Source organism: Oxyura jamaicensis, chromosome 1, assembly GCF_011077185.1.
Source record: "Oxyura jamaicensis isolate SHBP4307 breed ruddy duck chromosome 1, BPBGC_Ojam_1.0, whole genome shotgun sequence".
NCBI lineage: Eukaryota > Metazoa > Chordata > Aves > Anseriformes > Anatidae > Oxyura > Oxyura jamaicensis.
Window position 1 is genome coordinate 193,705,892 of NC_048893.1, and position 63,367 is coordinate 193,769,258.

At 44.0% G+C, this 63,367-nt stretch overlaps 2 protein-coding genes across 2 annotated transcripts in view; both read right to left on the bottom strand.

The window, feature by feature from the left end:
* Positions 1-946: 946 nt before the first annotated feature.
* On the bottom strand, positions 947-28,018 carry PANX1 (pannexin 1). Its single transcript, XM_035328662.1, has 5 exons — positions 27,757-28,018; positions 17,582-17,721; positions 6,378-6,601; positions 5,010-5,680; positions 947-3,583 (listed from the first exon to the last, which is right to left on the bottom strand). Exons 1-5 carry the CDS (start codon positions 27,935-27,937, stop codon positions 3,498-3,500), a joined length of 1,302 nt encoding a protein of 433 aa, XP_035184553.1. The 5' UTR covers positions 27,938-28,018; the 3' UTR covers positions 947-3,497.
* Positions 28,019-30,177: 2,159 nt separating this feature from the next.
* HEPHL1 (hephaestin like 1) overlaps positions 30,178-63,367 on the bottom strand; it is a 33,514-nt gene continuing 324 nt past the window's right edge. The window contains exons 2-20 of the mRNA XM_035328676.1: positions 53,646-53,890; positions 52,624-52,836; positions 50,655-50,834; positions 49,390-49,644; positions 48,119-48,287; positions 47,263-47,402; positions 46,962-47,093; positions 44,035-44,246; positions 43,430-43,580; positions 42,320-42,532; positions 39,998-40,211; positions 38,703-38,842; positions 37,712-37,852; positions 35,328-35,434; positions 34,632-34,854; positions 33,792-33,931; positions 33,016-33,175; positions 31,965-32,045; positions 30,178-31,886 (exon numbers count right to left, since the gene is read on the bottom strand). Coding sequence (XP_035184567.1) covers positions 31,684-31,886; positions 31,965-32,045; positions 33,016-33,175; positions 33,792-33,931; positions 34,632-34,854; positions 35,328-35,434; positions 37,712-37,852; positions 38,703-38,842; positions 39,998-40,211; positions 42,320-42,532; positions 43,430-43,580; positions 44,035-44,246; positions 46,962-47,093; positions 47,263-47,402; positions 48,119-48,287; positions 49,390-49,644; positions 50,655-50,834; positions 52,624-52,836; positions 53,646-53,890 — 3,319 coding nt within the window. The 3' untranslated portion in view covers positions 30,178-31,683. The remainder of the gene's footprint in view (positions 31,887-31,964; positions 32,046-33,015; positions 33,176-33,791; positions 33,932-34,631; positions 34,855-35,327; positions 35,435-37,711; positions 37,853-38,702; positions 38,843-39,997; positions 40,212-42,319; positions 42,533-43,429; positions 43,581-44,034; positions 44,247-46,961; positions 47,094-47,262; positions 47,403-48,118; positions 48,288-49,389; positions 49,645-50,654; positions 50,835-52,623; positions 52,837-53,645; positions 53,891-63,367) is intronic.

Below are 63,367 nucleotides of genomic sequence, written 5' to 3' on the forward strand. Positions count from 1 at the left end.
TCTTCAGAAAACCACTCGTGACCTGCTTGGTTTCTATCTTCATGGTCACAGAGCACAGCCAGGACATCCTTTGCCCACAAGCTCATTAAATCACGCTATAGGTCTAGACCTAAACTTGGTATCAAAATTCCTACTAAAAGCATTCCTACTGAAAAACTACCCACCACTTGGTGACAGAAACAACACACAGACCTAACCATCCGCTACTAGAATAAGCATTTTTACTCTCTCCCTGTGCAATGCATCTTATTTTACAAGTTTTAAAACTCCCCAGATAGCTAAGAGCTATTGAGTAGTGTTATAAGGCAAAAACATGCAGAGGAGCGAGTTGCTACTGTCCCACATTTGGAGAACTATTAATATCAGTGACGGAGAGGAGAAGGCTCAAAGGATGGCACAAAGCAAACCTGGATCTCAACACTGCCATTTTACTTACTTTAAAAAGTATTTTTTTAAAAAAGACTAATATAATTATTTGTAGAAAGTGTGTAGTGATAAACAGGCTAAAGACGGACCCTTTCCTTATTTCTTAAATTGGAATTTAGCTCATCTTTCTAAAAGGGCAAAATAAGGCAGGAGCAGTTCTACTACAATAAAAGTAGAACTGAGCTGGGCAGTTGCTGTAATATACCTTATAACTGCAAGCTACAGCTGAAGAGCTCAAATGTGCTGAGACTGTGGCTGTATTTTTGACAATAAATTGCTAGATGGGCTATCTTTCATGTGTTGATGTTTTCCCAACAGTTTTTGAAGGTTAAATAAATTTTGAACCAGAACTGTCAGAGCAAGATGAATTAATTATAAGAACAAAAAATAAATGAACACAATTTTAACCACTATGCAAAAAGTTCGCCCAGGTTTTAGCATCAGGCTGCATTTCCTGCACTGAGGTTTTTCAGATGTCAACATGTGGATGTTCCTGGAACCCCAGTCACTTACACTGTTGTAGTTCACAAGTTAGTTTTATTTAAATAACCAAGAATTGATACATGTTTTATTGAACACTTCAGAAGACATCAAAAGACTCACCGCAGCAAGTCATATTTTTAAATACAAAAAGGGAATTAGTAAAAGGTAAGGTTCAGATCCAACATGAAACACGGAAATATTACTTGAAGGAGCTTCGAGTTTTAAAGACTATGAACCCATTACTTACATCAAGCAGTTCAAACACACCCACATCACAAAATTTTAGTATTGCACTACTGCTCCTTGTTGAAAACACGCACAGCACATGAAGACAACCAAACAAATTTCACTGAACAACAGCCCGGGAGTGTTTGCACTGAAATCAGCAGAGGGTAGCCAACAGCTCACGGCCATGCCACCCAAGGGAAGGGGCTTGTCTTAGTCTTTCAGGAGTATTTGTACACTTGTCTCTGTGAAACACAAAGATTTGTCAGAGTTCAGTCACATCAGGGAGCTTTAGGGAAGCTGCCCCCGTGAGATAGTCCTTAAGAGCAAGAATTACATGGCTGGGTCTGGTTGTGCAAGCCCATGTCAGATTACATGTCCAACCAACCATACCAAACCAGAGTAGTGCATCTGCTTTACCTGCAGATAAAGGGCACCAGCACAGCTGAGAGACACAACCTAGAAGAGGTCAGAGTGGCAGTAGGTTTGCTGGGAGAAGTACGCAGTACAACACAGCAGCTCAGACCAACATAAACCCTGCTGCCCACTGGTAATGCAATAGCCAGGATCGCAGCCATGCCACTGCCCGATGTGAAGAGTTAGCATAATGCTATGGCTTTAAGACTTTCTTTTAAGTAAGGCTTGTCTTAACTGAAAATAGTACAATAACCAAAGTGTTCTTGTAAAAGCAGCACAATGTGTATCATGGCAGCACTTTAGGGATCCACTTGTCTAACAGCAGCGGCCCAATTCAAGTAGGTGCATTATCTCTTTGAAATCTGCCACAGCACGTAAGTAGCTCAGTGCAAAGGCTGTAGCGCCAACTACTTCTTTTTCCCCCCATTCTCAGCAGCACAGAGGACACTAACAGGCAGGAACAAACCAGCAGATGACAGATGAACTGGAAAACAGAAGACTCACCTAGCTACAACAGAGGTACTGCTTAGTCTACAAAGATAATCTGGAAGAGGTGACAGACGACATTTCAGTTACAGTATCACAGACAATACAGAAAAGCAAGGAAGCATATAACATTTATGGAAGATACACAAAGTCACTGTGGCAATTAACCCCCCCCCCACCTAACCCAGTATCTAAAATTCAAGACAGAGGTCACTTTAATGTTAACAGAAGGTAGAGGTCCTGGACAGGATGGGACAAATGCTACAATAACAAATGGGGACAATTTTCTACTTTACAAACACTCCCTCTTCCTATGTCTGTCCCAACCGACTTCAGCATCATTCCTTCAATTTAAATTCAGTCACAGTGTGTGGGGAGAACATTTCTTCATATCCACATCTAGGTCACGTTGGCTACTGGGTGTTAGCTCTGCTGGGGCACTCGATGCTACGCTAGCACAAATAGGACTGTCCTCTCAAGTTGGTTTTGGAAAACAGTACAACTAATATTGCATCTGATGCTACAAACACAATGAAACACATTCTAATTGTACAAACATAAAAAAGAAGTTCTAAAGACTATTACAAAAATTGAACCAACTTCTCTGATCTTCAGTCCAAACTCCAAGAAGGATACATCAGTCACTAAGACCAAAACAACTGTCAAATAGAAATTAGCCTAATATTTAGCTTACATATAATTTTGTATAAAAAATGTTGACATTTTTATTTTATGAATACTAAGAAAAATCAAAAACCCTAAAATCTACTGTACCCCCTTATAATAATACTGTTTGTAGTTTCTTTTTCCATCAGTGCCATGTGAATAATCCCACACTTCACTCTGGAGATGACTCATTGAGACATCTTGGGCTGAACAGAGAAACCCCTATTTTTCCTTTGAAGACACAGCCATTATCAGTGCCCAGCCACACCTGGTACACGGATTAGCCAGACCCAGAAAAACAAACAAACCACACATAAAAAACCCCAACAACCTTTCATAGGACAGAAACCCCCAGATGCCTCACTTTCACCCCAGAACTATGATGACTGTGCCCAGTGGAGCAACATGTCAGAATGCAACATGTCCAACCCTTTTTGATATTCACAGGGGTATGTTTCCCACCCCTGTACAGAACAGTGCTCTTTCCTGATGCCAGCTTCACCGGCATTCAATGCATCTCAGTTGTTACTCATAACAGCGTTTCTTTTGTTCTTTGTTTCTTTTTTTTTCTTTTTCTTTTTTCTTTTTTCTTTTTTTTTTAATAATGAAAGTCTACAGCATGTTTTTTTCAGCTATGTTCAACAAATAGTCTGTAAACCATTTTGTCCTCTGAGGAGTTGCCAGGCTCCCGGGACAGTTGCACTCAAAGAGCAGCACCTTGTGTTCAGCGCGGTGAAGGCGGAGGAGAAGCCCTCTTGCAGCACGAAACTCCTGCCTGCTGTGGCTGGAAGGCATCAGCATGAAGAATCAATAAGTCTTTGGCGAAGTTTTTTATCTTCTCTGGGGCTCATGTGACCACTTGCTTCATGGTCTGTCAAAACTAAGCAGAAAGTAAACCTTTAAAAGCGAAAAGCCATCAAACCATCAGCTCCTCTCTGTAACACATTTTAACAGAGATTCAAGCATGAGTTTGTTCTGCTCTAAAGACAAGCAAGCCCAAAACCATTGAAGTGTTTTTGTGAAATGAAAACAGTCTGAGAAGTTCTGCTTTCAGATAAAAAATGAGTCAGATTCTCCATTAGTTTTTTCAGCTTGTTGAGCAGACACCTCCATCTAGGGCTCCTAATCCTCCTAGCAGAACTGACCCACCTGTATTTTCAAAAAAGACACATTTAAAAGGAAGACTATTGTCTGTCAGGAGTACTCCAAACTGCTCTTCTAGAGCTGGCTGCCAGAAGTGTCAGCCAGCTCTACAGTATAAAATCATTCTCAGTGTTTGTTCTTACTTCCCCTGCTTTATAAACTCACTTCTCCTCCAAGCCTCAGCCTACCAGAAGTGTTTGACCAAAGCACAGAAGAGCGGTTACCTTCTGAATGATGATGATGCTTTTTTTCTATTAAGCATGGGGCATGATTAATTGAAGAGGAAGATTTTATGTCTTCCTGCTCTTTAACTTGCCCTCAGCATTGGTGTTCGCCTGCTAAGGTCAGCTGCTAAATGTTTTAAAGCATCTGCACTTCTACAAGTGAAGGACTTTGTGAAGAGACAGCTCCTGGGGTCTGAGCTCCTTCACTGAGAGGATGTTGGTGCTGGTGTCCTATGGCTTCTGCATGGACATCAGCGACAGGGGCCGTGTTCAAACGGGAAAAAAGATTTCCCATCCCTTTTTGCCTCTATCTGGATATTTGGCTTCTCTTCTGTAGTTTGGCACTTGACAAAAGAGTTGGAATCACATTTAAGATATGCCATATTTTTCAGACAGAATCTAACCCCAAGTCTCCTATAACAAGCATTGCTCAGAGCCTGTCATGTCTGGAAACTGATGGGACCATTCAGAGAACAGGTACACTAATCCAGATCCTGACTCAGTCCGTTTTGGCAAAAATCACTTTGCAGAATATCTTCCTTTCTCTCTGCTTAAGAAGGAACTGGAGCACATTCACTGGCCCCAGTTCTACTTCCCCTTTTTCATCATTTTCTGTTCCTCCACCAGCAGCATTTCTGAATACCAGATTTATTTTTACGTTAATCTAAGCTTTTGCTATCCCAAGTGAATCACGCAGGCATGTAAATGAAATTACAGCAGTTATATTGCAGAAAACATAGCAAGGTCTAAGTAGGTCAATTTCCTTGTAGAACACATTAAAAGATTTTTGGAAGGAATACACACCTAGATGCAACCTGATTCATTATTACTTTTTCAATAATTAATGGATTCCTTATACCACCAGATTTGGATGCTGTTTTTTTTTATTATTATTTTATTTTTCTTGTTCTTTTTTAAAGAAAGTGCAGGCCACCTTACCTTGTAGCTCTGTTGCATCTTTTTCCAGCTCTTCTACAGGTGTTTCTTCAGGCTTCTCTGGCACAGCTGTCCCTGGCTTCCCATCTACAGTATCTGTCTTAATTGTACCAAGGTTTATCAAAAGTTGCATGACATCAAACTTCTCAGAAACTGCAATGTTCTCTAGCACTTTGAGGCATTTATATGATTTAAGTTCACTCACGTTCTCCTCAAGAAAGAGGAGGTAAAGGCTTAAGTCATCTAAACACTTTGACTTAAGTTTCAGCACATCAAAAGTTGGCAGGATTTCATACACTTTGAGAATGCCTGAATTCCACCGGAAGGGAACAAACATCGCGTACACCACCAGCGGCATCACCAGGAGATAGACTATCAGGTTAATATAGCTGAGTACCTTGAAGACACCGACAGCAATAAGCTTGCACTGAACCACATCTGGAACAGTTGTGTCATTCTTTAAGATCCCTGTTTTGATGGTGCAGAGGAACTCATCGCTCAAAGAGGAGAGGCTAATGTAGTAGCCCAGATAGAGGCACGCAAGGAAAATAATTACTAGAGTGAGTAAACGGCAGAAAATGTATTTGATTATTAAGCACTTGGAATTCTTCTTTGTCCTCAGGTACTGCTCCACAATGGGGTATTTAAAGTGGCTTTCAGAAATTTCCCACAAACTGGAAGAGAGAAAAAAAATCACAGATCAGATGCTACCATCTTAAATTTCAGGTAAGCCTAATACTCTAAAACAGATACAAGACCAGGTTCTCTCTTAATGGGGCAAATCAACAGTGGTTCTATTATACTTAACGGGAAAAAAAAAAAAAAAGAAAAAAAAAAAAAAAAGCTTGTTTGCCTTTGTTGTTTGGTTGTTGCTGGTTTTGAGGGGGGATCAGGTGTTAGGTTTGCTGCTGATGGTGGTTTATTTGTGTTTTTTGTTTGTTTGTTTTTGTTTTAATCAGAAGCTCTGCAGACCCAGACCTAAAAGGGCAGGTGAAGACAAGTAACAGGCTCTGCCTCACAGGGCGCAAGCAACTGCCATGAACATTGAGAAGTGAGGACTGCAGCCCCTCTTGTTTTCTTATGCACAGTGGGTAAAACTAATTAACAAGTACAGCAACCAAAGAAACCAGGACGCCTCCGGTAATTAGTAACCTGAAGAGCTAATCAAATATGTTCTTTCACCAAAGAAACCTGTAAGTTCCAGCTCCAAGTGCCCACAGTAATGTTTTCTGATATCTTTTTTTTTAAACAAATTTAAAAATGTGTGAGGTCACCATTCAAACCTTTGTTATAAATTTATTTGTTAATTCACGTCACATCAGCTCAGAACTTAAAGAAAAGAGTAAAGAAAGCCAAGCCCCAGTATCTTACCTCTGTGTCAAGTTTTCATTAGCAGTTGGAATTAAGTCAGTGGGGTCTCTGGCGTCTCCGCTACGGACGCTGTTAGCAGCTTTGATTGCCCTGTTATAGGCCTTGTCAAGCTCTTCCATAATAAATTTCAGGTCTGAAGAAAGGTGAGGTGCAGCAGTGAAGCGCCAGAACAAACATGGTAGATACAGCAGGATAGCAACTAGCAGAAGGATGTATGGGAAGAACTGAAGGAAGAAAAAGTTCATGTTAGGCTCCACTTGTATATAAAATAAGTCAGTCTGCCACCACCTTTTCCTATAAGCCTATTAAATTCCCTATAACTTTATGTAAATGCTTTTACTAAAACATATTTTTGCAGTTATCAGGGACATGCAGGGAAGCCAAATCTCTTTTCAGACAGCTCCACTAACCTAACTACTGCTTAAAGCTTTGAAAAAAACAAAACAAAACAAAACAAAAAGCCAACAAACTGAATTAAGTTACTACAGTCCTGATTACATTTTCACTGAGTATTGAGAGCTGCACTGCTTGAAATGAATCTGAGGCATTAATCTAGGGAGCCACAAACAGCAAAACCAACCAAAGAAGCTATCAGAGAGGCTGCCTGGAAGGAGAGGGCAGTGTCATGTAACTCACCCTCCTAGATGTGTCACCACTGCTCATAGCAAGTAAAATGCTCCAAAAGCTGGTGGAAATCTCTCCTGTTGCCCATTAGTAACCAGGAAGGTAATTAATAAACTTTTTAGAGTTCTGTATCTGCACACAAGCAAAGATGGCTCTTCAGAGTGCATGGCATATAGACTATAAAGGATATAACTATGGTTGTAAGGGTATTTAAATATTTTTAGACAACTCCTAAATAGAAACCAAGAGATGGCATCAGAATGGTCTGATGCTAACGCCGGGCAGAGAAGTCTGCCCTCATATAGTCCCCACTGCTTAGGGAAAGGGCTGATGCAGCTATAAAACACAACAGCTTGAAGTCTTTCTGTCTTTCTCCTATTCATCACCAAGTAGGAGTCTTCCACCATGAGATTAAATCTCCAACTCCCTGCAGTTGCTGGAAAGAAGGTATTTTCTATCTACTGTGACATTATATTCAAGGTGTGTATTCATACACGACATTACACTTACAGAGACATGATGTAAGATCTAGTTAGACAAGTAGTTAGTTAATGTAACATACTGTGCAATTTGACTAGCCTTTAATTCATTACATCCAAGTTTTGATAGTTGCACTTAACTCAAATCCAGCATCAGTTCCTAAGGACTTTTAAGTTATTTGTGGTAAACAAATTCGAATCAGATTTAAGTTATCTTAAATGTTATTGCTGCACATTCATTGAAAAAGCTAATGGAGAATTTTAGAAGAAACCTGGGTTGAGATCATTAATCACCAAGTGGGACAGCTCCACTTACATCAGTGGATCTGCAGGTATTTAACAGGATGAGAACCTGGACTTAATATTACCTTGTGTTTGCAGGAGAGATTAAAGTTTTATATGCACAAAATAAATAATCTGATGTTACTGAGCACATTATCCAGGAAAGCTGCTTCTAATATTCACTATTAAAGCAAAATCCTACATAATTATTAATACTAGGAATGTATATGATGTATTAGCACCCAAATAAAAAACTAACTTCTTAAAGGAACTGCATTCAGCAACTGGAGACTGTAATATGAACCGGCTTTCAGGATGTCCATGTTCTCTGCATAGCAGTCACATCGGAAATTGGTGACACACAGTAAGACAAAGCCATGAAAAGCATTAAATAACCACAGGAAACAGAGAATGCTGCATTTACAGGTTAGCTTTCCCTTGCAACCCTTATAAATTCATAATTTAACTCCTGCTCAGTAGCAACATAATTGACCCTTGGCCAAAATTGCTACTTCAGTCTCTAGGTAAGCCCTCAAGAAAGAAAACCTTAAAAAAGGTCCACATCTAATCTGAAAGAGAATGGGGTAATAATGGGCTAACCCTGTAACAGGTTTGTTTTAAGAACCTAGTTAACGAAGCAGAGCCGACTGTAATTATATTGTACATCCCACTAGAGGTAGCTCTTCTTCACCAGCAAGCAGCAAACACCAACCCCATGCTGCAGTATTCTGGCTGTGGCCTGTCCCTGCTCTACTGCAGGGGACTGATCTCCCAGGCCTAATGGATCTAGGGGATTTCTTCCGATCTCCTGGCACAGCTGGGGACTGGTAATGTACCCAGTACCCTCTCCAAATCCATACTACCATCTTCTGCACCACTAAACCATGCTCACAGAAAGAGTTGTCTATAGTCACCATCAGGAATTTCCTCCCTCCAGAGCCCCTACCTGCACCAGCAGCCAGGACAGCCCCGATGTTGGGTGCCGCTAATTTTTTTTTGAGCTGCTAAATGATTTTGAGCAAACTGAACAAGCTCATTCTCTTGAAGTCATGTTCTTAGTGGCAGCTCTCAGCTCTACTTGCTGCACCCTTGATGTGAGCCTTTCCCCACCTACACCAGCCTGTCGAAACTGCTCAGAGCTCTGCCCTCACTGCCTTCTCTTTTCCCTCTTTGTACATAGCAGATAACTTCAGACCATCTGCTTTTCTCCAGGTCTATCATTTACAGTCCAGGTGTAATACTCTGACACTTCCCAGGTGGTTTTGTAGACACGCAACCAACTCAAAACCAACAGCTCAAGAACCTGCCCTTACTCATCACTGTGGACACTGCCATCAGGTCTCTCAGGTCACAGTCCCAATGCCTGAGGCTGCCCATACCTTTAGGGTCTCATAGCTAGGTTCTTTAAATCCTCAGAAATCTGTATTATCTAGAAATAACCTCCCATATCTATGAACACACCTAAACCTATCTACACTCCTCAGCCCAGAATGCTGCAACACCTTTTCCATGGGCCTTGACAAATGTCAGCTTGTAGAAGATTGTTGCTAAGACTGCTTGACTTCACTTAGTTCTCTGTCATACACGTCTTAACAGCCTTCCACTGGTGCCAGGCAGGGAAAGAAACAGCATACATAATTTAGTAAGGAGCCACCAATGCATCTTACATCAGTTTATACCATTTGGCTTCACCATTCATTCACTTGAAACTTTACAAGTATCAGAGGACTTATGAATTCCCTTTCTGATCCCCAAAATTGGAAAAAAAAAAAAAAAAAAAAAAAAAAAAACATGAGCAGTATCTGATTACTCCTTCAGAGCTCTTCACCCAGAGGCCTACAAGAGGCACGGCAAGAGGCAAGATGGTTGATATGCTGAAGTCACAGCCCAAAAGCTCTATTGTCCCAGTCTCCATGTCTTCCTTCATACCTAGAAAGAGACTGTGGTGGCAGGTTCTGCACTTGTGTGGCAGTGGCATCAGCCCTGCTGCTCTGCTCCAGCCCTCTTCCAGTCCCATCCATCACCCCTGCCTTGCTCCAGCCTTCTTCCCCTGCACCTCCTCCTCTCCCTGACTCCTTTACCACTACCTCTTCAGCCAGAAACATCAGACTATTGGGGCAAAGGCATGTTTGCCATGAACTTCCCCTCCTGAGATTCTTATAACCCTCCAAAGCCCCAGCTTATGGAAGCATTAGAAGACACTATGCAGCTCTTCTCTGCATAGTCTTGAAGCCAGAGCAGCAGCACGACCATTATTAGCCCAGCTCTTTTGGTTCGGAAACAAAGCCTGTGTTTGTCAGCCCTTCCACAGCACTTGATGCTAGACTCCATCCTTCTCAGAATGTCTTTTTTAAAAAGGAATGACGTGTTCTATTTGTTAACAGCAGGTTTAGATAACCAGCCAATTGTTCTGAATCATTAAAATTTTGGGTCCTGAACTAGCAGGCAGAAGTGAAAATGCAAAGTCATCTGGCACGAGTCCTAGGTTTTAGAACAACAGACTTGAATTATCCAGCTCATCTGACCACATTTTACAGTCATGCACAAAGACTTCTCATTTTACAAAATGGATTCTGTGGCACTTGCACATGGATAAGCATGCGCAATATGCTTCTCGTTTTTTCATGTTTTATGTAATTACTTCTAAGGCACTGAGCACACAAGGAGGAACTCTCCAGTCTTGGAGAGTTTGTAGTATTTAGATGAAACAGGAAGTATCACTCACCTCAAGAGCTATACAGTCAAATATATGCCAGAGAAAGTTACTGCCCTAAAAGTAGAACTCAGTTTTTTCCTTTGCTATCTATCAAGTTCCTTTCCAATGGCAAGTTCACAATGTTTGGTTTAAGGCAGCATATGACATTGCATAACTGAAGACAAGTCCTCTAATAGCAGATTAGAAAAGATACATTAGAATAGATAAAATACCCTGTGGTACGAGATGTTCTTTTCTGAACTTCATCAGTGAGACTACATTAAGGGCTGTAATACCACGCTTCAACCCGGATGCCCTGAACTTTCATTTCCATGCAGCTGCAAGGAGAAAATCAAAGGACAGGCAAAGGCCCAACAAGTTTAGTACTCAAATCCTCCTGAAAGCCAAGAGCACCCCATACACGAGCAGGGTGTACAGGAGTGTTGGGATGTGGACCCATCTCAGCAGAGCACGTGCTTTTCAGTCATGTGTTGTGCACTCATAAATGCAGCCATGAAGGTTATCTTTAAAGCAAAACATCTATGCACATCAAAATGCTTACATTTCATAGATATGTGCTGTTTTCTTACATCGCTGACCATAAATAGGTAGAGCAGTTTCAAATCAGTACTGTCTACTATGGATGGAAAGGAAAAATAACCTTTGTGCATGGAGTAGAAACTCTAATCTCCTAATTAACCCACTGAACTCTCTTGCAGCCATGACCTGCATTCAAGTGCCTGCATTGACCCCTCTCATGAAAATTATCTGCACAAACTGAATGCATATTTCCAAAACAACTATCTTACTAGGATCTGTAAACAACTGTGTTCAGATAAATATTCAGAATGACATGAACCATCCTCACTATATTTTGGTTCCCAATGCACATGCATAGCCTACAGTGATAAATGAACATATGGTTGGTGTTAACCTTAGAAATATTAAAATGAATTCCAAATATTCTCATGGCATGATTTTTATCACCTTTTATTGGAAGGCCAGGGAAATAAGCTGCCAAATTTGTGCCTCCACAAAATGGTATCCATCTGAATCACTGGAGGCCAACACACAGCAACATGCTACTGGTCACACTAAATAGCAGTGATTAGTCAAGCGCAGTATAGATAAACTGCCAAGGCTGTGGGGAGAGCCTGACATCTAACACACAAACACAGCTGTTTACACGAGAGAAAACAGAACCATCCCCAGGCTGAAAAGAAGTAGGAAAGCAGATCCCAGACTGTCTCTAAGGCCTCTGTTCTCTTGCCCTTAAAAGCATCCTTCTGAGTTTCTAGAGGTTGACCTCCTTCTTGAAGACATCTGCTTCAGTCATTTTAAATTACTTATAAATCAGCTAGTTCTGCAACCAACATATATGTATGTCTGAAGAAGTGTTTGAGCAATCTATTTGCACATGCAGAGAAGACATTGCTACCAAAGAATTGTCTTTTAAAGATACATTTGTACCATACTCTCCTGAAGATGAGGGAAAATCAAACTAAAACCTGAAATAGTCAATTATATAACATCCCCAGCTTCAACTGCACTAAGATCCAGTAAACACACAGAAAATAAGTCAAAAGGGCTTTTTAAAAACTTCTTCATATGCTCAAATATGGTTTTGTCATCAAAAGAAAACATAGCTGTCAATGGTGGAGTGGCCCAGAAGGTATTCGATAGGGCCTGACCTACAGAAAGCCTGCTGAGATCTGGATAAAGACAGCTGGCAGAACGTGAGGACCACTTCAGTGACATTAAGAAAACAACTGCTTTCTAATTTCACTGTATCTTCAGTCCTTATCTATTCTTATTTATTCTTCACCTATTTATTCACTATTAAAATGACTGCAAATATTCAGATTTCTACCATACTTAATAGTGGTAAAACACTACATTTAAGTACACTAATGTACAGCTGTTAAACTGCCCTGGTGTAGAGCACAGTCTTGAGAAAATTAATTGGCATACAGTAAAACTAAAAGAAGCACCGAAGTGCTTCTACCAACTTGGGATCAGAATAATTCTCATAAAATAATAAAATCATGATGAGGTGCCAGCTTCTTCAGTTCCTAATTCCTCTGTGTCAACAGGAGGAGCCAAAGCAAAGGAACATGCCCCAGCGTGGCTGACGGCAACAAACATTTCCAGAAGCAATATTATTAAGCTCCCTCCAAACAGTTCTGCTCGTGTTTGACTCAATGGGAGATGTTTCACTGGGTTTCAGGGCAGAACAAGAGCTGTAAATGAGTCATAGTTCTAAAGGTTGCCACGTGGTTGAGAGGTTATCCTACCTCAGATCTGAAAGTGAGTTTCAAACCCTGACTGCACTTTTTTATCCCTCCTGTTACCTGCTTTCTGAAGATTAAGAACTGTACTTTTCCAGTTTTAATTAGTAAAACTAATGTGACTAAACTAGTGATAATACCACACACTCAAATAATGGTTTAGAAATATATCTGCATTCAGGTTTTCTTGCACTGTCAGGCTTTAATCCCTCTGGGTGGGGCTTTATAGGTGAAAGATGAGGAGTCCTTAGCTGACTGAGAAGCTGCATAAACACTGAGTAACGAGAACCTGTTAACAACTGTGATTATAATCATACCAACAACAGACTGAAAAACACTCTTTTTTTTTCATGTATATTTACAGACAATAAATCAGAAGCAATCCACAGCTCCACAGTAAATCTCAGTTTCATTACAAAAAGTTATTTTGAAAAAGGTAAGTTTCAGTTCACACATACAATGACTTCAGACACATTTTTTGTACAAAATGCTTTGAGATTTTTTGGACAAAATTTTGTACAAAATGCCTCCCATGGCACTCGTCTGCCCTTTTGCAGAGATCTGAGCCAGATGACTGCCTTTTCCCTCCTGTGCCACATGTGAAGACCTCTCCTTTCTGCTCTCAGTCATGTACATAGCAGCATGCAGATGAACTGTTTGCCTTCATTTCACACTGGTACTAATCCCCTTCTTCTGAAGAACCTACTCTTTAGCTCAGCTTTGCTAACTTCCTCCTTGATTCTCTCCAATTAACAGCAGACTAGAAAAAAGAGCAATTCAAAAAAATTAACTTATGAGATCATAGGCAACTACATCCCAGCAATCTAGGTTTAGGGGCTACGGAGAGGTCATCACTCAGTGAATGCCCCCAAGCTTACTTGGTTGCCATCATGTCTGGTGGCTATCAAGAGCCAATTAGATGATGTTCACTGTTCTCCTGTATGTGTTTCTGTAAATTTCTCTGGGCACTCTGGATTAAAAAGGTTTCACAGTACAATCTTCTCCTCCACTAGATCAGCTACTCACTATGGCCAAAAGCTTATTTCTATTCCAGCTCAAAATCAAGCCGTTTTTTTCAGAATAGGCCATCAGGTGGAGCGCTCATCTTCAGAGACAAGAAACAAACTATCTGCAAAGAAGGAGCAAGTACATGGCTCCTCCATCAGTGTCTCTTTACCACTCATCTTTAGAAACCAGTATCTCTGTTCTGATATTTAGATAGATACAGAAAACCTCTCGAGGGGTTTAAGGCTGAAGGGAAAACCCAAAAAGAAAGTAGAGACAACAGAAGAGCAAAGCCTGACCAAGCCCAGTTCCATCAATGACAGTCCTGAAGATGTGTCTTGCCAGAGGACTGTAATATAGGCATTTTGTCAGCTTTCTTGCTGATGCAGAGGAAATCTCAGTGCTAAGCTTAGATTACAGACAGGGCACACCCCACTGTCTCACTTCCACATATCCATTGATTGTTTCTTGAATTGTACATTTCAGCACACTATCCATTCAGTGCAAAGAGTTATTTCAGATCATTGGAAAGTTCAGAAGTCTTGTTCTTTGAGAAGCAGCAGGGTCCAGGGAGGCCCTGAGCACCTGTAGGGGATGTGCAAACCAGCAGAGTCTGGGAGCCCAGAGAGCTGCAGCACACTCCTCCTCTCCACTCCAAAATATGCTTTCCAACCAATAAATTAAAGCTCTGGGAGATATCTCCTGGGGCAGAACTGGCACCAAGTAAACGTTCTCGAGCTCTGGGGATTGCCTGAAATGGAAACATGCATTTACTGACAGAAAAAAAAAATAAATCCAAGAGCAAACATTTATCCGAAATAGGAGAGAAATAGGAAGGTTTCAGGTTTTCTACAATACAACCTACTTTTGATAATCCTTCAGTGCAACCAGACACCTGGAACAAAAGCAGGGCAAGTTGCTGCAAGTTGGCTTCTTTGCCAGGAGGCAAAAACACCACGGTCCTACTTCCATTCTACACCACCAAACCCTTGACAGCACTTCTGACCAAGCACAGAGCATGCCATAATGAAATCCATTCATTTCAGTCAGGAACTGGGGCATACAACCTCAAGCCCCCAAAACCATATGCCTCCTTAAGTCTCTTATAGAGTCTTCCAGCAAGCCAAAAGAGTAAGATGCTAAGTGAGTCAGTATTAAAAAGAACCAGAGGTGCCTTGTAAATAAATGTACTGCTGCCCAGAATGCAGAAAAAAAAGCTGCAAGTATTATTTTAAGAAAAATCAGGCTAATTATTAAAATTATTATTTAATTAATTAATTAATTATTATAAATTATTAAATTATTTTAAGAAAAATCAGGCTAATGACCCATGCTCTCCCTGTATGAGCATCCCTGCCCTTGCACTGCAGAGTGATGTTGCTCTCCTCTGAGCTCAGGCAGGCTCCCTTTTCTTGGTAACATCACCTTGCTCCCACAAAGGCTCTGCTCTGCACATTTTAAAAACAACTTGGCCAAAATCTAGCTAAAATCTGCAGACCAATGAGTTTTTACCTGCCTTGCAGTACAGAGCATGCACAGGGAGACAGCCAAAGCCCCACACACCTGCAGAAGCGACCAGCCCACGCTGTATGCCAACCAGCAAGTATAGCCAGCTGCAGGCTCTGGATTCACCAAAATCAACAATCAAATGCCTCCAGATGCCATGTCAGGAATCAAAGAGCTGTGTTAATGCCTGAACAGTGGTCCTTGCCTGGAAACTTATTGATGAGCAACAAGTGGATGGATATTAACTAATACTGTGTCCTGTGAGGGGAGGCTGAGGAGCCTTGGGTTGCACTGTCTGGAGAGGAGGCCTTACTGTGCCCTGAGGCTCCCTGAGGAGGGAGGCGCTGAGGGAGGTGCCGGTCTCTACTCCCTGGGACTGATTGTAGAACACAAGGGAATGGCACAGACCTGTGCCAGGGGAGCAGCCTGGGGTCAGCCTGGGCACAAGGAAAAAATTCTGTACCATGGGGGTGGTCAGACGCTGGGACAGGCTTCCTAGTGAGGTGGTTGGTGCCCTGTGCCCATCAGTGCTCTAGAGGTATTTGGATAATGACCTCAATAGCATGTTTTAACTTTTGGTTAGCCCTGAAGTGGTCAGGCGGTTGGACTAGATGACATTTGCAGGTCCCTTCCACCTGAACTATTCCATTCCATTCCATTCCATTGGTCTCCAAACAGCACATGCAGCTTCCAGTGCCTGCCTCAGTGGAAGGGCTGGTGGCCAAGCATGGATTTAGGAGGTTAGGACTAGGCACCCTGGCTCAGTTACAGCCTCTGACTCAGCTGTTCAGACACACTGCTCGCAGCCAGTCTGCAGGGTTTTGCAAGGAAACATCACATACCATCAAGCTACCGCAGAGGATGGGCCTTGCATCAATTCCTGAGACAGCACTAGTCAGCAAATTAACGTGTGCTGTGTCATAAAAGTATGACACTAAAGCTTATTACCCATGGCTGGCAAACTAAAAGAATTACAGTTGCACTTGCCAGCTATCAGCTGTGTCATAAACTCAATGAATAGAAATCAAGTAACACAAGAACTTGTTTCCTCAGCAGGAGGGAGCAATGCATCCAGCTTGCAGGTAGAGGTTCCACCTGCTCAAGCTGACCACTTTGTGAGATGTCCCAGCAGCTTCAGCTGGCCTCTGCTGAAGTGATCTGAAGCACTAATTGAGCCATGATGAGTTCAGGCCAGAAACCAACAACACTGGCTTTAATATTCATGAAAGGGAAGAGTGTTGGGTTAAGGTTATGAGTGGAGCTCATGGGAGAAGGCAGTAGTAAACCCTCACAGTCAGTGATCTGGGTCAGCAAATGTATCAGAGACAGCCCTGAATAGCCTGTCCGAGGAGATACAACTAGCTGACTGGATCATAAAAGCTGAGGTACAGGATATGCCAGCAGAACCCAGAAATTCAGGTGCTGCAGGTCCTGGACCTGAGCTCCTTCTATCACGAGGCCCTCCCCTTCTCCCTGTCACCAGTGGCGTTATTTGCTGGAGCACAAAGCTGTAGCTTGGATCTGGGAGCAGCACAGCTTCCAGCAGTGCCGCTCCCGAGGTAATAAAAGGGCAGCACATAGCAAACCCCCCCACCTGCAGAGATCCAGCAGTATTTCTGACTTCAGCATCAGCACTGCCCAAGCAAGGGAGTGAGCTCCAGGCATGGCATTAGGTCAGTCTGTAACTCCTGCCAAAGCTCAGCTAGCCCCTTTGAGCCAGCTCAAGTATCTCAGTATCTACTGCACTTTTTATCCATAAAATAGGCCTTTTGCTATGCCTTCGGTACAATGCTGCTTTACCTGCAACAAAAGACAGCTCAATGGGAGTGCACTGAAGGCAGGAGTTAAATGTATTGGTACCCTTGATGTACTTCATCTTTCCCCAAATCCATATCTGCCCTGAGTCCAACTCTCTCAACTGGCCAAGTATAACAAAATAAAAACATGAAATGTTTTTACTATCCTGCTTTTCTAAATTAAAGTTTTGATACAAGCATTAAGTCAGCTGCTGTGTCTTGTGTCCTGGTTTTAAAGTGCCCCATTAAAGGCACATTGGGACCCAGCTCCAGGGCAACACATCAACATTACTTTTGAATCAGGTAACTGGTGACATTTGTTATTCTAGCACAACAGATCCTTTATTTAAAAGCAGAAAATGCCTCCTCCAGCACTATCCCCCTTGGAAGCAAGGGAAAGAAAACATTGTCTCTAAAAACATGGTCAAGTCAAAGCCAGGGATTATACCAGAGAACAGGAATGAGAAACGTAAGGCAAAGGCAGGCTTCTACGTGGAGCCAATTTTTCCATGAGGAGCTCTGTACATACTTTATGAAGCCAGAGGGGAATGTTCTCCAGGTTGCTCTGGGATGGCTGCTTCTGCTGCACAGCTGCCCAGCAGTAGGAGTCCACGTAGGCAGCCTGGCGCCAGGAGAAGGAGCTGGGTGCGAAGCAGCTTATCTGGGCACCTGGAAAACAAAGCAGAAGTGATCATGCACTCGCAAGATTAAAAAAGATCATCAAGTTTAGAAAGAACAGCTCACACTTGTAATTTTGCTGTATGTCAGGCTACTAAACTAAGTGATGGAAGGAAACACAGCAGCTCTGTCAATCCCTTAATTCCCACAGAACTTCTCCCACAACTCCCTCAAGGACTCTCTGATGTTTGCTAAAGGTTGAGATGGCAATTAGAAGCACCCATCTTTAGGCCTTTCATTTTTTTTTTGGAACCTCTAAGACCTCTCTTCCCTCCACTTGCCTCAGGTTGGCCAAAGGGGAGCCAACAGACGTAAAGTGTGAACAGATAAGGCTGGTTTCCCAAGGAAATGACCACCATGCCGCTGTATTTGCCAGCTGCTCAGCCCACAGCTTACACATCTATTGAAACAAGGCCTCAAACACTGTTTGCCCAGCCCTGGAGCCCTTGCTTTAACACAAGGGTAGGTGCATCCCACGCCTCTGGTTCTGCCTCAGTGACCATGAACAAGTTTTGAGGGGTTCTGGTTACCCCTATGAAAACAGGGACTCCCTGCCATAACTCTTGGCAGGACCAAGACCATGACTAGACACACCACAGTCATCTCCACTTAATCCCAGCGCTTCTCCAGCTTCTCCAGAGCTTCAAATTGGAGATGAAGGCACTAATTGTCAGCAAGAGCAGCTGTTTAGCCAGCCTTAGGGTTAAATTGTGCTCTAACCAGCTACAGGCACCAGTTAAGCCTTCCCACAACATATCTCAAGATGGAAGAGTGGTTACTTGACGTGGAGCTTTGGTGGCTCCTTAGATGAGAGCTGGTAAAACAGGCTGAGGGGGTTTGTTTTTCTTTCCAAAGCTTTGACAACGAAAGCAAAAAGTAGTTTCCAGACAGCATTCCTGGAAGGTGAAACAGGATAGCTGTTTCACCAACTGATTACACAAAAAGTGGAGGCAGTTCTTCCAGGAGCAGCCCTCTTCCAAGAACAGCCTCCAACGCTTCCTCCAACACTACGCAAATGTCAAAAGAGCAAAACGGGGAAATACTGCTACCTTCTTCATTCCTTAACATATTCATCAAAGTCAGTGCTAGAGGGCAATCCTGTGTGTTTGATAGGAATAGGTTTTTGTATAAGATTGCGTCCTTCATTGTGTCTTTTTGCTGCTTAGCTTTTAGAGAATAAAACTGCTTTTGTAACAGATGACTGCACTAGCCCTGTAACTTGTACAGCCTTTTTACAGTGCAGCATAGTGAACAAGCATTATAAATAAGAGCTTTGCCTTATGAATCACTGTTACATTTCTGAGGCTGTAGTATCATAATGACATGGTTTGACCTGTCACAAGCCTCCCTTATGGAAAACAAGTTGCTGTTTATCAGACCAGAGCTCACGTGATTTAACAAACTTGGCACAGCACAACCACTTGCACTCTCCCACAGCTTTGGGAGTTTCTGCTTTCCAGAAAATTCCTATTATCTGTGGAAGCTCAAGAAATATCCTGCAGGGGACAATAATAATAATAATAATAAAGGATGCAATTGGAGTGTCTCTGTTCTCTGCTGCATGGGGATCATTTTTGCTCTGCTCTCCTTCACAAACCTCCTGCTGCTGCTGGCTCTGCCCTGGGTGAAGCAGCAAGCAAGTGGCCCTTTCAAAGGGTGAGCAAAGGGTTCAGCAAGAAGCTCTGTCTTATCCATGTCTGCCCATCTGCAAAAAGAACAACAATGTGTTTGTTTTCGTGAGCGGGTGGGAAACCACTGAAAGTGATGGATGGAATCTTTAAATCAGTGACGAGTAAAGCAGCCAGCCTCTGTCTCCAGAGAAGTGTAAGCACAAGGTCCCACCAGGACAGCTGCAGCAATCCCAGGGCTGCAGCAGAGCAGCAAGCCCGGCTCCTCAGATCCCCAGCATTTCAGCAGGGACTTTGGAAACCGTTGTAACTTTCAGTCAGGAGCCTGGCAGAGAAGAGACAAACATCAGCAGAAGCTGGGGACTCTCTGGTTATTGCCCTGGTTTTTAATTAACTTACTGCAGTGCTGGCTGTAAATAATTGTTAATATGCACTAACCGCGGTATGCCTTGCACTAACCGCGGTATGCCAAGACTTAAACAGAGAGGGAATTTTTCTGCATAATTTCCACCGAATGCAGCTGAAAATGGTCACAATTCCCACCTTTTCTTCTCCCCTCCTAAGGAGTAACAGCAATTAATCTAAACAATTTATGTTTGGACATCCTGGAGGAAGTGAAAATCTGTAGTTTGAACTGGAAGAGAAATTAGGCAAAGGGCTAAATGCCTTTCACCAAAACCACTGTGCACACACGTGCACACAAACACACTTTGTAGAAGACAAATAGTCCCTGGCTATCAAAGGGACAGCCTCCTGACTCGGTCACACGAAGCCACTCCTGCCACTTTGCTCCCACAAGTAATGGAAAAGCAGCAGCCAAACCTGTAACACCGACAGGGAGGTGCCATGCACAGCAAGAAGGACGAGGAATTATACACGGCTGCCTTCATTAAGCAGATGCCACAACACAGTCCTTGGCCAAGTTATCATTACATAAGTTTTTTGATCATTTCCTGGTATTGATTCAACCCCAGGGAGGAGTTATGGGGATTTGACTTAGGCTTTTGCCAAGAAAGGAGCATAAAAAAAAAAAAAAGTGACTGCTAAGGAGAGACCACATGAGTGCTGCAGAAAATTAAGGCAGTGATAGCAGCAGATGAGCACCTGCGTGTGATAAAACGTCACTTTTGCAGCTAGAGCTGGCACTGGCAGCACGAATTGCACAGGGCAGGCCTGCGTCACCGCCGCCACAGAGCAGCCAGGAGAGCTGCCACCCTGCCCGGCCTCCGACGGCTTCACGCCTGCTTTGGCAACAAGCCCCAGGTGACTCCTGCGTGCCTGAGGCAGGAGAAGCCCTATCTCCTGCTGCTGGTTGCTCTGCAGCTCATATCCAGTGCTGGAAAACCCAGCATGGGACAGGCCACAGGTGGAGGTCCTGTGCTGGTGACATCTTTCTGAGCTTTGCCTACGTCTTGCAGGCTCATCTGGGACACATCGGTCATCAGGTGGCTGAAAGAGGATGTCTCCATCCCAGCTGGGATTCCTCAGGGCTCAGCAAGCCCACTCTGGCTCCTTTGGCCCAACTGGAGTTGGAAAAACTGCTATTGATGCCAAACAAGCAGGATTCAAGTCAAATCTGCTGCTCCCATCCTGCTGCCCTTGGAGGTGCTTTCCAAAACAGCAGCCTACCTACAAAAATACACTTCCAGCCTCCCAAGGAAAATCCCAGGTCAGAAGAAGAGTCTCAGTTCCGTATGTGACTGCCTCACTAGTGGGCAAAGTGACACCCACAGAGGGCCAGCACCCCAGGCCGCACACCCATCCCTCGCCAGGAGGGGATGCCCAGCAAGCAGGACTGGTTCACTCCCCAGTGGCTCAGCACCTCCCTTCCTACTTTGGCATCTAATTAAGAAACTAAACTAACAGAGAGTGCTTCCAGGAATCAATGTTAATCATAGGCTGAGCCATTTCTCCTGAGCCGAGATCAGGTGGTTTGTAGCTAACAGGATTAAACCTTCAGTAAGCAATTACTTGCTTTCTACTACACTGCAATCGCTGCGAAAAGATTTGCATAGGCTTAGATGAAAACCTGGCTATTAATTACTATACAGTGTTGCACTGGGCAAAATGAACCAGCTATGATATGCAAATATCTGTTTTTATCTTGGAAGAATTAGGTACTTTAGCAGCCACTAAGGAAAATCCCACAAACAAGAAAATCAAGCAACATGTACACAGCGTACAGAATGCCGGGCACCACCCAATGCACATTCTTTACATTGACATTTAAAAAAAATAATTATAATTAAAATAAAATGTTCCAATGCGTGCCAAAGAAGAAACTGTATGCGTGGGTGTGCACACATGCATCAAAGAGCAGACAGGAAGGAATGGTTTTATTAGGTTTATGGATGCTTCTTATGGACCAAAGTGGCAGGTTGGGTGAAGGAGAGTAGTCTGTGTTTACAAAGGAATTATAGAGACATACATGGGTGCACAGGAAAAAAAAAAAAAAAAAGCCAACAACACTGTTTTGATCACCAAGGTTTACTCTGACAGCAGAACATAAAGCCCAGGTGATGCAATATTTAAGTAGAGTGGGTCAGAGGAGCTAGCAGGTATCTGTCCCTCTCCTTGGGGCTGCCAGCTATTCCTCAGAGAAGTCTCAAAATCATGCAGTGAGAAAAGAGCAAGGTCTTTTTTTTTTTTTTGTCAGGAATGCCTTCAGAGTGACAGATTTTTTTTTTAATCATGGGAAAAAGAACTTGTGCATGAAACTCCCACCAGTGAGATATAAAGAAATATAAAAAAAAAAAATCACCTGAAGAAGGAGCAACATCTCAGAACAGTGGCTAAGGACCCTTGGCTCCCCTGCCCACATTGCTGTTACTCCAAACTTTTGGCAATGCCAGAGGACCGCGATGCTTTTAAAACGCAGTCTGGCCACTGCCTGTCTGTCATTTCTGTAGGAAATGAAAAGCTGGTTCTGTAGAAGTTAAGCAGAAAAAATTCTCCTCACCAGCAGATTAAGATGTTCACCCAAAGACAAATTAGACTTGATGTTGAAGCAAACGGTGTTGAAGGCTTGCCCCAGCTCTCTGGGCAGGCCTGGGTTTATCTTCTCTTCGCTGAAGGCTCTTTACATGGCAAAGAGCAGCACGGCATAAACTGCCATGGAAAAACCATAATCAGTAAATATCTGCCACATCCATGGTGACATTAGCATGTCCTAAATTGTTTCTCTGCACTGGTGGTTTCCAGTCCCTGGCCCACAGCCTGCTTCCAAAGAGGTCTTTAAGGGGAACCAGGGGACAAAACCAAGAGCAGAGCCCGCAGCAGGAAGCTGAAGGTTGCTCTTCTGGGTCGGCACCACTAACACAGGATGCTTTGGAGTTCACAGCTTGGAGGGGGCTGAGAAGCACTGCTCTGGACAGATGCTGGTTGACTCAGTCCCCTCATTACCGCTCCCAGTTTCAGCAACAAACTGCAAGATGAGCAGAGCTCAGCCTGCTTTGGCAGCACTTGGAAATGTTCGCCGAGCTCCCAACCAGCAGCTGCCGCAGTGACAGTCTTTGGCCTAATTACACCCAGCTCTTACGGAAGTCACAAGATAGGATTATTTCCCAAAAGCCCTCCTGGCAACTTGTGACCATGAAGGCAGATGCACATCAGCAGGAAGGGTCAGCGAGGGGGTAGCAGCAGAGGCAAGGAGCCTAATCCAAAAGTTAAGGCTACTTCTTGCTATATGTGTTATGATTTACTCTCTCAAAAAAAATGTTTTTTCCCTTCCCATCCATTTGATTCTCACAGCTGCTCAAGAAACACAATTTTTATAGAGATGTGGGCGCAGGTGGAAGCAAGAAGAGGGATGCTGAGCTAATTGCTGAGGGTGTGCAAGGCCGCCCCAGCAGCACCCACAGAAGCTGCTGAGGTGCAGCACACAGACTCCCTATTAACACCATTTTTCCCCTCTATTTTCTGCTGTCTGAGGCACCCCAAAGTCTACAGGCAGCCCTCTGGGGGAGAAGATGAGAACTCAAATAAACAATTTGAGGTGGAAAAAAAAAAAACAACTCCCAGAAACAAAGTGGAATTTGAGCAGAGCAAAGAAGATCTGTCACCAGTTGGAAAGCCCCAAATGGTGAGTGGGGAGATTAAACCCATGGCATGCACAGCATAGCACAGGGCTCCCCACCTTCGAGCACCATCCAGCACAGCAAGGGACAACCTGAGAGCACCGGGGGGGGGGGGCAGCAAGACTCGTTCAGCACAACAAATCTTCATCTTGACAGATCCGTGCTGCTGCTGCGGGTCAGTCTGTGGCCAGGTGCTTCCCGACCAACCACCCTGCCACAATTCGTAGTGGTTCCCAGACCTTCACACTGATTATACCCAAGTTTCTTAGGTCTCTCTACTAGCATGTGATGGTTTCTGGATCCTGGGAAGCTTTCCAAGGGCTTTTGTTAAATCATAGAATAAACACAGATGCTGAAATGAGAGGACTAAGTCATGCTAGCAATGTATCAGCCGCACGCAAACAATGCCCAGACCAAATATATGGTAGGGACACCAGGTATCCACCACAGTGCTCATCTTCTCCTTCCCCTAGCCATCTCCCTCCATTCTCGTCTCCCTTCCCTGCCAGCAGCTCCTGCGTGGAGCCACAGCTGGACCTCACCACACACCCTGCTTGCTGCTGTCACACGGAGGGTTAAACGGGGCAGTGTGGGGACAGCAGCTGCTGGGCTTAAGCACACATGCACAATTCCCAATTCCCTTCCTATGGAAAAGGATGTGAGTATTTGATGCTGAGTGGTCAGCTCGTACATCTGCTTTTCTTCAGCTGTGGCCCATGCCAGCCATCAACATTTTTCCCAGACCGACTTTGGCGGAGAAACAAGCCTACGCCACAACTAGCAGCTCGTTTCGATTTCCTCTCTGTCCAACCTGCTTAGGGTTTCACTTGTTGCCCTGGAATATGCTGCCTCCCTCCACGTGGCTCTTCAAAGCCCTCCACACCCTGAGGCACAGCGACAGTCACAGTAGGAGTGCTGGCCATGGGAAAGAGAGGTTTGAAGACTTCTCCCCCCTTCTCCATACAATGACCAAGCTGTCCCAGCCATAAGGTGAGGCACTGAAAGATTTCAACCACCCATGTCTGGCCAGGGGAGTTTCTGCTTCCACTCTGCAATCCCCTGCTCCTTGCAGAGAGAGGCAAAGTTACACACCAGGATTTCAGCGCCGTGCAAGCAAAAACGAGTATTCTGTGACCATAACAAGCGGTGCTTCCCTAACAAATATTTGTGTCTTCAGCTAAATTGTTTACAGTAAGGAAGCAGATCTCAACACCCAGTTTAAAAACTGGAATCTCAACCATGTCTCAAAGCTACTCTTACTAAAGACATAGTCAAAGAAAAATGGCATGAATAAACTTACTGATTCTCTGGCTCAGACATTGCTGAGGGTGCCCCAATTTTATTTTTTCTTTTTCTTTTTCCCCAGAGGGATGGATGATGTATATGTATTCCTCTGGTTTCTGTTTCTGCAGTACCTGCCAACCTGTTGTGTATCTGCCCAAAGAGCTGCCAAATAATCTAAGGAGACAACGTAAGGCAGCAATGTAAGTAATGTAAGCACACATAGCACTGTTCGAATGCTCACAATCCTAGTGCTATTTCCAAGTTCCCAGTATAAAACGGTATGAGACAGACACAGAGATGGCAGGTGCAGGGTCTCCAGCCTCCTCTGCCACGTGCTGAGCAGCAAAGCTTCACATGGCAGACAGGGCCCAGCTCAGCCACAAGGAAGCAACACCAGAACCGGCTTAAAATCATCACAAACCTGCAGCTGATCAGGGTTCTCTGAAATGCAACCAAGAATAAACTCACGTCAGCTCTCCTTCTCCCCGGAAGGATGCCGGCATGCAGATCTGACACCACGTAGTACCTCCTAACCCCAGGGAGATCCTGCAGGGCTCACTGCTCCCTGCCTGAGCACCGCGGCTGTGTTTTTCATGCCTCTGGCACAGAAATCCTCCGCGATACGCAATTTGAATCTGTGAATCATTTGTTATCTGAAACTTCTATCAAAACCCAAAGGTACTTGACAGCTTTGGAAGACACCTGTGGCCTTTGTAAACGTCTTAATCACTTTGCACAATCAACAGCAACCACAGGTGGGATGAACACTGCAGTTACCGGACACTGCTGCAGTGAGGCACCAGAAGGGAAGGGGAAGTTGACGGCTAGAGCTGCCGTGCTAGTTTAGGTGGGAAGAACACAACTATCCCAACAGAAATAGGATCTGAGCACTCGTTTCTGGAAAGTGTGTGTGATTTTTGAACCCAGAGGCAGGGATATTTCCACACAGTGACTCACACGCTCCTTTCACAACCACCTCTGATTTTGGGTCACTCTTCCTGCGACCTAAAACGCACCCTACCATTTTCGCTAGGTTTAGCAGCCCTGAGTTTTTTCAAAGCACGGTTATTTCAGGAAGTGTTTGAGACAAACACCTGCTTTCCATTTCATCACAGGCTGAACAGCAGGGCCCACAGAAGACCCAAGACCCTCTGCATCCTTCAAAAACCCTTAATGGGAACATCTCAGCGAACTGCAGCCTGCTGAGCTGTAAGCACTGTGCAGGCCACAGGCACTAGCTGTCCAGGGGCAGCACGGCTGCCGTACTATCACTTTCTGTATGGAAACCACGTGGTGGAGCTTCAGTGACACCGGAGGCCTGCCATCACACAACTGACTTATTTATTCTTCAAACAGAAGAGCTGGGTTTTAAACCACAGGTTTTCTTCTGACTGGTTCTCAAGATTACAAGGAAAAAAAAGCACGTGGTGTATCCCTGGCATGCAGGATGGAGTGTGCACTTTATTCTTGCTTTGTGAATCTGCTGCAGTTGCAGATTCAACCTGAATCATTTTAATAATGAAAGGTGTTATATACACCATGCACCAGGGAGCAAATGTTTGGTTGGTGAACAGGAAAATGTCACTCGTTCAAAAAAATGAAAGATTTACCCATCCCTGTAACTCAACCATCACATGTTGGGGCTTTACTTAAAAAAGGAAAATGAAAGAAATACTTCTGCCGGGCTCATTGGAGAGACCTTGATACATAGCCACTGTTTCAGACAGATGAATTCAGAGATTTTAGAGAGGAAGCAGAAAGAAGAACTGCCAGATCCACATCCGAGCTAGTTTGTGCACCTGCACAGCCCCCAATACCACAGCCCTCTTTTTCATTGTTTCAAGGTGAAGAAAAGCACACTTAGCAGCTGTAAATTAAAAGGTTAAATTACAGAAATACTTCTGCATCCTTTCAGTCTCTGACCAGAGCATCCCTGAGACATGGGTCTGGTCCTGGCAATCCCAGCCTGGCTGTCCTCGACTCTTCTGCTTGGTTATTGCAGGTCGCGGGGTTATGGGTCAAAACCACATCTACTGAAACAGGTGTGAACGGAATGGCCTGGGGCATCTTATCTGTTAATCCTGATATCCGATGAATGCTATCCATGATGTTTTTCCCCGGATTCACCACTAACTCACAATCCCATGCCAGCTTCCAGTCTCCTGTCACTGGCTTTACTCAAAGCTAAATACCATGTACCTTGGGTGTACCGTGCTGAACGCCGACAGGCAGGTACGTGCAGAAAATCAAAGTATTCCTGAAAGCATGGAAGAGGTGTGTTCACCTCTGTCTCTAAATGGACAGCACTGCTTCTTCACCTTTGAAATCTTCTTTCGCAGAGTGCCATTTGAATGATGAGGAATTGTTATGTGCAGTGGGTTTTCTAAGCAAGCACCCAAGTTACAAACCTTTGTCATTTGGGCTTGGAAATCTCAGTCATTTCTGAGACTGGGAAAAGGGCTGGCTATCAGGCTGCAGCACAAGCCCTTCTGTAACGTGGGGATGGGGAGGTGAGAAATAGCACACCCTGCCACTGCACACCCCAAGTTTTCCAGAGTTCAAACCCAAGCAGAGGGTTCACAGTCCTGCCAAGGGGTCTGAGGGGCTTGCTCCCTGCCTCCGCTCCCTGCCAGGTGGTCTCCCCTGCCCACGGCTGAGCAGGGCCCAGAAACGAAACTTGCAGCAGGGACCACCTGAAATCACCCCCACGGGATGAAGGCACCACGGGTCTGTCTCAGAGGTCTGGGGTGCTCCCAGGGACGAGGAGGAGGGCAGAGGAAGGCCAGTCTGATGCTTGCTCCATGGCGGTGCACCCAGGGATGCTTCTCCTTCCTCACTCCCCCCACAGCCCAAACCCTCCTTCTGCCCCAAGCCCCGAGCGGAAACCCCCCGGGGGGTGGCAGCTGAACCCCACGAAGCGCTGCCCTCCCCAGATCCCCCGTTTTAACCCTTCCCTCCCCAGCCCCAGCCCCGCCCCGCCGAAGCCTTTGTCTGCCGGAGCAGGGGGCTGAGGGGGGGGCTTAGGGGAGGCCGGTTACCGATGGAGATCTCCTGGGCGAAGGCGAGGGAGATGAGGAGCAGCGGCAGCCCCACGGCGATGCAGGTGACGATCTTGTCCAGCGCCAGCTCCAGCCGCAGCCCCTTGTAGCGCGTCTCCGGCGGCTCCTTCAGCAAAAAGTCCGAGAAGACGTACTCGGTGGCGATGTGCGCGATGGCCATGGTGGGCACGGCTCGGCTCGGCTCGGCACGGCACGGCTCGGCTCGGCACGGTTTTACACGGCTCGGCTCCGCCCGGCCCGGCTCGGCAGCGCCCCCACAGCCCAGCCCGGCTCGGCTCGGCTCGGCTCGGCTCGGCACGACACCGCCCCCGCCGGGCTGCGGGCTGCTCCGGGCAGAGCCGAGCCGGGCATCGGCACCTCCAAGGGTGGCGCGAGGCTGGAGGGATTGGCCCGGAGAGGCTGTGGGGTGTCCTGCTCTGGAGGTATCCCAAAGCCGCCTGGGTGCCGTCCTGCCCGACGTGCTCTAGGGGGTCCTGCTCGGCAGGGGTTGGACTGGATCACTCCCAGAGGTCCCTTCCAACCTCGGCCATTCTGGGATTTCTGCTCTTTCAGTTTGCACCCATCACCTCTCGTCCTCACCACCACGAGGAGCCTGCCCCATCCTCACCCCCCTCAGATATTTATGCTCCCTGATAACCCCCACACACACCTCCCCGAGCCTTCTCCAGCTCTCTCAGCCTCTCCTGCTCTTGGAAGTGCCCCAAGCCCCCAGCTGACCCAGCACCGTGAGCATTTCCCCCAGCCAAAGTGTATTGTCTCCACCACCAAATCTCAAGGTTTTTTGTTTGTTTGTTTGTTTGTTTGTTTTGTTTTGTTTTTGTCAGGAGTTGTCTTTAACAACCCCTAACTGGCTTTGCACCCTCCCTTATATTTTTATCTTTATTATTTTATTTTAGCCTCTGTAAGCTCTGAGCATCCTCAGCCCAGGAGTTACAGAGAGGGCCATCAGCCCCCTAAAGAGCCACCTCCTCTGCTGTGCTCTGCATGTGGCGCTGCCATAGCCCATGCTGCTCCAGCCCAAAGGCACAAACTGTTCCCTTCTCAATTCTCTCCTTATAAAACTGCTGTGCTATCTGCTTTCAATTGTCCTTTCTATTTTTCCAAGCCCCGATCCAGGGAAATCATTCCTCATATGGAAATTGCTCTGCAACTCTGATTTCCTGTTTTCTGCTTTCTGGGCTGTTCTTGAGCTACTGTGTCCTTTCCTCAGACTCACACCGTATTCAAGCCGCAGGTGCCCCAGACATTTGTATCGTTGCACCATGGTGTTTTCTCGTTTCCTCTGTTCTTAATTCCTAATGATTGCTGATATTCAGTTGCCTATGCATGTAACGAGGTATATAGGGCTAGGACTGCTTTTTCCACTGACCAGTGCAATTTTTATCACTCAGCAGCACAAGGTTCTTTTGTAGCTTTTTACACTCAGCATCATTTTCTTGCTAGATACACTTACAATTGTCACTAAATTCAGTCACCCTTTTTCACATCACTTACAGAAAGAAAGCAGTGAATAGTGGGGGTCCTTCCAGCACCCCATGAGTGACTTCCACCATGAAATGTGGCCCCTTATTCCATTTTTTAACCAGATATTTAGCCTCCGTCCTCTTATCCCAGGGTGATTTAATTTCTTTAAGGAATTTTTTACCATGGACTTTCTCAAATGTCTTATGGAGGTGTAAGCAGGCTACATTTGTGCAGGTGTCTTATCTACACTTGGAGGCTTTCAAAAACCTAATTGAAGTAAAACCGCTTTAAAATAATAATAATAATAATAATAATAATAATAATAATAAAAGGATTCATTCTGCAAAGGTCTGTTCTGTTCCTTTGGCCACTCTTCTGTCTTTTAAGAGCAGTTTCTGCCAGCTTGTGCTTGTGGGTGCCAGGGCTGCTCATTCCTCACCTCACAGATTCCCACTGGGAAGTTTTTCATGGCTGGGACTGCATTTGTCACCTGCCAAGCTCTTGGTGCCGGGACAGTTCCAATGATTTTGGACTACATAATCCAGACTTTCAGTCCTCGAGGGCCTATGCTCCTGGATACATAGTTCTGGTGACTTGTTCCTTTCGTCATCTCATCATTTGGTTGCTTTGCTCTGCGTTCCTGATAGTGCTTCAGTCCAGCACAGATTCTGTCCTTTGTTGCAGGTGCTTTCCACAGCTCCATGATGTGGGGCACAGCTGGACCTGAGCTGCCTGCTCCAGGCAGGCAGGCAACGCAAAACACCATGCTTTATGCTCTCTGTGATGCCTTCTGCTTGCTGTGGCTGCCTGCATCACCTGGGCAAGCTGCAGTGATGTCCCAAGGCCTTGGGGACCTCTGGAGGCCTCATTCGTGTTTCACAGCTGCCCTCCAGCAGAGAAGTGTGCTGGGTGAAATGATCTGTGCCAGAAGGTTTGTACAAATAACCAGATCTTTATTATCTTTGTCATCACTTTCGCTGGTTACTGTGGTCAGAATATGTTTACAATTCTGTTTCTAGGAAGTCAGACACATTAGCTATTCTAAAAGGGAAAGTACCAAATAATGTCCTTTATTAATCACGTACGTTTAAGTGAAAGGTTTTAATTTGTATGTATACAGAGAGGAAATGTTCTGTGCAGTGTTTTTGGACAGAAAACCTCAATTTCAATGTTTACAAAATGGAAAGATCACAGGATTTAGGGTATCTGTTTTTGTCAGCTCAAAGAGGAGATTTAGTAAATGAGCATGGAAGTGTTTATTGCTATAGTATAACTCCTGTTTGGGCTCAGTCCTGCAGTTCTGCCTCATGTGTGTGCTCTTAAATAACTGGAGAAAATGAGCAATCTGGAAATAACCAATAAGCACCCAAGAAACTTCTATGTATCAGCTACCTGGACATGGATCCAGGACACTGCTAAGCTGCTGTAAGAGGGACGGGCAGTCAAGCTCCCTAGATTTGAACATTCTTCAAAATATAGAGCTGGGAAAAATATAATAAAAAGGTACAGCAACCTGGATTTACATTCAAAATCTGACTTGGATAAACAGCTTCACAGATGTGTTAGTTCTGGAGTTCCTCTGCAAGAGCTGTATCTGACAGGAGCAGCTGGCTGGCAAGAGTGAGCACCATCTACACATGAGCGATAATTCAAGTATCACTAAACACGGCCGGATTCTTTCCTTCTTCCCTGCAGACCACAGACATCAGCCTCCTGCTGGTTTCATTAAAATTAGGGGGTGAAGTGCAGCTTGGTGCAAAGAAGAGTTAAAGAATCAGGAGGACCACAAGGAGCAGCAATTACAAAGTCTAATAACTTTCTGGGAGGTTGCTCAGGGCTAGATTTTTAAAGGGATTAACACAAACTGTAACAGCTGCTGAGCTCCATCAGGTGCTAAAGTATATTGGTCGGTACCTAGGTGCCTTTAAAAATCTGTCCCCAGTGTAGTTTCCTCATTTAACAGGGTGGGGGGAAAAAAAGAAAAAAAAAATAATAAAGAGAATTGGTTAAATGTCAGTGAATCATTGAGCCAGACTCCGGTGTAAGCCTGGATTCCCCTGGGGACACCGCAGGGACTTCCAGACTTACACATGTGCCTTCGGGAGCCGGCACACTAAGACAGGCCCCCACGGTATTTGGTGCAACCCCTGTGCTTCTGCAAAGGGCACACGGGTGCAATCTTGCCCGCTCCTTCCTCCCATGATAAAATCCCCTCATAGCCAGAGCATTGGCCAAGAGGTCTGGGCTTGGGCAAAGCTCAGCTGAGAGGCAGCGGCATGGGAACGGTGGTGGGTGGCTCTTGGATCCCTGCCCAGCAGCTCACGTTCGCTGTTGTGAGTGTTGGCTACGGGATGGGGCTGTCAGCGTGCGTCTTGCTCCAGGTGCAGCAGCAGCATGTCATGAAATCCAGCGCAGCTCCGTGAACAATGCTAAAATTGGGGCTTACAGGGAGTCTGCTAGAAACGCGCTTTTGTCGTGCAGAGCCTGGTACTGAATCCTGCTTCCTTGGCGGGTGGTGAGGCAGAAGAAGGTTAACATGGTGAGCAGCAGAACAAGTCCAACAAAAACAAAAGCTGCGAACATCAGGCTGGCTGCTCCAGGATTCAGGATTTTGTCCAAAAGAGTGCCCTCTTGGCTGTTATAATCTGCCAAAAGAGAAGTAGCTCATGAGGAAGCTGCACATGAACCTGAAAAGTTTAAAATAATATGTTAAAAATCCATACCCTTTGCTGTGGTCCTGTTTTTTGCAGTGGTGGTATCATCAACTACAGTTGTGACTCCTCCTTCTGAAGGGGCTTCCCGCTCTGTGCAGAGAGAGAAAAAATGTAAAGTCAAAATCTTTTTTTTTTTTAAAAAAAAAAAAAAAACTGGAAAATTAGCACTATTTTTTTTTTCAGTTCCTCCTACATTGATAATCTGAAATCCTGATTACATCAGCAGTTATAGATTGCTCTAGGCAGCTCCATGGGCAAAGTCCCCCTCCTCTACAGGGCTCTATTACTTCACTTCTGCATTTGCTTGTTCATTTGAACAAGCCAGAAGGAATATATAGTAGAAAATAAATACACCTTGTCCAAGGCAGGAGGATTTGGGCTACATTTGGCATCACATTTATCCTCCTGCCACTCCAGGACAGTGCAGCCCCTGCGGAAGTGTGTGGCATGCGCAGACTGTGCTGCCCCAGGCAGGAGATGCCAGACTCAGGTGTTAGTGAAATTTTGTGATGTGCAGAGGCTCACAAAATGCTTCTGACTTCACTCATAGGTGGTAGAAGGGACCAGCATCTCTCAAAATATTTGCCAATATTACTTAGTCAAGGGAACAGCTCTTTCTTGGGCAGGATGAAGCCCATTTTCTGGAGCACCTCGTAGCCCAGCTGGTCCCTGCCTGTGCAGCAAGGAGCGTGGATATCCCTGTGAGCAGCAGGGGCTGTAGGAAGGAACCAGCCATAAGCTACAGGCCAAAAAAGAGCTTTGTAGTTGCTTTCTGCACCACCTGCGGATGACTGATTGTCCGGAGACCACCACTGTCTTTAAGGGATGCTCTTGTGAAGCACCAGTGGTTTTCAGGTTGCAGAGCAGAGGCAGTGCTTGCTGTGCCCTCAGTGCATCCCTGGATGATGCTAGCTGCCCAGGGCAGCATGCAGTGATTCCTAGGTGCTTCCCACCAGCGGGCAGGGTGCAGTGCTGGCATTAGCTGTCTTACTTCCCTGCCTTTCATCCAAACTGCTGCAATACGCCCTCAGAGCCCCAGGACGGATTTCTGGTACTTCACCTGATTTATTGATGGTGTAGGTTGTTTCCATGCCAGCGTGGATGTGGTCGGCTACGTGGCAGTGCAGGAGCCACGTCCCAGGGTTTTCTGCTACCAGCTCAACGGTTTGGAATGTCCCAGGAAAAAGGTCATACACGTCTCCTCTGTGGTCCTTATCTGTCTGTGGCAAGGCAAAATCAGCATCGTTAGGGTCTTGCCTTACTGTACTCAAATACCCCCCGGCACTGAAATACTCCAGTCTGACTTTTTGCTTCTCGAGGCAGATTAAATGCTTCTTGTTATATGTTTCTAGTGTGTCCCATGGAGGGAAACTGAGGCCTGTGGAAAGCCTTAATTTAATCAATTAATTAACAACAGGAGACTCCTCCTAGGGACTTAGGGTGCTGGTTGAGCACAGGTAGCACTTTGAAAGACAATTTTTTCAGGTGGTCCTACCAGTATCAGACTGTCACAACATCAAACCATTCTGTAAGCAGGGGTAACTCTGGTTTCCTCCCTCTCTCTTCCCTAGAGATTAGCCAGGGGAAAATATGTATCTTAACCTACCTGACCTCTAATAGTGACATTTGTTCAGGTTCTATAACAGAACGTGAGTGGTAAAAGCTTTGCAAGGATCCCCTTCATTTCATATTTCCTTCACATGCAAACCTCCCCCTGATCTCATCATCAGCCCGGGACTGTATGTCCAAGCTGCAAAAATAGGCTAGAACTTGGATATTTTTTGGAGGATTTTCCCATCACACTGTACAAGTTTTACTTTGATTCATTTTACCAACCTTGAAGATGAAGGTCTGTGCATGGAAGTGCACTGTATGTATATCTACTTCATTGCCCATTCCTATCAAATACCAGTTTGTCGTATCGCCTTCATTCATTGTTAGACCCAGCAGACTGTTATAAATTTTCCCGTTGATTGCTGGAAGAATGACAAAATAGGTCTGATTAATAACTGGCCATAGCATGGGTGATGATAACCTTCAGGCAAGGAGAACAGGTTCCTGGCACATGTGTCAAGGCAAGGGCTCTCTGGAGTGACTGCAGGGAGAGAGCCACATCTTCGTTTCAGTCCCCACACAGCTTATCATCTAAGGGCACAGCAGCAACCATTTAGCTGTCTTGTGAAGCACTGGGTAAGGTTTTCACTTGTTGGGATCAGACTCCTGAACAATCAGGATTTTGGCTGAGAAGATACATGGGAAAAGAGGGAAGAGTTGTTGCCTCAAACAAGTAGGAATCTGGAGAAGCAGAAGTTTGCTTTGCCAGGGCCATTTCTGTCCCCATTTGTTCAGGGCGCTCTGGCTCCTGGGCTGGTTGTTATTACAGCTACATTTTAAAAAGTCATCCTTGTAGTCCTACAAAGCAAGCCAACAAGGAAGGCAGCTCCCAAACATCAAGGGAATTCTGGCAGGGCAGCCTCTCCCCATGAGGGTGAGGTTGAATTAGCTTGTCAGAAAAATATCTTGGCTGGACCTCATGAAATCTTTTTGTTTCCAGTTGCTACAGTTTATAAAGATGTCATGTGGATGGGTAACTGCAAGCCAAGTCAATGTCTTCCTAAAAGGGCTGTGAAAAATAAACCTCTCTCCTCTTGGCTGCTGCCACTGAGACCTACATACCATGCTTGCTGTTGCCTTCTACAAAGTCCTTAGTGGAATTGAAATCATCAGGATTCTTATGAAGGTATGTTTCAATGTTTTCTTTCAAATACCAGGATTTGTTTTCATCAAACACCATAAACAGGAGGGTAAATTCACGATTAATGTCTTTCCTCAAACCATTTTCATCCAAAATTCCTTTTCTGCAAACTACAAGAGGCCCAATGAGACCACTGTATGTGTCCTGAAATGAAATAAATAAATATATTACAGATGTGCTAGCTCATCCAGTTTAAAAAAAAAAAATAGAAATAATCTACACATTAAGTAAAGATAAAAATCCTTTTCCTATCAGGTGAGAAGAAATCATTACTATATCTGATTAGACATATCTTTCTTTGGACACATTACTCCCCAGATTTAATGTCCCTGTGTTAATGTACCAAAGCAATGTTTTGTCTTCACCCAAAAATCCCTTCAACTATTCTTTGAGAAGGGAATCACATTACCATAGTGTATCCCTGAAGATTTTAGAAGATCAAATTGCCCAAGCATATGCAACTGCTAACAAAGACGACAAAACATCTAGCTCTGTAAAGCCTTCCTCAAGCCTATGGTCCTTGCAGAAATGAGAAGCATGTTCCTTTCAGAGACATTACGCAAGATAGCATGCTTTATCTGAAACTATCTAATCTTGAATGACCATTTCTTGCTTACCTTTACAAAATTTACTGTTGAATAGTAAACCCAAGTGATACAGTTTGGATCTGTTTTACCAGGGCCGGATCGCTCTGGAACATTCCACCTGTAGGTGTTTATTTCCCCTGGAAAAAAAAAAAAAAAAAAAAAAAAAAAAAAAAAAAAAAAAAAAAAAAAGGAACAGTTTTACCAAGAACAGCTGGGTATTAGAGGCTTTGAGCAGTATGTAACTGAGACCTGCTACCCTCCTCATCAAAAAATGATCTGCATCAAAACTATCTGTGCAAGCACGCAGGGATGGCATGTGGATGTGTTTCTGCATTCCAGGAGATCAGCAAGGTTCCAGGGTTGTAAATGAAGACACATATCACCTGTGAAAGGAGATCTGCAGATGGTGCTGCAACCAATGGCAAAGGGGAGCAGAGATTTCCTGATCTCTAATTCTAAAAAAGAAAAAACACCAATTTGATGGGGAAATTATCTGCTTGGGTGAGAATTGGTTCTCTATATTGAACACAAACAACGTACATTCAGATGAACTGTCTGTGTGCTGTGTTTTCCCATTTTTAATTGAATAATTATTTATTTTCTGGTACTCCAGCAAAAAAGGCAGGAGGCCAAGAAGTGGTCAACACCTTGTCCTTTCAAGTGCTGGACAAATGCTGAACCAGACAGCCCAAAATTATTCCGGGTGACGAAACCCGAGAACAACAGGTAATGATACAAGTCACGGGAAAAAAAGGAAATCCTGGAACTGTTGACTGTGGTCTTGGTATAGCCACAATCCAAAAACTGCCAATGGCTGTGGGCATTGAGCAAAGCAGAGTTTTCAAGCTTAAATGGCTGTGAATTGTCTGAGCTAGCTTTGTGTCACAGAGCCACTGCAAAATTTTGGTGGTTCATGCAATAATGGGTGTTACGGTATGGCAATAACTATAAAAAAAAAAAAAAGGGAAGAAAGGAAAAAGAAAAAGAAAAAAAAAAAACGATGACTCTCAAATATCATATTATATAGCACGAGTCTCATGTAAATGATGCAATACCATTTAATCTTACAAGCACTTTCTGTACATTACAGCATGGGTTTATTGACCTCACAGAGATCAAAAGGCTTTTAAGGCACAACACTACAGAAGTAGGACAGAAAACACCACCAAGAAACCTGTAAGTCTCAGAGGCATTCTTGCCCTGGAGACATACCCCAGGGAATAATTTGACATCCACCTTTATCTAACCTATGTACCATCTTCCCTATTTTTGAAGGGCTGATGTAAAAAGAGAGACAGGCCATGGTCCTGTGCAACTTCCTTGTTCCTTACTCCTCACTTTGGGATTTTGGAGGCTGTAGGGAGAGAGATGTCCTCTCTGCTTAAAACCCAAAATACTTCAGATGGCATCAACATTCCATCTTTGAAGTGCAGGTGAAGCACATCCCATGAAAGGACTGATAAAAAAGATAAAAATTATGTTTTCTCCTGGTTAAGCAGAGGGGAGAAAGGGAGGGGAGGGGACAAAGCTGTGGCAGCTGAGAACTGTTTTTGGTTAGGCAGCTAGGGATCTACTCCCTGCACCTCTTTACCACGCTCTACATGGTCTCGTTAGGAGCTGGAAGCACTCTGGGGAGCACGAGGGCAGTAGGACATCAATGTGAGCAATGACAGCTTGAGGATTTAGTAGGACTGGATGGGATCTGGTGAGCTGGGCCCAGGTGAGCAGTCAGCATGGTCTGGGGGAGGCAGCCAGTGAGGGCTTCTAGGTGCTGGGGGGAGTGAAGTGCCCAGGCATTATTCTGGTTTTGAGGGATTTGTTCTCGTTGTTGACTGCTGCTTCCAAACGCCTGGGGGTACATCCTTAGATCTTGCTGAGTCTTTTCCCTTGGCTTCGTGGACACCTTCCCTAGCTCATGCCAAGCCTGCTCCCGTGTGGGCACAGGAGACATTACAGCAGCGAGCCCAGCATTGCGCCTCAACCATCGACAAGTTGGGTGTACAGTAAGGGAGAGGCAGAGTTAACATTGCCCACTGCAACTCTCCCCACGTTCCCATTTTTAAAACTTTGTTAGAGCAACAGTCTGGAGCTAAACGCTGGTTTAGGCTTCGCTTGGCCATGATTATGGGCCTGCTTCTGCATTTTTGGAGGTTGTCCAGTGATACTACCTACATTCCTGCTTTTCTACCCCTGATAGGAACAAAGGCTTGTTCTTTGCCCCAGCATGCTCACTTGATCAAGAACCGACATGCACAGCAACACAGAGAATCATATCTGAATAAACGTTGAGCGTATTATGCCTGGGAGAGCATATAGGTATGAATAAGCTTGAAAGAGGGAACATCGTTCCTGCGTTAAAATACTTTTATACACGGCCTTTGTAGCTCAAAGAAAAAAAATATGAACAGCCTTACCTGGGAGGGTAATTGGTGTCTCAGGTTGTTCTTCACAACCCACTTCTTCTACACCGTGTGCACTCACTGAATAAGGCCTGCTGGCTTTGTTCTTAAACACGATCAGCACAGAGTCACCAACCTCGGCACGGAGTAATGGCCCTAAATTAAAGCAGAAGACGCTGGTGATTAATGCTGCTTTTCTGAATTTCAACAATCTTCCAATGGCTTGGCCTCGGAAAGGAGCCATGGGCTCTCAAAACCTTTAGGCTGCTCTGTCCTTTCAGCGAAGCAATCAAAACCAATCAGCTATCTCAGCTGATGAAAAATTACATATATATACATAATGTTTTTTTCTTTCTTTTTGCCAATCAGAATAATATCACTCTGGAAATAGGTCTCTGGACAGCTTGTTTTTCAGGAAAACTTTTGTTCATATCTTTCAAAATTGTGTTTCCTAAAGTGGTAGTAGCTTTTTGTTGTTGTTGTTTTGTTTTGTTTGTTTTGTTTTGTTTTTTCCCAGAGCATTAAACTATTTTTTTTTCTGTATGGTACTAGGGAGTGTTGACTATTTTATGATCAGTTGCTGCCTACTTCTCATCCCATGAAAAACATGATAAGCTGATGCTTATTTTATGACATATATAAAATTTTGTCTTGTCCAATTTCAGGTACTAATCTAGCCCCTTAATATTGAGTTAATCTACCTACAAAAGCTTCCCCCATAATACATGCTTTGAAGTTAAGGTGAATCCTGGAATTTCGATTTTTGCATCCTCCCTGTTAGTTCTCTTTCAGAAACTCCTTATTACATGCTTGGGAATAAATCATCTCATTTGGAAAACATCTTTACACTCAGCAGTTATACAGGCTGGTTGTAAAATCACTAATCGCCCAGAATAGGCATCAACGTTACCTCGTCTTTGTTAACAAAGCTGTAAAATCTCTTTTATTTTGGAAATCAACCCTCTCACTTATTTCGTTCAGTCTGTGAGCTTTGAGAGCTACTTACCCAGAATTTCCAGGTGTTCCTCCTCCTCTGTCCGCACTTTGTGCTGCGTAAAGTTGCCATTTGTGTACTCCCTGTAAACCACCTTCTTGTATTTTGTACCAATTAGGTCTTCCCCTTGGCTCAGAAAAATGTGCCCATAACTGCAAAATAAAAAGGCAAAAATTAAAAGCACCAACCCTTACATATCTAAAAGCTAGTAGATGTTGTGTTATTCTTAATAGGTGTGACAAGAATATACAGCTTGGTCCGTCATGCTGATTGAGGGGAAGCCCTATGTGCTGCAAGAGGTGTTATACAGCAAGCAATAACAATGATAATCCTCAGTAAATGCACGCTGTCTTCAGACAAGTACAGCCAGAGATATATTGTACTCACCACAAACATTTGGGGACGTAAATCCGTCAGCAGAGCTGACAGACCAGAAACAAGGTTCAAGCTACGTGTGGCTTTGGACTCTCACCCCAGTGCCTCCTCCACCCCAATAAAAGACACTATCTTTCCCTGCAGACCCAAATCCTGTTACCACGATGCCTGCTTTCACTGGCTTGGATATTAGACTTATCACGGATATTATGGGCCAGCGGAGGACACTCGCAACCTCTCCTCTGAGCTTGCTGCCTCCTGGCTGCCCTTCTCCAAGCTCCCCCTGGCAGCTGAGTTGCAAGGCTGACTCACAACATACAAAATACAGGCAACAAGTGCCCAGGAGTACAGCTCACTGTAGTGAAATACTGTGCGTACAGCAGCAGCCTTTTGACAGTGATGTTTTTGACAGTTAATATTTTCTGTAGGCACTCCTCTATATTTTCAGGTATATTTTCTGCTGACTCCACCATGCTTTTTTACAGGGTGCAGCTTCCCAGCCACAATTTCCATTGTTGTTGTTGTTGTTGTTTTGAAATATGTTCCTTTCTCCTTTATTTATGTATTTATCTACTTGTTTATTTATTTCACCAAACAGTGGTCTCAGAGACCACAAGATCATGTGTCTTGTGCACACTTTCTGCTCCTTAGCACAGAGCAGTGTAGATGTGGCTCACTCACGGCCGTTACCACACGTGGATTTAGGGACTTGGAAGCCTCCCTTGGTTCAACAGCATGCTGAGACGCTCAGAGACAAAAACATTTGCATATGCTGCCTAGTCTGCTCTGAGAGGTTATCATGTTATAAATATAAAACCTCTCAAAGAGTGCCTCCTAAGAAGTACTAGGCTGGCTTCATGAAAGAAGACATTTACACTCCTTCACCATAAGTAGGCCCCACACCAAGCAGCCTTTTTTTTTGCTTCACATACCTTTCCTCATTGCTGCTGACGTTGTAAATCTTTGGTTCTGAGCTCTTATTTGAGGCATAGTCCCACTCCACCTCCTCCGCAGCGATGTAGAAGATCCTCATGGTGTTGTGCTGCTGCTGGGCTCGGGTGGCATTGCGGCAGCTGCTGACCTCGTAGAGGTGTTTCATCCCCCCAACAAAGTGATCAAAAGTCCTGCAAACTACTTTGAATGTGCCTGGAAAGAAAATCTCTTGAGATGTAAGTAATTCTGGAAAATAAACAAGCAGGCTGGAAAATTGAGTCCTGTGCCTTGTACATCCCTGATCTGTCCTCCAAAAAAAAAGGCCCCTGATCTGTGATGCTCTATGGAAAGCCAATCAAGGGGGTGTTTATTTCACCCATTGTCTTTGAAAAAAACTAAGGGGACTGAAAGGGAAATTAGCTGGCAAGATGGATACACAGCAGTCATCTCCTTTAGGTGTCACGTGCTCCTTGTCCCTGAGACATCAGAGTATGGGTGTCCAGGCACAGCCATGCCCATGGAGAGCACCAGGAGAAGCAGGGGTAGCGTGGCCACGGCATGGGCTGAGAGCAAGGGGCAAACCTTGGCAGAGGCTGCTGAAAGCTACTTTAGTGCTAAGGGACACTTTCCCAAAAGGCTTGAGATGGCTTTAGTTGGCATACGGTTTCTGATGGTATTGGCTTATGCCTGCTCAGAGCACTGACCCAGTGCCTATTCAGAGCAGCTCTGTGCTTTTGACCATGGAAAGCTTCAAATGAAGTGGTGAGATTGGAGGCCAAACCACCACAGGCTGAGCTTTCTGTGGCTCTGATGGTCTAAGGCTGCAGTAAAATTGGGGACATCTTTTGGCAGGACAGTGTGCAGATTTTAACATTTGTTCTCCCCCTCCCATTTACTGGAGCAGAAGTTGACCACAGCATGGTCCTGTGTAGCTCCACCTGCTAGCACTCTTGTGAAGGAGGAAAGCATTTACACAGCCGTTTTGTGTATGCAAAAGCTGAGAAATCCACTGAATTATACGTGTCCAACTTATTGAGTCAATGATGGAACAAAATTGGAAACATAACTTTGTCCTGGCTAGATCTCAGTCCATTCCTTGTGTTTCTAGGGCAAAAGTGATGATAACTTGCAGTTAAAAACAAACAAACAAACAAACAAAAAAACCACAGGTGCTGATGATTGTAAAGATCTGATCATTCATTCATTTTCCCTTGTGGTCAGCAGAGGGTTAGCTGGCAAAAAACAATGCACGCCTAGTTCAGTTGTTCGGTGTAATTCCTGCAGTGCAGTTTCATGACAGACAGTGCAAATGTATGGGACAGACACAAGAAAAGAATCTGCTGCCTTGTAGACAGCAGTGCTGGAGGTCCAATCATGGCTTGGTGTGTGCACACAAGGCAAACGGATATTTCTATTGGGTGCTCCAGCCAAGGGTGGCTTTTGGCAGAGCCTTGCGCAACTCTCATTATTCCTTTGATTTAAAAACTTGCATCAACGGGAAGAAAAGTAACATTGCACTCTGGCTTAAAGCTTCTCTGAAGTATCTCCAATGAATAAATCACCCCCACAGTTTTGAAGAACGAATCACTGGATTAGACATGAAAATAAAAAGTATCCTTTATGTATATACTTCTGAAGAACCTCTTAAAGACCAGGTATTACTGAAGTTCTAAAACACCTTGCATGACACTGACTATCTGCAAAGCAGTGAATTTTATCTTTGATAAAAAAGCTTTTTTGAGAGTTATGGAAATTCTGTGAGCATCCCATTAGCTATCTGTCTGCCTGCTGCTCTGCCTGTCTCAAAGTCTTCAAAGCCTCTGCTTATTTATATTTGGTTTACAGCACCTTGCCAGAAAATTAGCCCAGCCTGAATTTTCGGCTATGTCAAGTCCCCACAGTCCAGACAGACTCAGAGAATGGTTGAGGTTGGAAGGGACCCCTGGGTCCATCTGGTCCAACCCCTGCTCAAATAGGGACACCAAGAGCAGGCTGCCCAGCACCATGTCCAGAAGGTTTTGGAGATCTTCAAGGAGGAGACTCCGTAACATCTTCAGGCAACCCGTGCCAGGGCTCCATCATCTACACAGCAATAAAGTGCTTTCTGATGGTCAGAAGAAACCTCTTGTATTCCTGTTTGTGCCCATTGCCTCCTGTCCTGGCACTGGTTGGAGCCTGGCCTGGCTCCATCCCCTGTGTGTGTGTCCCCATTTTCAAGCTCCCTCGCACTCCCTGAGTAGGGCAGAGCATCTCACTGGCTGTTATTTAGGCTGCCTGATTTCTGCAAGTGCCACAACACCAAGATAAGCTCAGGAACGTACCCACACGGTCTGGCTGCATCAGTGCTGTTCCTGATAAGTGAGGAAACAAGGCCAGGCCATCCCTCGTCGTCCCTCTCAGGTCAATGGTATTTCCTTGAAACTGAACCCCATGCATGTCATAGTGACTGCCCAGCCCGATGAGATGCCAGGAGACCTTGTCGTCCTTGCACATGGCCAGGCCTGGCAGGTTACCAAACAAGTAGCCGTTGACAGCTGGAGGAGAAGAAAAGAGCCCAGTCAGTGGCCCATGGGTTGTACCTCAGCACAGAGCCTCCTGCCACCTTTGCAGCAAGGGGCTCATAACCGAGCAAGTCATAACATTAATTAAAGAGGCATTCTGCATCAGAGATATAGGTAGTATAAAACTTCAGTATGAAATACCACCTTGTAACAGAAAAATAAAATAGGACCCAGAAAACCTGGAGGTGAGTTTATAAGAAATGGATTAAAAGAGGAATAATCACTGCAAGGTGCCTGATGGTTGAGACATTGTACCTACAATGTCTTCACACACTTTTTGCTTGGTAGTTTACTGTTCACTATCAACATATATTCTCAGTGCTCCCAGGAAAATCAAAGCATGATGAGATTATGTGATTTGATCAAGTCTGTCACATCAGGAATATATTTGAGGATGTCTGTGCTGATGTCAGATATTTATATATAGAAGTGACATTTACTGGCCTTTCCCCTGGTCTTTGTCGCTCTGCCAGAGGTCACTGCCCAAGCAGAGCTGTCAGAACAGAGAGGATGAACCTTCATTATCAGAGTCAGTGCCAAGGCAGGCAGCTCATTTTAAATCACCAGTGAACACCATTTTTTTCTGCAGTTGGTTGACTCTGGCACTATGCCTTTTTATATATCTAGGTGTTGTATCTAAACCCTACACTCTGTTCCTTTTCTCCAGGTGTAGTTTGTAGGTGGATGCAATCATTGTTAATGTGACAAAGGACACAACATACGTTCAGAGGACATGGGGAGCTGGCCATACACTGACTGACAGCTTCCACCTCACCCTCCAGGGCATTGCAGTCAGCTGTGAATGATGATAAAATCTGCCAATGATGAATGAAGAAAAGGTATCATTAACAGATACCAGGTATTTCGTACCATGCATTTTATTGGATTCCTTGAAATCTTCATCATTTTCATCTACTTTTGAAGGGTCTCCAGTAAATGCTTCGATATTCTTGTTCAGATACCAGCTGTCATTCTCATCAAAGATTGAGAACAGAAGGTAAAATTCTCTGTCTATTCCTTTCTGTAGCCAAGGAGAAAGCCAAGACATTAAAATCAGTCTGTGCAGAAGTAACCAAGTGATATATATATATATATATATATTGTAACAAAAAAATCTTTCACCAGAAAGCTGCAGCAGCTTTCTTACTATATAGAGGATTGGGGCTGGTGCTTTTGCATCAGCCAGAAGAATAAAGAAAGTAGCACTAACTTAGCATGGAAAGATGCATTCATTGGTAATGAGTGCATGGAAAAGATGAAAAACCTTTCAGGATTCGTTCAGGACAAGCCTGAATACTGGCAAATGCAAATTTCACCTTCTTAAACACCCCCACAGGTCAGCTTTTAATCCAAGGAATGATATTTGTTTAATCTCTTCAGTCTGAGCTGGGAACTGGGCAAATCGGCCCATAAGGCCACCTCTCCCCAGCCCACCACCCTGCTGTTTCGGGGAGGCCCATCTCCACGCTGAGCACCTGTGTCCCATCCTCATTCAGGACGTTCTTCCGACAGACCAGCAAAGGCCCCACCAGGCCGGAGTTGGTGTCCTTGACGGCATCAGTGGCCGAGTAGTAGAGATAGGTGAGGCATGGTGGGTCGTTCTCACTTGGACCTCCGTTTTCAGGCACTCTCCATTTGTACGTGAAGGTTTCACCTGCCTTAACGTGGGCTCCTGGCTTCATATATCCTGCAGAGAGAAAATTGAGAAGCACCCAGGTCACAGGAAGGTTATGTCCTCCAGAATACGAGCATTGGCTGGGGGTCAGACGTAGCCACTGCTTTCTGCAGGTGGCCTCTCCCTTGCAACCACAGCTCAAGATCCGTCCTGCGGGCTGGTGACTTCTGCCATGGGGACATCTCGCCAGAGCCCAGTGCCCTGGGGACACACTGAGCCATTCCTCGCAGAACAAGTTCAGCTACATCACACAGACACCGCCCGATGCTATCTGGAGGATCTGGGTTCTGTCAGACCAGATGTGCAGAGCTCATCCTTGCTCTTAAATGGCTTCCTCTAATGTCTGTAGCTTTCCTGCCCTATCATGAGATTCATCTGAGGTACGAATGCAGACTGACTTTTCATTAAGCACCACGAAGCAATTACCTCAGCGAGTGGAGCTGCAGTTGTGACTGTTTAGAAATTCAGCACAAATCTGATCCTGGTAATTGCTTCGTTTTGATTTTGCAGCAAAGCACAGGAACCTCTGTCAGAGTCTCCAAAAGGTGGCTGCTACCACTTTCTTTAGAAGCTAATTTGGGGTGATTGTCTGCTGCCCTGCATGGGGTGGCTGTAGCATCACTCATGTAATTTAGCCACTGTAAAAGGGTGTCGGTATCCACAGAGAGAGGACTCATAAAAGGGACTGGAAAGGAAAGTTGGGAAAAGGGGTCAGCCCTGCACCATCAGAAGAAAAAATTACTAAATAACTCTTTTGCTCTTTGGTATGAGGAAGATCAAACTAGAAATTTTATTTAAAGCTGAGGCACCCATTGACTGGGTTTTCTCAGCACAGTCAGATGTGTCTGTCAGCAGCAGTCTGCACTGATTTGATTCTCTGTGTGCTGCCAAAAGCCTGGAGTGCCTCATGGAGAATCCTCTTAACGAACTTAGACATGAATGAAAATATCAATATTTAAACACATACAATCTGCCACAAACTGCAGTACAAAGCAGGGTACGTCTGCAGTGGTATCTGATGCTATTAAATTAATCCTGCAATGGTGCTCAATAAGGTGAAGAACACTGATGTAGGGAAAAAAAAAGAGATTGGACAAGTGTTAATTGTAATATGGAATATTGCAATATGGAATATGGAATATTACTGAGAGCACAACTGAAAAACAAATTAATAAGCCTTATGTATGTTTATATACTGTATTTTCATATGAAGAATATACACTCAGACAAAGCACAGGCTTTGGAAAGTCATTGTCCCTCTGTATAAACTTACAGCCCCTGTAGAGGCCATACCTACATACTTTTATATATGGGTATGATGGAAATCCAAGACACTAGGGTTACAGGGAGAGAAGGCAGAAGGATTGTTAGGAAGAGATAAATCTCGAGTCAGTTTCCTTTCCAAAGACCCAGAGGTGTGCAGGTCATGCTGCTGCTGAATTGTAAGATTTGGGTCAATTTTGTTCCACATTGAAGGGTGCAATACTGATGGACATTATTACCGGAGAGGTTTAAACAAAAACTGAGCAGGACTGTGAGCAGAGAGAAGAGAAGAATCTGCTTTTCCATCAGAAAAGTATATCTGACATTAGGATGTGTACAGGTGAATTCAAGGCTGAAGTGAACCCTGATGTTTCAGGATACAGCTTGGCCTGCTAACAAATTTGTTGCGTTGCAAGGTCAGCAACTAGAGACAACAGAATTTTATTCAAGCCTTTTGTGTCAATGTTATTGTATGGTTTTATGAGTTTTGCATGCTGACCTAATTCTTTTAGCACAGTGCTCAAAAGAGGGATTATGTTCTGGGAGTTCCTTTCTGATGTGTTGCGATGGAAACAAAACAATTCCGACAACAAGAAGGATAACTTTCTCCTTGGTGCTGTTGCTCATCTAACATAAACACTATAAAGTTTGGACACGTGTTCTAACCCTAATCTAGGTTCCTTTGGTAGTCAAAGGAAACAGAGACATCTCCAGGGGTGACCTACTGTCTCTTAAAACAGGTGTTCAAAGTAAATGAGATTTCCTACACTCTGAAGAGATTGATTTTTGCCTTTGATTGAAGAAGTTGCCTAGCAATTAGACATAACACCTTACATTTAATGGTTAAACTTAGATGATAAAGATCCCATCTTTGCAGAAAATGAGAGGAAGCCTTTGGTAAATGCTCTGTTCTAGCATTTACATAGTTATGAGGATTAATAAGAATTGTTGCTGCTTCACATTCTGGGTCAATCTGGTAAAAGATGCCTGTATGCTGACTGTCCTGGCCATGAAGGAAGGGGAATACCAGACCTCTGTTAGAGGATCCGGTGTGAAGAAGCCCAGACCAGGGCACAGCTCTATCCAAAAACTCAGCAGGGTCATCACGCCAGATCCTAAGCAAAAATTTTTTGGAGCATGTTCAGAGTAGATCTGGGATGAGTGATATTAGATTAGAACTAAAGTAAATTGGATTGGGCTTTTGACTTGTACTCAAAATTAACAGATGGACCTCAGCTGTTTTCAGTGACTCTGTCTGGCACATGTCCAAGGGAAAGAACATTTACTGAGACAGACTGGGAATGTCCCTCAGGCTGTGATATGTAAGGCAGACACAAATTAAATCAAATCATCCCTTCCATTCCTTAATACCCACAAAAAGGGCAAAGCTGCAGAGCAACAGGAGAAGATCTGCAGATTCACATATTCTGGATGTCACAATACATCAGTTCAGTCAAAACTTACCGTCTAAGTAGGGAGCACCTTCTGACAGTTTGCTGAAGCTTACGCCATGAGCCATAATGCTGTAGCTCCTTTTGGCTTTGTTGGCAAAAGTAACTAGCACTGTATCTCCCACTTCAGCTTTTATAACAGGACCTTAAAGAAAGGGAGTTAGAGAAAGTGTTAGAACCACCAACAAATGTAATTCTATCTAAACAAGACAGCACTGACTAGCAGCTGAATGCCCCCAATTTCCCTCTGGATCCAAGGGGACTTCTGCTTTCAAGCCCAACAGAATGACAGGATGGGAAAACATTCACCATACCAAGTATTCCTAGGTGCTTCATGTTCTTTGGCTGAATCTTCCTTTTACTGAACGTTGCATCAGTATACTCCACATAGCGAACCTTCCAGTATTGCCCTCCTATCCTGTCAGTCCCTTGTGTGAAATATATTGCAGATTCACTGTGGATTTAATGAATCAGACTGGTTAAATTACTAGAGGTTTGTGCAGAAACCTTTCTTTAGGATAAAGTTATTACCCAGCCATGGGAGAAATGACCTTCCAAGTTACTAGTTTGCATACACTTTTCCAGCAGGCTAGATTAAACATTACTGAGTTGAATTACAGTTACAAATTAGTTAACAAATGGGTATTCATTGTGCATTAGACTTCCATGTGTTTAATTTCAACTTAGGACAAGTGCTCTGTCAACTTATTTCTAACTACCTTAGGGCAAGACCAGTGCTATTACCTGTGCACAATTCGTCTTTAATCTTCTTCACTTTTCCTGGGAGATACTCTAACATAATTCGTCTCCATCAGTTATAACAAGGGGGGGAAATCTCCCATTATAGTACCTCTGAGATACACCAATTTCAAGTGTGAAAACTGCCAAAGGAGTCTTGACATAAGGGTTTCCATTCTGATGAACTTTGCATGCCTCATCAGGGCTCACTTTCTCCGTGGACTTAACGATGGAGAGAGATAAGTACTTCCAGAAGGCAACTCCTAAGCATCGCAGTTACAAATCTAATTTCTCAACAAAGTTGTTTAAATCCTCCCTGCCCCATTCAATTAAAATTAATAACAGTGCAGGACCTAACCCTGGTGAATCACTATGGAAGTCTCACCCAAACTCTTGAAATTAAGCACAACAGGAGAGGATGAGAAAGCTTACCTGCCAGTGGCATTTAAACCCTGCCCAGTGAATTTATCATAACCGTCAGGTCCATAATTCCAGAGCACTTCTTCAGCAGCAATATAATATCTTCTCTTGTGACTGACTGGTGAAGGCTGAGACAGTTTTTCTTGGCAGATCTGTACATCATACAGTGCCTCCATGCCACCTGGGAGGAGAAAGAGTCTGGAGACAGTCCTTGGCCAGCTGCGGAGTCAGCAAACTTGTGGGTGTAAAAGAACATTCAGAACCTTCTTGTGGGTATAAATGAACATTCAGAACCCTCTAGGCAAGAGCTATGTGGATTGGAAAAAATGGCTAGGGTCATTTGGGTAAGTTTCTATTTTTAGAGACTTCTGCCTACACTGGGCTAGACACTAGCACCCTTCTCTTGCAATTGGTACATTACCCCACGGGTGGAATCCACTGAAATCTAAGGCACTCTTTGGTGGGTTATTTACTCTGTTCCTTAATCTGGGTAAGGATGACAGAATGATTTTGGGGATCAGAGTGCCTCCTGAAATGTGCAACATAGCATCACCTTCCCCTGACTTCCATTGAAATAGAGAGGTTGGTTTATTATCACACTGAAGGAGTTGCTAGCCAGAATCAAGTCTCTCTGCCTAATAATAATCCCACTGAAGTGAACATAGAAGTTCTTAAAAGTAAACAATTTTTACAACTTGTGGCTGTCTGATATTATAATTATACAGTTCCTGCTGTCACAGACCTAGTTTATGATATGTGGCTTTCAGGTTCTCGCACCACACAAATACATCATCATCATGAAATTCCTTCATGTAAAGGTGTCTTACCAAGCTTCTGAGCACATTGCTAATTTTTGTCTGATTTCTGTAAAAAAAAAAAGCTATGAAGTGTTCATCTGGCGTAATATTTCTTAAAGTGTGCATATTTATCTACAACAAAAAGTGATGATGAAGGATCTTCTCATTGACCACCAAAATCTCTAATTTATATAGAAAGTGCTGTGTCAACACTGGTTCTATCATGCTTTTCTCACATTAGTTGCCCATATTTACACAGTTAAGTTATTCATTCTAGCTGAATACTTGGCCCAACACACATAATTTTCACTGGAGACTAAACTCATGATGTTTTTCTGATGAAATAGTTCTCAAGTGTTCAGTTAGTCAGAAAAGAAGTGACAAATCATGCTTCCACTGGAAACATCTCTCAGTTTTCTTTTCCTAGCATACTGGAGGATGGAAATTCTATATCTCATAGGATCAGGAAGATCTATAGCACCATACCTCGCAAATGTTCATTAACCTGGCAAGTTATCAACCACCTCCCAGGGTTCCCAGGAGTCATCTCTGCTGTGATGAATGTTGCTGGGAACAGACCAACGACATCTGCCCTCTGGTCTCTGTTGGTGAAAGTGTGGCCGTAGAAATACGCGGCGTGGATATCGATCTCACTTCCCATGCCAATCAAGTGCCAGGACATGGGAGTGTCAGCACACATCTCCAAGCCAGGGAGATTTCCGTAAATATAACCATTAAGAGCTGAAAACAAAAGTAGGAGATTTTATGATGGGGAAAAGAAAAGTGTCAGGTTCCTCTGACCTCCTTTCTAAGCATGATCCTTTCCTGGAAAAGAATCGATGATTGTCAACACTGAGTCCCTAGTTGAATAAGGTGCTCATGGGATCCCTGATGGAGAATAACATTTTTGAACAGCCAGCTAACAGCTCAGAATGATCAAATGGCCCAAATTCTCTGTCTGAGTCTATGAGAAACTTCCTGAGTCATAAGAAGGTATTACAAAGGCCCAGTCATCACAAAAAGTCCTGATAACAAAGTTAATTTGTTCTGCATGTACTTAGGATGTCTGGAATCTATTCCCTCTAATTCTGAGTCATGAATAGCTATTATATAGCTGGCTCAAGCAATTAAGATTTTAAAATTATGATATCAGCCAAATCAGTCTTAGTCAGCTCTCTCTCCCTCAACTTCCATACCTGACAAGGTTAGGAGAACTTTAGGAGAACAAGATTCATATTTTGCAAAATAATTTAGTTCCTAGGCTCTAAGGAACAACCAAAATACTGAGAAATATCTGGATTTAACTTCTTACACCAGATCCCAAAGTACTATTACCCCACTGATCTCTGAAGGGCAAGAGTAGCAGTACCAGCCAGTCCACCAGTCCTGACACCTTTAGAGAGCCTGAAATGCTGGACCCTTCAAATACACAAATCTCAAAGTGCTCTGCAGCCTCCTTTCCTCTTTTCACAGGTGGTCAAGCAGTCACCAAAAGGCTTATGTCTGTTGCCTAAGATAAAATGCTAAACAAGTGACAGAGCTGGATGTGAAAGCTGAATCTCCTCGCTGCAAACCAGTATGCTGTATTGTGTTTAGGGAGAGGCTTTTACCAGCACAGTACTTCAACATCCTGAATCATTCCATGGTGTCACAGATAAAGAAGAGATACCACAAGAGACAGAAAGTCCCAGTGAAAAGAAAAGAGCCTGATCATTGCTATAGGTCACCATTTGCTCAAGAGTCCTGCTCACCATGCATTCGGTTGCTGGTCTGGAAACCTTCATCTTCTTTGTCAACTGTTGCTGGTTCTAAGCAGAAGGTCTTTATATTCTCATCGAGGTACCAGCTGAAATTTTCATCTACAATGCTAAACATCAGGGCAAAAGCATTAGCAGCACCAGTCCTTTCTATTGAGGTCTCATCTGCAGTTCCTAAATTGCAAACGAAAAGGAAAGTGCTAAAAAGAGCCTTGGAGAGGACTGAACGTAAAAAATGACAATAACTTTGGAGCATTCGGGCATAAATAGTGGTCTGCCCATGATCTATAGGGCATGTTGAATTTCATCTAGTTTTGCTGCTCCACGACACCTTAACCCCCCCTCCCCAACCTTTCAGCAGATGGGTGCCTCCAGTAGGCAGCTCATCTCACCTAAGTTAAGCTGATATTTAATGATCTGCTGATATGACACAAGCACAAGCAGCTGCCAAAAGCTGTGGTCCCACCTTTTTTTCCATCTTTTTCCCACTGTTCCCAACCGTGCCCACCAGTGAGTATTAACATTTGTGTAGCTATGCAGTGAGCCAGATCAGAAGCCTGATCCAGCTGGAAACCAGTGACTTTTGTTTTGGCTGGGAATTAAGGAGAGGCAAGTGGTAGCCCACAGTTGTGTTGCATGGGAGCGGCTCGTGGAGCATACCCTCGGAACAGCTGGCTAAATGTGGCTCACTCCTCATGGACTAGTGAGGAAGACTAGACAATTAACTAGGACAAGTTATTTAAATTTTAGAAGCCTTAAGACAGGATGAGTACAATCTATTCAATCTAATTTGAGTATTGGTATCTGAGGGACCATATGGGGGACAACCTGATACTATAGGAGTGGTGACACTGAACAGTCTATTATTAACCACTGAGGGATTTATATTTCATCTAATTGTCCAGTCTACCTCTGAACCCTTAAAAACTTTTTCTTCCCCAATGTCCTCCGGGATGGAGCCCCAGAGCCTTGCTGTCAGCCCTGTAAGGAGCCACCCGTCACCATCAGAGGGAGGAGGCCTAAGGCAGTGGCATTGTGCAGATATCCACCTTGACAAAGTCAAGACCCAAGATGCAGATAAGCTGGCCTTCCAGGCTGGGATTGTTTTGAACATGCTATCTCCTAGCTTCATGCATTATCCTAAAGTTATTGGCTCGGTTTCACATGTTCAGGAAGTTCCTCAAGAGAAAAAAGTCTGAGACATCTTAATTGTGAGTAAAGCTGGACACCCTGCCTATCCTCTCCACACTGAAGTTTTTCTTTTTTTTTCTGAATATCTAAAAACTACTTCTTTATATAAAGTTAGAGCTGGTTTTGTACTGCAGCAGACACAGGAAAGAGGTGGCAGATTTACACGTGTCCCAGGTGGAGAGGAGTTGATGGCTCAGCTGACAGAGGGGAGAGAGTTGGTACATGGTTTGAGTGCTCCAGCACAAAATTTTCATGCTATAAGTACACGGGACAGGCTGTGACCTCAGCTGTTCAGTGCACATTCCCATACAGCTGTGAAATAAAACTTAGACACAAAAATCCTTAAGGGAAAAAAATGACAAGGAACATTGGGGTTTCAAGTATGTAAATGCCAATGCCGAAGTCACCAGCCCAGCCCTAATTTCACTTCCTGGGCAATGAGTCCTTTGCTTGTCCCGAAATGATCCCAGTTTTGGAACGTTTATTTTTGGCCTCGGCCATGCCCAGCTGGCCACAGAGCATGCTGCAGTCCCTCCACCAGCCGAGGCAAATCTCTTGTGAAGCCAAAGGGGAGCAGGAAGGGGGTTGTCCCAGAGCTACAATACCTACCCTGGGGTGCTCCTGGAATGGCCCAGCTATTCCTTGCCCCCTTTTTATGGGCTATGTAGGGATAGACTCTAGACCATCATGTTTATACCTGTAAGCAAAAATGACTGTTAAGATGCCAAGCTTGGCAGAGGGGCTTGCTTTGTCAGTGTTTCTAGCTCAGTACCTTTTTTACAAACCAGCAGTGGCCCAATTAAACCAGATGCAATATCTCTTGGTGTGTCAATGTGAGAATGGTAAATCCAAGTCAAGCAGTTTGAGTCTGCCAAAGTTGGGGAATAATCTTTCCTTACTGGCCATGTGTACGTGTAATTTCCACCGGGAACAACAAAATCGTCCTCTTTGCTTTTACCGCCAGTTCCATCTGGGTAAAGCGCGCCTAATACATTAAAAAAAAAAAAAAAAAAAAAAAAAAGGAAGCTTTTAGCTCCCCCTTAACCGTTTTCATTAAATAAATGCATATTTTCTTCTATTTTATCACAGCTTTCAAAAATAATAACACTCACAAACAAAGAATTACTGAGAAATTGTGAAAAATTTTCAAAGTTCTGGTTAAAACAGTCAAAAACTGTTGACAGCTAAAATGAATTACTTATCAGTAGATTAAGCTTTTAAAAAACAGGCTTTAATTTTTCCATGTCTCTTTACTCTCATCAAACAGTCACATACACATTTTGTCAGCTAACATTATACATCTTCTCACAGAAAACTGATGAGAATGATAAATGTAGGCAAATCCATACACCTCTAACCAAAATACACATGCATAGGTTAGAGATTCTGAAAATTATATCATGTATGCTATACACCTATAAAGAGAAAAAGCATTCACTTACAAAAACTCTATCTATTCAACAGGCTAGAAGTAGAGAGAAGGAAGGAAAATACTTCTGTGACTAATAATTCAGGAAAATAATTCAAGGAAAAAAAGACCCACCTAACCTGTTTCAGTGTTGGATTTATCCCAGGCATCAAAGGTTTGTGGCAAAAAGTTTTAAGAAATGAGGATGTTCCTGGGTTTAGTCATCAGCTGCAATTACTGATGGGTTTATGAGAGGGTGATCTAAAGTCCTCTGATGTCAATGGCCAAAACAATAAATACTTGGACAAACTCCTAGCCCTGACATTCACTACTCCAGGGGAAATGGAGAATAAAAGAGAAAGGAGAAAGGGCAAACCAACTTTTACCTTCAGAGTCCTTGTCATAGAAGACCCCATGTGGATGCACTGAGTATGGACGGGAAGCAAAGTTTTTTAAATGGACAATAAAGACATCCTCTTCTTCTGCCTTCAGGACTGGCCCAAGGAATCCCAGCCAGGCTGCTTTGGGGATTTCCTGGGAGTATGTGTCATCAGTGAATTGCCTGAAAATAGCCTTTTTGTACACACGCCCTATCCGGTTGGCTCCTCTTGTTGCATACACGCTTGCAAACCTAGCGTTGAGAAGGGAAAATAATTTAGAGACAAAAAAAAGTCCTTGAAGAGTTGATCAAATAACAGGTGCTTACAGTGCAGATAAATAGTTCCCAGGGACAAATCACATAGCTAGTGGATCTAAGAGTGAGAAGTCAACCTGGACAATGCTGTCAGGGTCCAAGCCCCTTCCTGTGCAGTACTTATCCTGCTTGCAGGTACTACACAAGTGCTACACAGGTACTACAAACAAGTCTTCACTTGAGGACCAGTCACCCAGGACTTTCTGTACAGTTTTAGCACCTTCTCACTCTTTCGCAAGGGCAAAACCTCACATCTAAATGCATGACTGTTCAGGAGAAGAAAAACAAATTAATTCAAAGTTTTTTTAAAGCCAATAAGAGCAATTATAATCAACTAGTTTGGCAACCCATAAGAGTAGCAAAAGGTGTTTTTTGCATGAAAGGCATAATTTCTACTTCCCAGAACCCATGTTTTATAGCAACTTCAAGTGATGGAGAACCCACCACATGGTCAGTGGCTGACGTGTTGTGGCTATTAAATTCCTGCTCCCTTTGAATCCCAAACTGCCTTTGCAGTCTAAAATCATCTAGCTCCATATTCCAACAGCTGGTTCCCATCATGACCTGTCTCTGATCAAAGAGGCCACATACCATCAGGAATTTATTTTCTAGGCAGACACTTGCACAAGTTTTAATTAATTGATTAAACTGCCTCCTACCTTTTTTTTCTGGACAAACCAAATGCACTGACATTCTTTATGCCACAAACCTTCCCTGACATTCTTTTCTGAAAGCTTTCCAATATTTCCCTATCTCTTTTGAAGTCTGAACACAAGAACTACACATAATATGCAAGTAATATTGCAGTTAAAGGTGCTCCCTGTTAATACTTCTTATACAACTAGAAATTAGTTTTGCCCTTTATAATTTCATACTGGCAACCGATGTTTAGCCCATCTGGCATGATACTAAATCTTTTTTACTTCTCTCTAGAATACATCTGACAAGTATGATACACACTCTTCATCCCTAAGTATCCTACACAGTGTCCAAATAACCACACTTGCTGCAGAAACAGAAGAGGACTCTATGACCAACTTCAACATAGTTGACTGCTCCATGAGTTTTTGCATCCCTTGAAAATTGTTTGAACTTTTATGCTTCCTGAAATAAACTCCTTAAAAATTTGAGCTAAGTTTTCCTGAAGTATCGCTGGCAGAAACATGGCAATTCCATATTTATATTGATTTTTTTTTTTTTTGGCTGATCAGTTCATCTTCTTGAACACATTCTGTTTTGCCATTTATGTACACAACCAACAGCATAAGTGCTGGATGTCACAGGAGCTGAAAGGTACAATTTGCTCTAATTTCTTCACTATAAGATCCAATGCTCCCCTTTATCAGGCCGTCTCTACTTGACACCATAACTCACAACATCCCCCAACTGTGGCCATTGCACCCCTGTGGCCACTGCCTAAACCTGATCACTGAAGTGATAGAAATCTGAATGCCTCCCAGAAGAATGGTTTTTAGTTTGAAAAATGTGGTTTATAATACAGAGTCCTCAAGAGCTATTTTGGTACAAATGAAAGCATTGCCAGTGGCACCGCTGTGGCAGAAACAGCTGCCTAGAACAGAGAGGAAAGGACAGAATAAAATATGTTAGATAAATACACCTAAAAAATGTTGTTAAGGAGCGAGCTGCCAAGAAGTCTGGATCTTCAGCAAATTAGCAGCTCTGTGGTAACTCTGTGTGCACAGAGAGACCTGGCAAGTCACCCTGTGCTCGTCCAGGAGAAGATACCTTCCACTGCCTGGGGGAAGAGCTGCTACCACAGATTAGTAGGTGGTGGTAGTAGCAGTGCAGTGTGAACGCCCATGCTGCTTTACCTCATGGCAATGTATTCCTGTGGCTATGCCCTAATTCGAATTATAAATTGGTGTTTAGAATGGCTTAAAAGAAATTTTCTCTAGGGAAAAAAAAAAAAGTCAAATAGATCCATTTTTTTCCATAAAGTATTTATTTTCAGCAATTTTTACCCAGTTTTATAAGCAGCCAAATATTTTACATGAGGCACTGCATTGGCACTGTGCTTCTCCCATGATGGCAGAGCTTTTATAGCCCTGGCTATCTGGCCAGACAACATTGCCTGCTCTCCCATAACTTCAGACCTCTGGGACACACTGCCTGCTCTGCAGAACTGTACTCCAAAAAAAAACCAATCACATCTTGGCCAGGCATGTTCAGATGCTTGACATGAGTCTAGCTCCTATAAATGCACAGAACGGGGAACCTAAAACCCATTAAAGTATTGAGATTCAGGAAATCACCCTGAAGACTTCCTTTGTGCCTAAAGCTGTGCTACAGGTCATCTCTATTGACCAGATCTGTGCCCATCTCCTATTCAAAGACATCTAGGAGGTAGGAAAAAAAAGTATTCTTAGTGCCAGCTTTCTGAAAGGAGGTCCATTCAAATAACCCATCCATTCAGAGCTGCAGAGCCCACTGTCTGTAACAGGTATCATCTACTGCTAGTCACAAAGCAGGTGATGCTCTTCTGTGCTGAGCATCAGGGGATGCAAAAGTCATGGATCCAGCAAGGGATCTCAGCACAGAAGCAGAAACTTAACCTCTTCAGTCTATTTAACTACGGGTTTTAGTTAACCTTATACCCAGAGAAAACAACCAGTCAACTCCGGGACAAATTCCCACACCCCACTGATGCTCTCACCATTGTGTTCTGGACTCAGGGTCACCCATAGCTCCCTTTCCTACCAGACCCACACTTCTCAAAGGGCAGAAGAGCTTCCTGCCCAAAAGGCACCAATGATGCCCTGGGACTTTCTTGAGGTGCAGACACTTCAGCCTCACTCCTCCTTCTGTCTGGAAAGGGCTAGATCCCACTTCTTCTGCCTATACAGAAATATGTATTTTCAGCGTGCCCTTTTAGTTGCCCTCCAAAACCTGGGACCAGACCATGCTGGTTGTTGTGAGTCCCACTCTAGGTGTCAGGCTTCCCCATTTCATCCAGGAGGACTTCTGGAGCGCTCGCCTCAGCCTTTCAGGTAGATGGTAGCTCTCTGAAACTCAACGTGGGTTGCTGTGCTGTACATTACAGTGCTTGGAGTCCTTTGCATAAAGCCTGTCCACACTGGAACTAACAGTGTCAGCCATAGGAAGCTCATAGAAAGGATGTATGGGTGTTAGTGACTTCTCTTTTGTACCGCCAGATGCTGGAACAATTGGTCACCTCATGTGGGCACAGGATGGGGATGGTACCTCTACCCAGTGCCACAGTGCAGCCAGAGGGAGCTGGCACAGGTTTGGTCCCATGTCCACTGCTACTCCATCAATGGAACACAGAGGTTTTTCCCCTGTCCCTCTTCTTTCTTTCAGTGAGAGCATCTTCTCAGTGCTCTGTGAAGTCTCTGATGCTGGTGTAGCACCACTGCACCCAGAGGCACCAGTGCATCTCCCATTTCTGCATTGCTTTCCATCTCCAGAGTCCTTCAGAGATTTTCTGTGCTGCAGGATTTAATCTTGATTTTTTTACAGCAGCATTCTCAAAGATCATTCTCTGTCTTCTTCCGATGGTGAAGAAAGATGCTCTTGAAAGTGAAAAAAGATGTTCTGGGAAAAAAAAAGTGCTTCTTTGGAAAGCACTTCACCTCTTCAGCCACCTCGTTAAACATCCCCTTCCCCTGCACCTCCTGCTTTGTTCTTTCCCACTCACTGACTTTCCAATACATTATTGCAGCAGCAACTTCTTCAAATGCTGTAATCGTTAAATGTGTCCAGTTCTCTAAATCTGCCTTTGCCTCTTTCTTCCAGTGGTTATGATGTGCCTATTCCACTGGGCACTCTGTGCCAAAATGTCTTCTACCTCTCACTTTCCTTTTGTTGCAAGCAGGCTTAATTCCCTGTTTCTTCATGCTCGCCTGCTCACTTCAAATCACATTATCCTCATCATGCCTTCGTGATATCGCTGCCTGAACTTCTTCTATCCTTCAGGTCTTGTGCAGATGTAAGAGCTGCTCTTCTGAACCTTGACTGTCTCCCTCCAACTCAGTTTTCAGCCTGCACTTCAATGATCAGCCAGTCTTACTCCTTGTAGGGAAGGGGAGCCCTCCATCCCGTGGAGTTGTTCCCATGCAAATTTCCTAAGTTCCCTTGGAAACTCTTCAGTGGTCCTTCCTTTTCCTCCTGTAACCAGGCAGTCTTAAGGGTAAACATAGAGGCTTGTAAATCAAGGCATAAAAATATCTTGTTCAGACCAGGAAAACAATACAAATCCTTCTGTTATTTGTGTGCCTGATTTCGTTTTACTTATCAACTATTCCCAGCAGTTATTCAGCTCCAAGAAAAGATGGCAATGTACATGAGTGGGACAGGGAATTATTAATAGGTGATAAACTCTAATTACTAAAAATAGCATTAATGTAATTACAATAAGCCACCCCCCTGCAATGATGAACATGAAAACTCCTCCAAATGAAAGAGTGAGACGAGAGTGTTTTGTAGACTCTTCTTCAATGAATTCAAGAACAGACATGAAGATATTCTGACATCTTAGGGAAGGACCATCATTTAAGTGTAATTTCTATACCTGTTCCTTCTATCACATAGAAAATGCACTTTGCCTGTTTTTTTTACCTTTTTATGTTACCTGTGATCTTTATAAGCAGAGATACAATCTAATAGAGGTTAGATTTTTCGTAAGGTGCTTATGTACCATGTTACAGTGTACAAGAAGAGACGTACACACTGTGCACAGCAAAGCAAACACTACAGGACATGGAGCCAGATCCCTCACTGATACAGTTCTGAAGCTTGCTGAGTTGGTTTGTCATCATAATCACCACTGAAAAATCAACACTTCAAACAACTACCAGAGGAGGAGTCTCGATATTTTCTCCTGCAGTTAACGTGCCCAACAGCTGCTGCATGTTCCTGTGTGCAGCTGTAGGTAAACACAAACTTTCTTTTCCTACTATTGCTCCACTATAGTTCCATAGGTTTTGCAATGGCAATAATTTATGCAAATACCCTTATGTGCTTCTTCCCTAAAATCTGTTGGTGAAACCTTATTCTCTACCCTCTTTCCAGACTCTATGTCTGAGTTTATAACAGTTTTTTTTGTTTGTTTGTTTGTTTTCCCTAAAAATTCCCCAGCTTTCTCATGGCTGGAATAAGCTACAACAGTGCCCATGGTTCCCCTGTCATTTTAACCCCTGGGTCGTGCAAGCTGCTCAGAGTAACCCTCAGCTAGACCACGGATCCCGTGCTATGGCTAAAGCAATGTCTGTGCTGGAGGGATGGCCGGTGGAGGGGGACCAGCAGTACCAGCTCACGTGTGTAGGTGGTGCCCTGACTGCACACCATCAAACAAGATGAGTTGCGTGTCCTCAAACGACAGAGGCACAATGCACTCAAAAGACACTTGAGACATTTTCTGACCCCCAATGGCAACTGAAGAGGTCAATAAAACCCAAAAAACTCTAAACAAGGCTCTGAAGTGTCACTGGTTAAGTGTGGGTATAATGGTTTCTCTCCTACGATGAACTTCTCCTTCCACTGAAGCCAGTGACAAGGATTTCACCTCGCGTGCCCTTCTGATGCTGACCCTTCCCACAGTGGTGTTCTCTGCTGATGCAATTGGGTCATTTGGCCATGTAATTACTCAGCCATTAGTTTAGCATCTGTGATGACAGTTTTACCGTCATTTATCTGGGTGGGATCTCCTCATAGGCAAGTTGCACAAACTGTGTTTGATGCTGCGGTAACAAAAAATACCCGTTAGTGTTGGTGGGTGCAAGATTTAGCCCAGATAAATGTAACTTTGGTGGCCTAAGGAGAGGGGATGAGTGGTTACATCAGGCAAACTTAATAACATCTACCATCAGCAGAGCAAGATTTAAGTGCCCATCATATAACCTAGCACCAAATTAATTTAAAAGGATTATCTACCAAACTTTAATCCCAAGGGCTGAGCCACAATAGGGAGGGAAATACTAATGTATGTCAAGCCACAACACCCAAGTGCATTTTTATTTTGAAAGGCCATTGCCTATGTGGTCATTAAAGCGAGCAGGCAGTGTCTGAGCTCACCCTCCTGCTGCAGCAATATCCATGTCCTAACCCACGACATCTCACGGGGATCTGCAGCACATCCAGCAGCACTGACAGCTCCTTGCACCCTGCACAGCCAGTCCACCACGTGGATGTGGTCAACTGGTGTCAACCCTTCCACCAGTTATATCAGGTGGGAGGGGATGCCAAAAACCTTCCCACCTGTATTCAGTGGCTATAATTTGGATTTATCTCTATTTTCCAAAGTCCTGTGGGTTTCAGAAAATGCCAACTTGATTTTTGAAGGAAGAACTGAGAGGGAAACTTTTCAGCCCCGTTTGCAACAATCCAACTTATGAAAATTAGTGGAACAGCTCGAGGCTTCAAGTAGACTAGACAAAGGGCAGAGGCGAGCAGCCTCATTACTCTCTTTACATAAGAAGCACTGATGCGCAGCGAGATACTTGCTCCGTGCAAGCAGCAGGCTGGCCCTTGAGCACAGCAGCAACACAAATCGTCATCAAAATTAACACCCGAGCAGGATAGTTATGCTAACACAGGGCTGCGTTCGGGTTAATCAGCTCTGACGAGAGGCAGACTTTTCACCTCACGCCCAGGGAGGTGCTGAGGCAGCTCCACGGCTTCTGGCTGGGCAGGCAGCTCACTCAGCACCAGCACAGCAGGAACCGAGCAGCCTTGTGCCAGAGCCCGCTCCCTGATTTCAGCCCCATGCCTCAGCTGCCGAAGTCTGCTTTCTGTAAAGCAGCCTCATCGCTGCTAAGAACTAAAGGCTGAGGAATATGTTATCAGCTTTGGCACAGCAACATTGAAATCATCTTTTGAATCTCACTATCTGATCCAGGTAATGTAACACTTTCCATTACACAGTTGCTAATTCAGCGTTTTTATTAAGGAGCAAAGAATAAGTGGTTTTGATTGTATCTCTGTGGGCTAGCTGGAATCAAAGAGAACATTCCTTTTTGTATATGCACCTGCCCTTTTAAAGATAATCTGTTTATATGCAAGCTCTTTATCTGCACTTCCCTATCAATTAAACTGGGATTGTGTCCCATCAGACGGATGCATCATGAGGTGAGAAGTGCTCGGCTCAGCGAGCCCAAGCGTTGCTGCCTGCTGAACGCAACTGCCTCAGAATGCATCCCTGCCCCTACCTAGGAACTGGTCCTTAAACTTCATGAGTGGAATTGCATTTTTCTTACTATCCATAGGAACCAATTAGTTAGCTGACAGGTAAACCATTAGCATACAGCTTTATATTTACATTAGAGTTCACATTAAAGAGCTAAATATTCAGAATAACTACAACTGGTTCACAATTTAGTCCACATACCTATGCAGAGAGACTATTATTCCAGAATAGAGCAGGTTCATTCTGTCTTAATTCAATACACTTTGGAAATGGAGCAAAGTAGTTACAGAAATAGTATTATTATTCTGCAGTAGAAGGCTTTGTGTAGGGAGCTAGTCCATCACAAAGAGCTCCCAAACTTTGAGTGTATAGTCTACCTTAAAATCCAGATTACATTTCCTTTGTGGGTAATCCCTCTGGAATTATCATTCTCTGATGATTACATTACAACACTGACTGAAGACATAAGCTATCATCTCTCCCTATCATGCCAAGAAAAAGGCATTACATTAAGATCTCAGTACCTTGATGTTAATACCTAAAGCCAGTACCTCTCTTACTTCAAAGTGAATGTGCCACTTGGTTTTAAGGGAGCTCAAAGTGCAGGTAGCCTTAAAAGTACATTTCACAGAACAGGTTCCATGTTTTTCTCTAGTATCAGGGAAGATTTACAGAAAATAGCCCTTCACATAAAGCTTATCTCTTTCCAGTGAGAGATCTTACAGCTTAGAGAGGGGAGAAAGTTATCCTCTGGCAAAAAGAATAGGGACGTGAGAAATGCCAGTGTTTAACAGAAGAGCAACCTTTCCAGCAATGTTATTCAAGGGTTAGGAAAAAAAATATTACCTTGTATTCTACCTAAAAGTGTAACATTTGCTGACTTGGATAATATCTGGGACATTCAGTTGTTAAGAGCATAAGCATAAGACTTTATTGGAAAATAAAACTCTTTCTTGCCTGCTTCTTGTGGCAAAAACTCTTCATTTATTAAATCTGACTGATAGTGATTCTGAAATCACCAACCACTAGAGAAAAGTCCTGCTTCTGCCTAAAACACCAGAGAGGACATTTCCATTTCTAACTTCAGGACACAGCACAGAGCTCCCAGGGTGCCTACAGACACCTGAACCTCCTCCTTTCCTCACAGCTCCCATCCCAACCCCAGGCCTAGACTTGGAGGAAGGACCCCTAAACTATCCCTGGGTTGTCAAAAATATTGGTCAAATCTTAAAAATACTCCCAGGTGTGTTTGAAGGCCACACGGTAGAGAGGCACTGAGGGTCTGTGCCATCTCCTCCTGATGTCCAGGCAAGCTGTCCTGGCACGGCAGCGATATGGAGCCAACGCCAGCAGTGAGGGCACAAGGACAGGCGCCTGTCTGCCTGTTTTCCTCTGTCCAAGGCATGATTCATCACAGAGCTTACCTACACACTCCATTTTCAGCACAGGACCAAAATCTCATCATTCACAGGTGTATGTTTAAGCACCTACCTAAACAGATGTCTTAAACTGAAGTCTCCACAGCAGCATACGTTACAGGAATATATGGATAATTGTCTTGAATCTCATTCATAGGTACTATACACATCCGAATTTTACAGTCATACCAAACCCCCAATTTCTACGTCTCACCAAGAGCAAAGTCACAAGTGTTTGCCTGTCAAATGCTCCTCTGCATCTCATTGCAAAGAGCTGTGTTTGATTGTGGTGAAATTGAAATTTCCCTTTGGACAACATGTCCCAGAAATTCCTGCCTCCATGAAACACACACACAGGGGATTTTTAGCCCCCTTTTGAAAGTGTTCTAAAATCTTTCTTTTATGTTGCCCATAGAAGTTGTGGAGTTTCCCTCTTCAGAGATCTTCAAAAGCCCCCTGGACATGGTCCTGGGCAGCCTGCTCTGGGTGTCCCTGCTTGAGCAGGGGCTGGACAAGACGGACCCAGAGGTCCCTTCCCACCTCAGCCATTCTGTGATCCTGTAATCTTGGATGATATTCTGTAATCTTGGATACCATTCTCTAATCTTGGACTACAATTCTTTGACAGTTCTTTGGCAAATATCAGCTCCTTAGCATCACCTTCAAACGCACAATAGCTATCACATGGCCTAATCAAGTAAGATGGAAGAGAAGTCAAACAAATTCTCCTCTTGCCTAGAAGGTGAAATGCTGTCTGTGACAATATCAACAACAGAAACAGAAACAGGAAGAGAAGAGAAGAGAAGAGAAGAGAAGAGAAGAGAAGAGAAGAGA

Excerpts from the sequence above, each read along its gene's own strand:
- PANX1 (XM_035328662.1), bottom strand. The coding sequence starts at position 27,937 with ATGGCCATCGCGCACATCGCCACCGAGTACGTCTTCTCGGACTTTTTG. Across the intron at positions 17,722-27,756 it reads CGCCCAGGAGATCTCCATCG|GTGCCCAGATAAGCTGCTTC; the intron begins GTAACCGGCCTC and ends TTTGTTTTCCAG. Across the intron at positions 6,602-17,581 it reads TTCCCCTCTGGCTTCATAAA|TTCTTCCCATACATCCTTCT; the intron begins GTATGTACAGAG and ends TTCTTCCTTCAG.